The sequence below is a fragment of the Pinus tabuliformis genome, chromosome 7, assembly GCF_031772625.1.
Source record: "Pinus tabuliformis cultivar Carrire ecotype Pingquan chromosome 7, CPIR1, whole genome shotgun sequence".
NCBI classification, from domain to species: domain Eukaryota; kingdom Viridiplantae; phylum Streptophyta; class Pinopsida; order Pinales; family Pinaceae; genus Pinus; species Pinus tabuliformis.
The window spans coordinates 624,090,043-624,162,131 of record NC_142293.1 but is presented as its reverse complement, the minus strand read 5'-3'; the positions used below and the strand labels follow the sequence as shown (position 1 = coordinate 624,162,131).

At 38.9% G+C, this 72,089-nt stretch overlaps 3 pseudogenes; all 3 read left to right on the top strand.

Moving 5' to 3' along the window:
* Positions 1-30,191: 30,191 nt before the first annotated feature.
* LOC149248987 (putative UDP-N-acetylglucosamine--peptide N-acetylglucosaminyltransferase SPINDLY) lies at positions 30,192-32,433 on the top strand (annotated as a pseudogene).
* A 2,860-nt stretch (positions 32,434-35,293) lies between these two features.
* LOC149248986 (putative UDP-N-acetylglucosamine--peptide N-acetylglucosaminyltransferase SPINDLY) lies at positions 35,294-37,642 on the top strand (annotated as a pseudogene).
* Positions 37,643-41,345: 3,703 nt separating this feature from the next.
* Positions 41,346-42,852, top strand: LOC149248985 (putative UDP-N-acetylglucosamine--peptide N-acetylglucosaminyltransferase SPINDLY pseudogene; annotated as a pseudogene).
* Positions 42,853-72,089: the final 29,237 nt, after the last annotated feature.

Genomic DNA, 72,089 nt, shown 5'->3' with positions numbered 1-72,089 from the left:
GAGAGGTAAAAGATGTTATTCAACATGAAGTCCAACCAAAGGAACCTGAGAAGATAGAGTTTGAGCCAAAGGAGGAAGAATTAGACTCTGCAGCAGAGGAGGAATCAGAAGATGAAGAGCCACAAACTCCGGTTGTGAGAAGATCAGTTCGAGAAAGAAGGCAGCCAGAAAGGTATAGTCCATCTGCTTTCAATTCAAATTTTGCTTTTTCTGTTACTGATAATGATCCCAGAACTGTGAAGGAAGCAGTGGATTCAGAGGATGGAAAACTATGGAATGAGGCCATGGTCGATGAAATGGCATCTTTGCACAAAAATGAGGCTTGGGATCTGGTGGAGTTGCCGGCTGGAAGGAAACCCATTGGCAGCAAATGGGTGTTCAAGAAGAAGACAAATTCAGAAGGAAAGGTGGAGAAATACAAAGCTCGGTTGGTAGCAAAAGGTTATTCCCAGGTGCCGGGAATTGATTTTGGTGATATTTTTTCTCCTGTTTCCAAGGTAACTTCTATTAGATTACTTTTATATGTTGTTTTTGCTTTTGATTTTGAGGTAGAATAGATGGATGTGAAGACAACATTTCTTCACGGGGATTTGGAAGAGGAAATCTACATGAAGCAACCTGAAGGCTTTGCGGTGAAGGGTAAGAAAGAACTGGTGTGCAAGTTAAAGAAGTCTTTGTATGGGTTAAAATAGTCACCAAGGATGTGGTATCAGAAATTTGATACATTTATACGGGGACTTGGCTTCACCAGAAGAAAAGCAGATCATTGTGTGTATTTTAAATTAATTGGTGACCGTATTATTTATCTGGTCTTGTATGTGGATGATATGTTGCTGGTTGGAAATGACAAAGAAATTATCCAGGATTTGAAGACCCAATTGTCCTCCAAATTCGACATGAAAGATCTTGGTGCTGCAAACTATATTTTGGGCATGGAAATTAAAAGAGATCGGTCAAAGAGGAAGCTCTGGTTAAACCAGAGGAAGTATGTCGAAACAATACTCTAGAGGTTTAATATGCAGGATAGTAAACCGGTGAAGGTTCCTATTCCTGTAGGTGTGAGGTTATCTGCTGAACAGTGTCCCAAGACACAAGAAGAGGAAGAGGACATGTCCCGTGTTCCATATGCAAGTGCAGTGGGTAGCCTGATGTATGCAATGGTCTGTACTAGATCAGACATTTCACATGTAGTGGGAGTATTGAGCAGGTTTATGTCAAAACCTGGGAAGGAGCACTGGACAGCAGTGAAGCGGGTTTTCAGGTATTTGCGTGGCACTAGTGATTATGGTTTGTGCTACCAAGGAAGACCAGGATTGGACAGAGTGTTGGATATTCATGGCTTTGTTGATGCATACTGGGCTGGAGATCTTGATCAGAGAATATCTACAAGTGGGTATGTGTTTAACCTATTTGGAGGTGCAGTAAGTTGGATGAGTAAGAAACAATCTGTAGTGGCACTATCAACTACAGAGGCAGAATACATGGTAGCCACTCATGCAAGCAAGGAAGCAGTTTGGTTGCAGAGATTGTGTTCAAGTATGGGGTCAGTACAGAGAGCTATAAGAATAGACTGTGATAGCCAAAGTGCAATTTTCTTGGCAAAGAACCCTGCTTATCATTCAAAGACAAAGCACATTGATGTTCAATATCACTTTGTGAGGGATATGATAGAAGACAGAAAGGTGTTGCTGGTAAATGTGGACACTTTGAAGAATACTGCCAATGCATTAACAAAATTTGTGAGCTCTAAGAAGTTCTCTTCGTGTAGAGAAGCAATGGGAATCTCAGGGTTGAAAAAATTACTAAGCTCTCCTGTGGCCCCCGGTGGAAAGAAAACAACAAGTGGGAGATTGTTGGGTTGTGTTATATTCTTTCCACGTAGTCAATAGGGGGTTTGAAGGGCACCCATAATCCCACTTTATGGGGTCTGGGGTAGCGCCCCAGAAAATTTTGGTTTTGGACCATATTTAGGTTGGGCGGACCCACCTATGGTTTTGTGCATGATTTTCGCACATGTTTTTTGGACGCGATGGTTTTCGGTCCATGGTATTGGATGCTTCGGCATGTATAAATATGTATTGTAACATTGAAAGGAACATAATGAAAAATCACGCTGGTAGTCCCGGTTTTGGGATCCAGGGAAAAATCTCTGTGCATATGTGTTTTATGGTTTATGCTCTCACATTGTTTATTTTCTTTGTTTAAGAATTCGTATGCAGGTAATTTCTGTATAGGGTTAAAACCTACAGAAATTTTAGATGAAATTAGTATTTTGTCTCCAAATAACATTGAAGAAACATATCAGAGTGCTATGAAAGCTGAAGAGAAAATTACTAGAAAGCAAGAAGCCTGGAGAGGACGAGGAACCGGCAGAGGGAGGGGCTAGTCATATGGCAAAGGGTGGACTGCTAGTAGTAATGAGGAAGGCAACAGTTCTAGAACTTCCGGATCAGAATATAAAGGTGATAATGCGAACGGTGGTAGGCCATATCAGTGAGGCAAGGGAAATGGCTGAGGTAGAGGAGCTGGTTATCAATGTTACAGGTGTGATAAGTGGGGACACAGATCATTTGAGTGTCCTAAGGCAGACCAAGCTGGACAGAGGGGTGCGTATGTCGCACAACCAGAAGAAGTAGAGGCACCTCCCCAAGAAGCAGAGAATGCTATAGAAACAGGGGAAGCCCTGGGGTTGAACAAGGTATTGTTAAAACCAGCCAAGGAAACCACCGAACAAATGCAGTGGTAGGCTTTGTTTCAAACAGTTTGTAAGTCACATGGTAAGTGTTGTAAGTTAATTATTGACAGTGGTAGTACAGATAACTTAGTGGCCACAGAGATGGTGGACAAGTTGGAATTGAAGAGATTGAAACATACCACCCCTTACAAAGTTTCATGGCTACAAAAAGGCCATCAGTTGTTGGTGGATGAACAATGTGAGGTGGAGTTTCAAATAGGTAGATATAAGGACAAGGTCATTGTAACATCATGCCGATGGATGTATGTCACATACTGATAGGCAGGCCATGGCAGTACGACAGAAAGGTGGTACATGACGGAATGATGAACCGCTATAAGTTTGTCAAGGATGGAATCAAGCACAGGCTTGTGCCCATCAAGGAGGAAGGAGCAGCAGGAACAAGTGAGCCAAGAGCATTGTTGGTCAGCGGAAAACAGTTTCTGAAACAAATTGAGGATAGCGAGGTGAGTTATGCAGTTGTAAGAAGATAAAAAACAATATTGTTACATACAGAGGCATCAGATTTATCCCTAGAAATTCAGCAGATGTTGCAAGAATTTACAGACATAGTGGTGGATGACTTGCCAGATAAACTGCCCCCCAAAACAAGCATAAGTCACCATATTGACTTCATACCCGGGGCAAGTTTGCCGAATAAGGTAGCATATCAGATGAGCCCCAAGGACAATGAAGAGATTAGGAAGCAGGTGCAGGAACTGTTAGACAAAGGATTGATAAGGGAGAGTTTGAGCCCTTGCGCAATTCCAACGATTCTTGCTCCCAAGAAAGGAGGAGAATGGTGAATGTGCACAGACTCGAGGGCCATCAACAAAATCACCATCCGGTACAAGTTTCCACTGCCACGGATGGATGACATGATGGATTTTCTAAGCGGGGCAGCATATTTTTCTAGGATAGACTTGAAGAGTGGCTATCACTAGATCCAAATTCGAGAGGGGGATGAGTGGAAGATAGCCTTTAAGATGAATGAGGGACTGTATGAGTGGCTGGTTATGCCATTCAGACTGAGAAATGCACCCAGTACATTTATGCGGTTAATGAATGAAATGTTGAAAGAATACATTGGAAAATTTGTGATAGTATACCTGGATGACATACTAATTTTCAATAGGACAAGGGAGGAGCACCTTCGACATGTTTGGAAAGTGCTGGAAAAATTACAGCAAAACAAGCTACTAATAAATCTAAAAAAGTGTACTTCTCTGCAAAAAGAGTTGATTTATTTGGGCTTCATAATAGCAGAAAACGAGTTGAAGATGGATCCGGAAAAGATTGCAGTGACAGTCAATTGGCCATCCCTGAAAAGCTTATTTGAGGTACGTAGTTTTCATGGGTTGGTGAGTTTTTACCAGAAATCCATAAGAAATTTTAGCAAAATTTGTGCACCTATGTTGGACACTATTAAAAAGGCTAGTCAACCTTCTCGATGGATTGACTCTGTGGAAAGGAGTTTTCAGCTACTAAAGAAGAATATCATGGAGAGACCGATCCTGAGATTGCCAGATTTTAAAAAGCTCTTTCAGGTTCGTTGTGATGCTAGTGGTACGGCTATTGGAGCTATACTCATCCAGGAGGATAAACCTGTTGCATTTTTCAGTGAGAAGCTAAATGAAAGCAGACAGATATATTCATCCTATGACAAGGAGTTCTATGCTATTGTACAGGAATTAAAGCACTGGAGACACTATTTGCTGGGAAACAAATTTGTGTTGTTTTCAGATAATTCTGCACTACAATATGTGATGCAACAGAACAAGCTGAATCACAAACATGCCAAGTGGGTGGAATATTTGCAGAGTTTCACCTTTGTGTTGAAACACATCAGCGGGTAGGCCAACAAGGTGGCAGATGCATTGAGTAGGAGAGCTTTACTTTTACAAGAGAGTACTGTGCAAGTGTTGGGTTTTGAGCACTTAAAATATTTATACTAGACTAACACAGATTTTAAGGAGGCCTATGAGGCATGTCAAAATCCCTTAACTGAGAGATAATAGTCCATGGTTGGACTACAAATTGCAAGAGAAACTGCTATTTAGAGGAGGACAGTTATGCATTCCTGACTGCTCGATGAGAGAGAACATTATTCAGGAGAAGCACAGTGGAGGTCTAGCTGGACATTTCGAAATAGACAAGACACTCGAGAATCTCAGTCATTTCTACTTTTGGCCAAAGATGCGAAGGGATGTAAAGTGATTTGTGACTAGATGTAAAGTGTGCCAGTTGGCGAAGGGTCACAGTCAAAACACAGGATTGTATACACCATTACCTATTCCAAGCAGACCGTGGGACTCAGTCATCTTTGACTTTGTCTTGGGTCTACCTAGGACACAATGAGGTTATGACTCGGTGATGGTAGTAGTGGACAAATTCTCGAAGATGGCACATTTTATCCCTTGCAGTAAAACCAGTGATGCCACTCACGTGGCCCCCTTGTTTTTCATTGAGATTGTCAAGCTACATTGTTTTCCTAAGTCTATTCTTTCTGAACAGGATGTGCAGTTCACAGGGCACTTTTGGCGCACCTTCTGGAAGAAGGTGGACACACAATTGAGTTACAGTTCTTCTTATCACCCGCAAACCGACGGAAAAATAGAGGTGGTAAACAAGAGTCTAGGAAACCTGCTATGAAGCTTGATTGGAGAGAATTCGTGGATGTGGGATCGAGTGCTTGCCCAGGCAGAGTTCGCTTATAACAACTCACCTAATCGCAGCACAGGTTACAGTCCATTTCAAATCATGTACAACATGCATCCTCATGGATTGCATGAGTTGTGAGATCTTGGACTGCAAGAAAGGTGAAGCGCATATGGAGAATATTTTGCTAACACGATGAGATATTTGCATGAGCTAGTGAAAATTAAATTGTAGGACAACAACGAAAAGTATAAATAGAAAGAAGATTTGAAGAGAAGGGACGTACAGTTCAATGTAGGAGATGAAGTCCTCGTGCATTTGCATAAGGAATGCTTCCCCAGAGGTGCATACAATACGTTGAAGTATAAGAAGATAGGTCCTTGCAAATTCCTCTGGAAATTTTCAACGAATGCCTATGAGATACAGTTGCCACCAGGGATAGGCATTTCACCCATCTTTAATGTAGGAGACTTGTTTCCTTACACTGCTAACCCAGAAGAAGAAGACAGAACCACACGGCCTACACAAAATACTTAGGATGGAGGAGAAACTTGGATGAGACAGATGCCTTATGTTCAGCCTCTTGAGATCGAGAGCATTCTCAACACTCAGTCGGCTAAACGAACTTGGCGGAAGGAGTATCTACAATACCTGGTCAAGTGGAAGAAGTGTCCTATTGAGGACAGTTCATGGCTTGATGCCAGGCAAATTGAGTAAATGGGTTCTTCAATCGAGAAGCTCATGGACCGGAGTCATGATTTCTTTTTGCCCCGGGAGCCTGATGCAAGAACATCCAGCTAAGGCACCATGACCGGGTGTTGGTCTCTGCCAAGGTGGAAAGTTGAATTAGCATATTGGTTTTCTTTATGTTCAGTTTGTCAAAGTAGGATGTAGGATTTTTTTTTATTTTTAATTTCAGTATTAGTCAAGGGTAGTTTGGTCAATTAAGGTCATTTATTTGTTTTCTTTAATTAACAGTAGATTAATAATTGTCCTACCATTTTAAAAGGAAAAATAAAAATGTTTCTAATGTAAAATCTTGCCATATAGGAAGAACCAAATACCTAAATAGTTATGTAACTATAAGGTCTACAACTGAAAAAATAACTACACAGTTCAATTAACTGTAGACAGAGAACATAAATCTAACATCGAAAATCATTGACAAGGTTTAGCACTTTCGGATAGAAGAAATAAAAGAATACAGAGAACAAATTTAACATTCATCCATCTGTACTATCATCTTCATACTGAGTAATTTCATTTCTCAATTATTAAATGCTTCAGCAATGACAAACAAAGTGCAGACATACAGTTTTGTGTTTTTCCTCTCTTACTGAACAAAGTACTGTCAAATGCATACAAGTTTCTAGGACCAAAACAGATGAACAAGTAAACAAGATCGTGGCCAGGAGAATGTCAACATAGTAAAACAATTAAACGAAGAAATCAGAGTCTGGGTATCAATTGGACAAACAAGACAGAGGTAATTCATTACAATCTGTTATACACCATTTCTTTTCCTTTCTAAATAAAACAAAGACAAAGAAAATATATAATTGTTATTGCATAAGAGTCCAGTGTTACATTGTCAAAGAAAATAGAGTAAACATCGACCGTGAGATAGGGCAGACCCTAGTCAAGGGTTTGTCATTGTGTAACCCTCGTGCCTAACCGAAGAGTTCAACTAGTACGAATTACAAATTGGAATTGTAAACAGAGGTGTGCCTAGGTCGTGTAACGACTCAAACAAGAGATAGAAAACGAACGCTGAGGCACGGCCCTAGAAAACTATAAACCCTAGCTATAGTATAACAAGTCTGTGGTGACAGAGCCTACCAGAAAGGCACCGAAGGGTTTGCAAACTGAAGTGTTGAAGCCATCCACGCCTGAGGTTGAACTTTGACCTGTGCAGCCAAAACAAGTCGTTTTTAATCAAACCATGCATAATAGTGAAACGAGGAGAGTTATAATACAAGAAAGGGAAGAATATAATCTTACCTGGGAGTGTGTTGACCAAGAAATCGCATGCCAGAGAGACACGGAACACAGAAATGACCCGAGACAAAAGGAGTGGACATTGTTAGCTTTTAAACCAGGAGAAGGCATAAATAAATCAAGGAAAGACAAATTACCTGAAAGACAAGCCAAGCGAGCCATTGTGCCTGTAACCTGAGCACATGGGAACAGTAACAAAACGATTTAGCAGCAGAGCAGTAGCAAAATAACCAACAGTAAGAAGTGTTGACACCTAATCCGAAACGGATGAGGTGAAGTCGGACAGTCATCTAGAAGATGAACTGATCCGTTTTGTATTTGTATAAATAATAATGGTTGAATGAATAATACTCACTCAGTTGCTTTGCGCTCATTGATTTCTGAGCCAACCTGGCCTGACATGGTATCAGAGCACAGGTCCCAGAAATAGCGTGCTGCCTCTGCTCCCTGGCGCACCAGCGCTGCATACCCTCTCTCAATGACCTGACATCTGCTCCCTTCTGACATCGCTGCATTCACTGCGTTGAGAACCGTTCCAGCAAGAGAAGACCTGCGTTTATGGTTTTTGAAGAAACTGAGACTACTGATACTGCGCCCTCTGCTGAGGGATTCCTGACATGGGTACTGCGCCCTGAGTTGATGCGTTCTTTCTCCGGAACGCTGGGTTGAAGCTCCGTTACCTATGCAAACAGAGGTATCGTTTTTTTTTTTTTTTTTGTTGTGGACTGCGTTTTCTGGTATGATTGGTTGAATATCTTCATGAAATATGGTGAATGCCGTGAGCATGGTTTTATAACTCCGGTAGTTTAGAGCTCTGAGGGTCCGTGCCTTTGCTGGGTAATTATTTGCTGGGAAATGACTTGCTGGCACTGCTACACCAATTTTTTTGATAACAAAGACCAGTGCAAGCCATTTTCTTGTCACCGTGGAGCTGCATTTTTTTTAAAGAGACTGTTCTAGCTGCGTTTTTTAAGACTGTTCTATGATGTGGGTATTCTAGAGACAGCATGATATATGCTGATGGAAATTGATATATATCGCTGTTCTAATTGATAGCTAACCTGGCAAGCATACCGCCTTGTGAAACCTACACCGTCAGCGAATAAAATCAGATCATCGCCATCACTGCGTTGATGTATTTCAATAGAAGACTGTGTGTATTGAAACCTGACTGTGTGTATTCATCACTGCGTTGATGTATTCCAATTGAAGACTGTGTGTATTGACTGCGTTTTTTTTTGGTATCATATTTCTGCTCTCGGAATCGGTTCATTCAGTGCGCGCAGTTTTGAATGGTGCATGGTTATGCGTTGGTAAATTGAAAGTACATGAGCCAATTTTTTTTTTAAAGGTCGTGATATACAGTGATATATATATGTGAGAAATATATGAGCGCCTTTTTTACAGTGATATACATTGATTTGTATGGGAGAAATGATATGTATATGAGCGCCTTTTTTAAGAAACAGTGATATACATTGATATGTTTGTGAGCAGTGACATATATATATGCGCCCTCTTTGTGTTCAGCAGTGATATATGTAACCAGTCATATATGTGAGCGCTTTTTTTTTTTGAAATATTGATATATGGAAAAGCAGTGAGCGCCCTTAATTTTTTGTTAAACAGTAATACAGTCATATATGTGAGCAGTCTCTGAGCAGTGAACAGTGTATTGAGCACCCTTGTTTTGTTGAACAATGATATGTGAGCAGTGATATTCTGTTGGAATGATAGAAGAAAATAAAATTGCATAAGGCAATCATATAAGGATTTTTTTTTTCTTCTCAAACAGAAGTGTTTTTTGGCAGAGATTTTTTTTTTTCACAGAATGCATTCAATCATTTCTATGGTCGGAATAGTTTTCACTGGCAAGGAGAACTATTCTGAATGGTCTCGGATGGTAAAACACACCCTTATCTACAATGAGCTGTGGAAAGGTGTGTGTGTCGGAGAAGAAGACAGAGACCCTGTGCAGCCCACATCAGACAAAGAACTCGCCATTTGGGAAAACAAGAACAGCAAAGCCTTTGCATTGATCGCAGCATCTGTCAATGAGGAAGTAAGTCGTCATATTTCCTGCTATTCCACTGCTTTTGAAGCTATACAAAAGCTGAAAGAACTCTATGATACACATTCTGCACTTGAAGTTGTTCAGCTCATGATTAAACTCTTCACTCTTGAACTGAAAAATAATGATCCTCTTGCTCTTGCATCTGAAATAAAGTCTATAATGCATGATATAAAATCCACTAAGGTTGAGCTGGATATCTCTCTTATTGCCTTTCTCAAAGCACTCTATCCTACCTACTCCAATTATCTTGAGTCTTTACAAGCAAATGGAAACCTTAAAGATATAACCTTTGACTCTCTTGTGAAAACGTTTGCTGAAAGAGAGAAAGCCTTTGGAAAGAAAATAGTCCCTGAATCTTCTGAAGAGACTGTTTGCCTTGCTCACAAAGAAAAGCATCCTGCTCAAGATTCTGCAAGAGGAAGAGGTGGACGAAGAGGAAGAGGAAGATACTTCAGAGGCAGGGGGGGCAGACATTCTCAAGCAGAAAAGGCAGATCTGCATTGCATTCACTGCAAATGAAATGGATCACATGATGCTTCTACATGCAAGCTACCATGGGACAAAGTTGAACAGAGAAGAAATCATCAGAAAGGTAAAACTGATGACTCAGACAAAGGTAAAGCACCCGAATCTGCACACTATATTGAGGCACAATGTAATATTGGAGTAAATGAAGATTTGTTTAATGCTTCACTTGCTTCTTCGAAAAATGATTGGTTGCTTGATTCAGGAGCAACTTGTCATATGACTCATAGGAGAGATTTCTTTGAAGATTTCACTAACAATGTTGATGGAGCAGTATACTTTGCAGATCAGTCAAAAATCAAGCCATCAGGGCTTGGCACAATCAGGCTTAAACTGCCTGGTCTTCCAGACTTTCTTCTGGATCATGTTCTATATCTCCCACAGCTGAAGAGAAACTTGTTGTCCCTGGTTCACATCCGCCAGCAAGGTCACTCCATTCACATGTTTGATGGCAAGCTTGAGGTAAGAAAGGCATCTGACCACTCACTTGTCATGAGGGGTATAGAAGAAGAAAGACTCCTTAAACTGCAAGGAACCTCTGCTCATGCACAGCATTTCTCATATATTTCTCATCATGAAGAAGGTGCACTTCCATCAAGTTTATTATGGCATGCTAGATTTGGACATTTAAACTATGATAGTCTCCGCTTGTTGAAGAAAAATGGTGTTGCTGGTTTGCCTACAATTCCTAGAAAACATAAACAATGTGATGCTTGCATTCTAGGAAAGCATAGCAAACAATCTTTTCATGATTCACATTCAAGAGCACATAGGAAGCTTGAACTTATTCATTCATATTTATGTGGTCCAATGCCTGTTCCTTCTGCAAATGGAAATAAATATATCATGACATTTATTGATGATTACACCAGAATGTGTTGGGTTTACTTATTGAAGAACAAATCTGATGCTTTTCAAACATTTAAGAATTTTCATAAGTGGATTGAAAATGATGCACAATCTCATATTGGGTCTATTCGCACTGATAATGGAAAAGAATATACATCAAATGAATTTGAACACTATCTTCGCCAACATGGGATTAAACATCAAACAACTGTGCCTTATAATCCTCAACAGAATGGTGTAGCTGAAAGAATGAACAGAACAATTTTGAATATGGTACGATCTATGCTTTTCTTCAAAAATGTAAAGACAATGTTTTGGGCTGATGCTGTTCTATGTGCTGCATATATAAAGAATAGATGTCCATCTAGTACTATAAGAAACAAGACTCCTTATGAATTGTGGTATGGACATGTTCCTTCGGTAAAACATCTCAGGATATTTGGTTCCACCTGTTATGCTTTAATACCAAAGGTACATAGAAACAAACTTGGTGCAAGAAGTCGTAAGTGTATCTTCCTGGGGTATTCAAACACATCTAAAGCATACCGCCTTTATGATGAAGTAAATAAAAAGTTTGTTTTATCTAGAGATGTCATTTTTCTTGAATCATCCAAATCTGACAATGTTGTTGAGCGGCAACTTGATCGCTTGGATAGATTCACAAAACCGAAATCATTTCAAGAGTTTGATAATCAGATTCCACATCTTGAAGGGGGGATTCCTATACTAGATCAACATGTGGAATCTTCTTCTGAAGAACAATCTCCCCTGCATGACACTCCAACAACGGATGATGCTTTAAGTGATGTAATTGATAGAATTGGGAGACTCAATCTTGATTCAGACCCAACTCAATCAACAGAACAGCCTGGACCATCTCAGAAAGGTCCCCCAAAGTGGCTGACAAAGACACTTGAAAGTGTTCATCCTGATGAAATTGGAAAAACAGGAACCCGAAATTCAAACCGACAAGATGGAGGTGATGTAGATAACTCTAATTCACCTGTTGATATGGATGTTACTTATGATTGTGAATTGAACTTGTCTACAGATTTTGAACCAACTTCCTTCAAAGAAGCTGCTTCTCATGATGAATGGAAAGAAGCGATGCAGAAGGAGTATGATGCCCTCATAAAGAATGGCACTTGGAAGCTGGTTGATCCTCCATTTGGAACCAAACCAATTGGCTGCAAGTGGGTCTACAAGAACAAGTACAAAGCTGATGGCTTACTTGACAAGCACAAAGCTAGGCTTGTGGCAAAAGGTTTTGCACAGAAGGAAGGGGTCGATTATGAGGAAACTTTTTCTCCCACAGCAAAATGGGCCACCATCCGAACACTCTTTGCACTAGCTGCTCAGAACGGTTGGAAAGTCCATCAAATGGATGTAAAAACTGCATTCTTGAATGGAGATCTAAAAGAGAATGTTTTTATGTCCCAGCCTGAAGGATTTGCTGTGAAAGGACATGAACACAAAGTATGCAAACTTGTGAAGTCCTTGTATGGCCTCAAACAAGCACCACGAGCCTGGTATGAAAAACTAACTGAGCATCTTCTGAAACTCAACTTCAAACATTTTGATCTTGATGATGCAACTTTATTTGTCAAGAAAGTTGGCAAAACAGTTGTATATCTTGTGGTATATGTAGATGATCTTTTAATGACAGGGAACAATGAAAGCTATATTGCATCCATAAAGAAAGAATTAGGAAAATTTTTTGAAATGACTGATTTGGGCTATGTTCATTACTATCTTGGCATTGAAGTAACCCAACATCCAAAGTCCATATTTCTTTCTCAAAAGAAATACATTGGAGATTTGTTATACAGATTTGGCATGACAGAGTGCAATCCCCTTTCTACTCCAATGGAACAAAACTTGAAGCTCACATCTATTGAAGGAAAGGAATTTGAGGATGCAACAAGGTATAGACAGCTTGTAGGAAGTCTCATATACCTCACTACTACCAGACCAGACATTTCATTTGCTGTTGGAATCCTCTCCAGGTTTATGCAAAAGCCTTGTGAGGGACATTGGTCTGCTGCAAAAAGAGTTCTAAGGTACTTGAAGGGAACTCAAGACCTTGGAATCAAGTATACACAGGTGGACGACTTCAACTTGATTGGATACTCTGATTCAGACTTCGATGGAGACAAAGAAACTGGGGTATCTACTTCAGGATATGCTATGAGTCTTGGATCAGGAGCTGTCTCCTGGAGATCACGCAAACAATCAGTACCAGCAGATTCCACAACAGAAGCAGAATACGTGGCAGCAGCTGAAGCAACGAAAGAAATTGTGTGGCTCAGGAAAATTCTTGAAGATTTGCAAGTAAAACAAATACAATCTACTCCACTCATGATTGATAACACATCTGCAATAAAGTTGGCCAAGAATCCAAAATTCCATGATCGTACTAAGCACATCAATACTAAATATCATCTGATCCGACATCATGTTGAGGCCAAAACAATCCATCTCCGTCATTGTTCCACAAACGAGCAAATTGCAGACATCTTCACCAAAGCGCTTGGAAGAGAAAAGCTTGAAAGATTCAAAATGATGCTTGGACTCACCAACATCCCTTCAGATTAAGGGGGGGAATGTTGACACCTAATCCGAAACGGATGAGGTGAAGTCGGACAGTCATCTAGAAGATGAACTGATCCGTTTTGTATTTGTATAAATAATAATGGTTGAATGAATAATACTCACTCAGTTGCTTTGCGCTCATTGATTTCTGAGCCAACCTGGCCTGACAAGAAGGAATGGTTGGAAACCAGACAGAGCCAACCAGAAATCGTTTCTATGTTCGAACAAAAGAAATAACTAGTTGTCCAAAGGAAAACAAACATACCAACCTCCAGAATGCATAACAAGACCATACATCAAGGAATAGAGTTTCCAACAGCATAGTTGAGTCTGTGGAACCACATTCATTTGCAGACAGAACCAAAATAGAGTATCACCATAGAAACCCTCGCGGAGCTCTCACAGCAGAATGAAAATGTCGAAATGACCAAAATGCCAAAGGATTTTGCGTAATGACCAAGCGAGAAACGAGGATAGAGGCAGGAGTACAGGTCAATTTCACAATTACAATCCTTAATAAATGATTGCAACCACTACCAAAAATATCCACCGATCATAACAATAATTAAAAGCCAAATCATCAACTAAATCCAAGTTCATCAATAGCGCTTGACAAACACTGTGTTAAGTTATACGTTGGAGTGTGGGCTAGGTCCCATCATTAGGGTGTAACACTATGAAATTGGAATGGTACAAAAATCTACTCAGTGTCACATTCTGACAAATATTGTCTCAACACTATAATAAATCTAACAATCATTGTCACAATGTTACATTACATTGCAATTTATTGAGTGTCGTGTTGTTGCATTCTTAAACTAGTGTTTAATATTAGGTTTCTAATATTATGGTTTTTAAATATTGGGTTTATAACGTTAAGATTTAATATTTGGTTTATAATTTATACTATTAGGGTTTATAATTTATAATATTGGGTTTCTAATATTAACCTAGGGTTTATGATATTAATCCTAGGGTTTATAATATTGGTTTAATAATGTTAAGGTTTATAATATTTGGTTTAATATTATGTTTTAACACCACGATGTTTGAATGGTACAAGAATCTATCCAACATCACATTGTGACAAACATTGTTACATTGTGACAATCAATATAACAATCATTGTCGCAATGTTACATTACATTGTAATTTTTTCAATGACACATTGAAACACTACATTAGGGTTTCATATAGTGATGTTGGAATGGTACATAAATCTATCCGACATTGCATTGTGACAAACAATGCCGCAATGTGATAATCAAGCTGATAATCATTGTCGCAATGGTATATTATATTGTAATTTATTCAATGTCGCATTACAACATTACAAAATTAGGATTTAATATTATAGTTTATACTATTGGGTTAATATTGGGTTTATAATATTAAGCTTTAATATTATGGCTTATTTTATTAGGTTTAATATTAGGATTTATAATATTGGGTTTAATAATGTGTTTATAATAGTAGGTTTTTAATAATGGATTTACAATATTAGGGTTTATAATATTAGATTACATTGCACTTTATTCAACATCTCATTGCGACATTACAAAATTGGGAATATTAGCGTTTATAATATTAGGATTTTAATATTGTGTTTATCTATATTAGTGATGTTTAATATTAAGGTTTATAATATTAATATTAGGGTTTATTATATTAGGTTCCATAATTTTTTGGTTTTATATTAGGATGTAAGTCTATGATATTGGAATGGTACAAAAATTTAACCGACTTCACATTGCGACAAACATTGTCTCAACACAATAATCAATATGACAATCATTGTCTCAATGTTACATTACATTGCAATTTATTGAGTATCATATTGTTACATTCCCAAACTAGGGTTTAATATTAGGTTTATATTATTAGGGAATTTAAATATTGGTTTATAATATATATATATTATTATATATATATTTATATATATATTATATATATATATATATATATATATATATATATATATATATATATATATATATATATATATATATATATATATATATATATATATATCTAACAAATTCGGTTACTAGATTTATATTCTAAAAAAAAGGGAGGGAGACATGCTCTTGTTACATGAGGCCAAAATGGGAGAAGGCATCCTAGAAGAGAAACAGAGGGCTAACATTCCTTATCTTCCAAGCTCTTCCCCTTTTGTTTCTAAGATTACTAATTGCACTATCCTTATAAATACTTATATACTAATTCAACAACAATTTACACCTACATAACATAAAGAACTAGTATCGGAAAGAGTTAACAGTACTGAGATGAATGAGGCAATTTCAATTAATTTTTGTTGGCTGGGGGTTCATAATATGGCTGATGCCAATTCTTGCTGCTCTGAACGTTGAAGTTTTCTCCGATCTGATTAATAAGTAAACTCTTTAGATAATTGATCGTTTCCTCCAAATGCCTGCATTTGTGTTTTAGCACAGACATTTCTTTCCTCTGCTCTTCCATTTGTCTCTTTAGAAATGAATTCTCAAATTTTTCTTCAAAGTTGAAGTATTTAACCATTTCTCTAACATTCTCAATCATGAATTTGTTTGCTCAACAGACTCCACAGTTTCCACACTATGAAACATTTGCCAGTAGATTCTGGTTCATATTTCCTAGAGGGAGAGGGTGATCGATCCAGTAGAGCAGAGAGGGGGAAATAGGAAATAGAGAGAAGATACAAATGCAGCCACTAGATAGGCCCACGAAGACCTGTAGCGGTTGAAAGGGAGACCGGGCACCAAAAGTAGAAGCGACAAGATCTTCGTGAAAGCTGAAGAACCTGGGAGGCGGGGGCCACCAGAGTTGTGCAGTGGCGAGGGAAACAAGATCTGCACAACAGTGGGGGCAACAGGAGCTACACGGAGGTGAGGACACCAGATCTTTGTGAAGGCAAAAAGGTAGTAGTCACCTCCAGAGTTACACAAAGGCAGGGGCCACTAGAGCAACGCGGAGGTAATTGGAACTAGATAATAACCACTAGAGCTATGCGAAGTAAGGAGGCAAGAAAAAATAAGAGCATATGAACTCAATCCTCAAAGGGGCGCAGCGGAGAATACTTGAAAAATTATGACTACCATTGAGACTGAGCGGAAGGAAAGGGAGGTCGAAGATGGCACAAATAAAATAAGATGAACGGAGGGGGAGAATATATAGCTGCGTAGTTTGCCACCTCAGGGAAGAGAACAAATGAATTTCCCAGGAAGCTTGAGTATCTGTCGAATGATTGATAGCCAAAGATTAACTATCATGTATGTGCTTGGGGATTTCCTTGGATTTCCTGATCTTCTAATAACTATTCATTCAAGCTAAAGTGACTATTTCCCACCTTGATATTCTCTCTTTGATTTCTATTCTTTGCGTATTGAGGCGAGAGTTCCTATGGAATTGGTTTCTGAGAAATCAAATTATCAATTCTAGATTCTCCCGTAGGACGGTTGACAGCCATATTTGTCTGAATGTTGGCAGTACAATTATTTTCTCTAAGAATATGCTTGAACGTGACTTCACCTAGAAACAACAAGTTTTTTCCCACCCTTTTTTTATTTGTCTCAGGGCCTTGTTCTTGGGACTTCTTCTTTCCACCATCGAGTGGATTATTATTGAAGAGTCCCCCATTATGATCAAATTCTTCATACTTCGTTGCCTTAAGATTTCTGTTTCTGAGAGGAGCCCATATGCTTCTGCCCTGTTGTTGGATAGTTCTCCTAATCCCCATTCATAAGTAATAGGATTTTTCCCTCCTGGGTCAAAAAGTATACCTTCCACTATAGCCTGACCTAGGTTGGACTTTGAAGCACAATCAAAGAGTGAGCACAGCCTATTTAAATTTTTTGTCCATGTTTTGAACTCCTCTTGTTTAATTCTTATTTTCTAGTTTTCCATATTATTAGGATATTTGTTGGTGTTTTTTTTGTTGCTTTCTCATCGCGAATTCATCCCACTCTTTCCTCATTATGCAAATGTTTGACATCTATTACTTTAACTCCTTTAGAGTTTATGAACTCAGATGACATGCTCCAAGTTTTGGCCACTACTGTTCTACTATTTGGAGTGTGATCTTTAAAGATCCTCTGATTTCTTGCTATCCAAATTTGCAAACACATAAATGAGTGAAAAATCAACCAATATATTTTTATTGTTTCTTTGTTTTTTAGGGAATATGGATATCATTTTCCCTAGGTTAATATAAGTTCATGAAAAGATAGTGATTTTTGAATGCTTAACTCCAAGGGATTAATAAGCCCTTTCCAACAATCCCTGGAAAAGGGGAATTCTGCAAAAAGATGTTGAATATTTTATTCATGTCCTTGACACATAGAAAAATGCAACGGGCCTTCATATCATTTCTTTTTAATATTATTAGTGGTCAGTATTTTTCCTTTAAGCAATGTCCACATGAAAACTTTGTCTTTTGGCAACGTTTCGATTTTCTGTGCCTCCCTCCAGTAGTCCTAGCCTCGATTTCCATGCTGATGTAAAGTAGCATAACCAGATTTGACTGAAAAAACTCCTCCATCAGTATCCCATTGAAGGGAATGTTTTGAATCTATACTTAATGGAGAAGCCCCCTTAAGATGTGAGATTAGGGACTTCAACTAAGGGACAAGGCCATGAGGGAGGTTGGGAATCCTCCAGTCTCCCCATTCTCCATCTCTCCAAAGAGATATATTGACCAAAGTAGTGATTCCTTTTGTTTTCATCCATATTCTCAGATCCTAAATATTTTCTTGGTAGACAATGGGCTGATTTCCCATTATTCTGCCCTTCTATATTTTTATGGAATTTCCATTACCAAGGATCTTAGAAGAGTTTTCTTTGATGAGGGAAATGATTTTTTTAATCAGATTCTAGACCTAGAAGTAGGGCCTAATTGGATAACCTTTTATCAATTAGAGGATTCTATTATGGTTCATGTATTTTTCTTCTAGGATTTGCTTCCACCAGCTGCTCTCTCCCGTTATAAATCTCCATGTTATTTTTACTTATAGAGCCAAGTTCATTATTCCTGGTAGTCTTATTTCCAACCCACCTTTCTCATATGGTTGAGTTACTTCATACCTTTCACAAGGTTGTGCTTCTTTTTCTCCACTTTACCTCCTTTCCATAGGAATCCCTTGATTACTAGCTCAATTTATTTGTGTATACTTGTCAGGGCTAGTATTGCAGCATACTCATAAACTAGGAGAGTTGTGAGTAGGGCCTTTATTAGTACCACCCTTCCTGCCATATTGAGCCAGATCATGCCCCAATTCTACACTTTTTGTTTCATTTTATCAATATACTTATTCCATATGTTGTTCTTAAAATTTTCTTTTGAGATCGGGAGTCCAAGGTATTGGAAGTGGCTCAACTTTTCTTGAACTAGGATTCCAAAATTTCTGATATTTTTTGGAGAGTGCGAGATGGAGTGCTCCATCCAAATATTCTTCATTTATGATTATTTAAAATCCCTCTAGAGTCTTCCAAAAAACTATTTAGAACCTTTTTTATTCTTCTTTCCATTATGCAGGAGGCCCCTCCCATAATCAAAGTGTCATATGCAAATAGGGAGTGATTTATGTTTTTTACTTCAGGAGAGATTGAGAATCCTGTGATAGTCCTATCTTGTCTGCATTTCTCAAGACTTATGCTCAGTGAGTCTGCCATTATAATATATAAGAAAGGATATAGAGTACAGCCTTGGCGAAGCCCCCTTGAACTCTGAAAATATTCACTTCATCTTCCATTGACCAATGGTGCAATCCATGGACCCACAATACAGGATTTTATTATATCTATTGTCTTTTTTGAGAAACCAAATCTCTGTAGGAAAGCCGCGAGAAAACCCAAGTTGATCCTATCAAATGCATTAGCAATGTCAATCTTGACAATCATTCCTTGTTCTTTTTTCATTAGGCTAGAGTGTAAAGCTCCCTGCACTATTAGAACATTGTCTAGAATTTGTCTTTTTGGGACAAATCCTCCTTGGTTTTCTGATATTATTTTTGGAATCAGTAATTTTATTTTGTTTACCAGGATTTTTGTTGTGATTTTGTACGAGGAGTTACACAGAGAAATATACTAAAGGAGTTAGCATTTCTCTTTTGGAACAAGGGCGAGGAAGGAAGAGTTTGTGAATCCTCCAACTATGAACTTCCTGAAAACTTTTTTGATCATTCTTATCAAATATTTTTTAATAATGATCCAATTGTTTTTATAGAAGGAAATATGGAACCCATCTAGGCCATGAGCCTTATTCGGATGCAAATCCCAAACAACATTTGCAACTTCCTTTTCTTCAACTGTTCTTGTGAGCTCATGTTTTCTGCTTCATTGAATTTCTTGGGTATATGCTAAAGATATTCTTCATACTCGGTATTTGATGTTGGAGATGATAATAGGTTTTTATAGTTTTTGTAAGCCTCCTTCTTTATTTCCTCTTGACCTTTGACTTCTTTTCCTTCATTATCTTTTATGTTGTCTATTTGATTTGATCTCTTCTGGTCCTGGTCGCATTATGGAAGAAATTTGTGTTCTTGTCTCTTGCTTTGAGCCATAGGCTTCACGATTTTAGCCACCACTCTTCTTCTTCCTTTCTATTTTGTCTATACATCTCCCAATATTCTTGTTTTTCCTGCCATATGCTCTCATGTGACTCCTCTTGCTACTCTTTTTCCACTTGGATTCTTTCAATTTTTTCTGCTATTTCTAGCTTTCTTTTTTGTGTTTTAGTTGGTTAATCCTTTCTTGATGTTTTAGCTCTCTTCTCTGGGCTTTTAATTTATTTTTCCAAACATAGCTAGGAGAGCCAATAATTGGTGTTTTCCATACTTCAACAATGATTTTTTTGACTTCTTCTCTATTGTTCGAAGTGGAGTTGTATCTGAAAGGAACTGGGCCAATATTTTGTAGCTTCCCAAGGGTGGGAGCCATCAGTTTGTGATCTGATGCTATATTGTGGATGAATTTTGATTTTATCTCGTTGAACGCGTTGGCAACTTTTTCTTATATTAGAAATCTATCCAATCTTTCCTTTATGTTATTTTTTTCCCTATTCTTTTGGTTCTCCATGTGTAATTTCCATTTCTAGGAGGCATGTCCATTCATTTTAATGCTTCAATAATAGATTCTAACATTTCCCTATAAGGATCAGCATTGTATTTTCCCCCAAATTTCTCCTATAAGCTCAATACTAGATTGAGATCTCCTCTTACAATTATGCCTCTGTTTTGGTCCTGCATAAGATATTTCTTTAAAGTGGACCAGCATACTTCCTTACCCCTGTAATGGTTTGGAGCATAAATATTTATAATGCAGTACTTCTCTTTTGTTTTCCAATTCTGTTTTTATCCAACGCAACTCTTTTTTTTTTTCTAAATGAGCTCCCAATTTTCAGTTTTCCATAGTGTACATATTCCTTCTGAGGCTCTGGTCGCTAGAATTGAAGTTCCTTGATAATTTTTAGTTTTTTGTATCATTGTTTCCATTTCCTTTTCATTTGCCTTTGTCTCCTAAATCATAAGGATATCAAGTTTATTTGAAGTTATGATATCTTTCACTGCCTTAATTTTTAGCAACTTCCCATTCCTCTGCAATTCTAGGAGACTATATTCATTATCACTTATGTTATGGGTTGAGGTACCTTTCCCTCTGTTAGGGTGGGAAATTTTCTCCTTAGTTTTTTCCAGGAAAGTGTCCAAAGGTTGTTTGGTGCCCAGAGCCATTTCATTTTCCGCTGCTTCATCTCTAATTTCTTTGTTGGTTTTTTTTCCTACCCTTTTAGGGTGGTTGAGAGAGGAGAGGAGCTCTTTGGGGAGGGTACAAGTGATTAGTCGGTCGAAGGAGGAGGGGAAAGGGCTTTGGGAGGGGATATGCAAGGAAGGGGATGGGTTAGAGGGGAAGGGAAGAAGAGGTGGGGGAAGGGGGAGAGGAGGGGAGATTAGGGTCCATAAGGGAGCCAAAGGGATTAGAGACCAATGTATCCGATAAGGGGGAGGGATAGAAGATTGAGGTAGGGAGGTTGAGGGAGAAGGGGGGGGGGGGGTGTCTTTAGATGATATAGGCCTGGAAGGAAAGGATGGGGGGGAGGGGGAGGGATAGATGAGGGAGCAAGGAAGGAAACTGAGGAGGGAGGACGATTAGAAATAGTAGAGGGTTTGGGTTTGGTTGTTGACTTTTTATTCTTAACTTTCTCCCATTTTGGTTCCTAGTTTTCTATTTCTTCTGTTTCCTGATTTTTAGTACATATATTTTCAAAATGACCATATTCGTGACATACTTTACATTTGAACATAATTTGTTCATAGTCTAGTTGTTGAATGTGTACCCAATTATCTACTTTGATCTTGAATGCTTTCAGATGTCCTTCCTCGGATCTACTTCTATACAAATTCTCGCACAAGCATGCATGTTTTACTTTGTCTCACTTCTATCAATATATTTCCCCACAACAATCCCTATTGCTTTAACAGATCCATTTCCCCAACAATTAAGAGGAAGATGTGGATGCCTCACCCATACTCGCATTTCATTTGGCACATCCATCTCTAGATCAAAGTCTGGATTCCATCTGTTGAGATAAATCCCTCTTGAATCCATTAAATATGGCCCATTTATGAAGATTAAATCTTTGTCCTCTTTCGTTTCAAAGTGGGAGGTAAAGTATCCTCTTCTGCAGAATCTGATGGAGATTTTCCCCATGATAGATGAGGCCCGATTTCTTTCTACCCATTTGAGGATCGAACGGGGTAAGGCCCAGACACCGATGAACCGACCCAACAAACCTCACTCAGAGAGAGACAGATTTGCGTGATGAGGAAGAGTGGGAGGGAGGATTATTTCATGAATTTCATCGATCTTCTTAACAAACTTTGATATGGATGGTCTAGGACGAGATGGTCCCAAGGAGGAGAGAAGAGAGGAAAAGGCTTCTGCATTTTCTCCCAGCTAGGCTTAAGTTCTAGCAGATGAGACAGGGATCGATGCACCCTTAGGAGGAGGCTCCACATGATCCATCACTCACCAGGCAAGGGCAGCAAGCCCCGGGAGCAGGAGACCCCGAGAACTGAAGTAAGAGGTCACTCATAGAGTTTGAATTTGTCTAGGCGGGAGCAGAGCGCACGCACGTTCCCAAGTTCTGATAGAACCACTTGTCAGTGCCCCAATATTGGGTTAATAATATTAACCTTAGTGTTTATAATATTAATCCTAGGGTTTAATGTTAATCATAGGGTTTAATATTGATCCCTTAGGCTTATAATATCTTTGATTTATAATATTAATCTCTTGGGTTTATGATATTTATATTATGGTTTATAATGTTAAGTTTTATAATCATATGGTTTATAATAGTAATCCTAGGTTTTATAATCCATTGGGATTCTAATATTAATCTTAAGGTTTAATAATAATCCCATAGGATTTAGTATTAATCCCTTGGGTTTATAATGTTAATAATCTGTTGGGCTTATTAATCCCTTTGGTTTATAATTTTAATCCCTTGGTTTTATAATATTAATAATTGCTTGGATTTATTAATCACTTGGGTTTATAATATTAATCCCTTAGGTTTATTAATCCATTTTATTTAATATTATTCTTTTTGATTTATGATATTAATCTTTTGGGTTTATAATATTAATATTAGGTTTTATAATATTAATATTAGGGTTTATTATTGGTTTTTGTAATGTTAGGGTTTTATATTAGGGTTTAATACTATGACAATGGAATGGTACAAAAAACAATCCAAGTCACATTGTTACAAACATTTTCTCAATATGACAATCAATGTGACAATCATTGTCGCAATGTTATAGTACATTGTAATTTATTCAATGTCACATAGTTACACTACAAAATTGGGGTTTAATATTACGTTTATAGTATTAGGTATTTTTAATATTGAGTTAATAATATTAAGGTTTAATATTGGGTTTATAATTTATAACATTAAGGTTTATTATTCGGGTTTATAATATTTATATTAGGGTTTATAACCTTAAGGTTTATAATCATAGGGATTATAATATAAATCTCAGAATTTATAATATTAATCCCTAATATGTATAATAATATATTAGGGTTTGTAATCTTAGGGTTTATAATATTAATATTTGGTTTGACATATTAATATTAAGTATTAATATTAATTTTAGGGTTTATAATTTTAATCCTAGAGTTTATTATTAATTCCTTGGGTTTGTAATATTAGTAATTCCTCTAGTTTATAGTATTGATCCCACATGTTTATAATATTAATTCCTTGGGTTTATAGTATCAATAATCCATTGGTTCATGTGCTTCCACTGACTGTTGCATTGTGTTCACCTCGCTCTAGCTTTGTCTAATCATCCCCTCACCTTTGTTACACCCCTCTTCCCTCTTGTAGCCTCCCACTCCTGTGGTGACTAGGCACAACAGTCATGGTACAAGTTGGGGGAGGAGACTCAAGCTACTCAAATCCCCAAAGCCACAAGTCAGCTATCACAGCCTCTAAATCACACCCCTATCAACCCACACCACATGCTACCAAGTCTAGACTAATAAATGAAAAATCCACTAATACAATTATGCAGGAAACCCCTTACAATATCGAACCAGAAAAAGGACCACAAGCGCTTCCAAAGCCAAGTCAGAAAATATTCCCAGGTTGCACATTCCCCCTACTATACTGAACAACAGCATCTAGTACATGCAAGACCATACATTGATCTGGAAATTGATCGGGGTTTAGCCTACTGAAAAAATCCTCCTCCAACAGATTTCCCTCAAGTGGAAGCCCAATGCTCACTATGACATCAAACTAGGCTCCAAAGGTTTCTTCACTATTATATTCACCCACTAAGATGACGTCAAGTTAGTTTTGGAAGGAGACCCTTACTTTCATAACTCTTTAGGGCTTTACATGTGGCAATGGACTCATAGCTTCATCCTAGAGGGGGATGTTTCCTAGGTGACAATTTGGGTCCATCTCTACTCCCTCCCGTAGGTATACTAAGACCCTGAAACCCTCCATGACATAGGGAACAACCTATGTAAGTTTATTTTCCTCTCATAACAGACCCATCAAGGATTTTATATTGAATACACACAAATGTGTGTTTATATGGACATATCAGGTTCCCTACCAGAGGTCATACCTCGAGAATTCGAAGACAAGGATTGGTTCCAAATGTTGGATTATGAACTGTGTCATTCAGATTCAAAAAATTCCACAAGCATGGCCACCTCTTTAGGGACTTGATCCTCAACAATCTCAAGCCTAACACTAACACCATTAGTCCAAAGGACATTGATGGCTTCACCAAAGTGCCCGCCAAGTGAATGAAAATGAAAGAAAAAGGCCAACCCATGCAAACGATCCAACCCTATTTAAGCAACAAATTCAAAGTACTTGAAAACCTCATGGTAGAAAAAATTGAAAATACCACAAGACCAGTAGCAGAGAGACCCAACATGACAGAAGAGCCTCATAACATCCCCATAAAAAGGAAAAGGTTCAGAGCCTATGGAAAACCTAGATCTAAAAGACCTACAACCTCAGGAAGAGGACACTCTTATGAAAAAATATGATGACTTCTTTGACCAAGGTGGTCTTGACCTGATTGCCATGGAAGATGTCTACCATTGGAATGAAACTAACTTGATTTGTGACAAGCAAATCCATCTCCTGTTGGAAACCCTTCAAAATGTGAAAGGAAAAATGCAGCTTGGAGTGCAAACTTGTAGGTTTTAAACCTCTACATAAATTACCTACAAACAAATTCTTAAAAAAGAGAAAATATACAATGGCGAGAGACACAAAACACAAAACAAATACACAGATATTTCCCCTGGACCCCAAAACCGGGACTACAAAATTGATTTTTCATTATATTCTTTTCAACGTATATATATATATATATATATATATATATATATATACATGTTGAAGCATTCATAAATTCCAATCCATTCTCCCTAGATTACAACATAACTGTAGTTCCCTTGACCGGATCTATAAGATACCATGGGAAAAAAACCATCATGCCCAAAACCATGTACAAAACCATGCATCAAACCATTGGTAGGTCCACCCACCTAATATAGCATCCAAAAAAAAATATTGGGGCACTTCCCTGGACCCAATAGAGGGGGGCTACCACTCGCCTCAAACTCCCCGACAGGGGGAGCTTCTAGCCCCCCTCTAACCCCCTACTTCAGCGTGTACCTAGTCATGGAAGGAATATAACACACACCCAAAAAAACCATCACCAACAAAGATGGAAAGAAGGGTGGATAGGACTTCAAGAAATGAGGGAGGAAATCCATGCTATGTAGGCTAGATACCCTAGGGTGCAAACTGGTGGAATCTAGCCAATAAAAGCAAATCTTAGAGATCCATTCCACCCAAACAGACCTCTCATCATGAATATAATGTCATGGAATATTAGGGGCTTTAAAAATACTTTCAATGAATCATCTTATTCATAGGAACATCCAACAGGACCTTCCTACCATCTTGCTCATTCAAGAAACAAAATAATCCGACATAGATTTTGCAGCCATAATCTCTAAGATTTTGAGACATGCAAAAATTTTGGCGGTGGATGAGGAATGAGATTATGGAAGCCTTAGTATCTCTTGGAAATATGCCATTATAGGTATGGAACCCCTCTCTCTCCACTGTGTTGTTCTTTCCTTATATTTCCACCTTTTAGGAACCAAATTCTGAGGTACCGTATCCAATGTCTACGAACCCAAAGCCCCTCCAGGAAACAAGCAATAATAGAACACCTATCTTCCTTGAAGAATCATATTTATCCCTCTAAACGGATCATAGGGGATACTTCAATATTATCACCTCCCTTTAGGATAAAAAAGGAGGGTGTGGAGAACTAGATCAAGATTCTGAGCTTCTCTCAACTTTCATTGAGGACTCCAACCTAGTTGACATCAAAACCACCAACGGCCTTTATACCTGGAACAAAAAACGAGGTGGGTCAGGCCAAACCTATTCCTTCCTTGAAATATTCCTATTCTCCAAGGATCTCTTGGTCCTAGGACATGATCTATCTATCATTATTCTCCCCTCCTCTAGCTCTGATCAATGGCCCATTTCCCTCTCCTGGACAAACATAGGAAAACCTATGAGGAAACCCTTTAGATATGAGTAGTTCTAGATCCTTGACCCCAACCTCATCTCCAAAATTTAAGGTTGATGGAAAGGGATCAGCCATTTCTAAGGCTCCAATTTTTTTTTCTTCTAGTAGAAACTCAAACAAGTCAAGTGTTGCATCTAGAAATGAAACAAGGAGGAATTCCAGAACACATTTCAGGAGAAAGAAGCCCTTAAAAAGGACATGGATTCTCTATAATATAAAATCATTCTCCATTTCCACTCTAAAGCCACCAATGCTCAAGAAGCCCACCTCTCCCAACAATTTGAGGAACGATATAAGTAGGAAGAAATCCACTAGAAACAAAAATACAGAATCCACTCGATCAAAGAAGGAGAGTGCAAAACCTCCTTCCACAAATCTATTATCTAGTCTATAGCCAGTGATAGGATCTCCCTCCTCAGAATGGAAGCAGAAGCTATAGCGGAAACACAGGAGGATATTGAGAAAGAGTTGTTAAACCACTTCGTTAGAATGCTCCAAGATCCACCTATTCAACGAAAAGAAGAAATATCTCAAATTATAGCCAACATCCCTCGCCAAGTCACTGATGATCACAATGTCACTCTCATGAGACCTATCACAGAAGTTGAATTCCAAGAAGCCCTCTCTCAAACAGAAGGAAATAAGGCTTTAGGACTAGATGTCTTTACAATATCCTTATTCAAGAAATGTCGGCACTTCCTTGGAAATGTGGTCCATGACATTGTAGAAGAATCCAGAACCACTAGATCTATTCTCCGGGACCTCAACACCACCTTCCTCACTCTCATCCCTAAGGACATTGTAGCATTTCCAGGTAAGTACAAACCTATAGCCTTCTACAATGGCATCTACAAAATCACATCCAAAATCATAACCAACGGGCTCAAACCCCTCCTTCCCCTCCTCATCTCCAACAAATAGTCTGGGTATGTTGAAGGGAGGAAAATCCTTAATGACATCATTCTATACCATGAGCTCAACCACTCACTTAAATCCCTTAAGAAACCTACTGTTGGTGTCCCAAATTGCCTTATTTTTACCCCATTTATATAAACATTAAACTATGTTTTATCTCAACTTAAACCTCTCTTCCATGCACTAGTCCAAGATAACTACCTATTCCTGCATATGCTTCGTATTTTACATTAAAATTTATTAAAGTGATGTATTAATAATTTTTACATAGATTTCATGCCTATTAAGTACCTCTTGTAACTTATGATAATTTCCTAGAAGTAATTAAGGAACTTAGTGTTAATTATGAGATAGTATGATCAGTGCAGGCATATTCCTGCACCGCCACGATGATTGGTCTGATATTTCTGTGAGCTGAATCTTTCCGCGAGGATGTTTTGATCCATAACTCCGAGTTCGGTTACCGATCAACTAAGGATGGATATCAATGGTGCACAATCAGGGATGTTTGCCAAGTATGTTCCATTATAACTGTTAGCCAATTTTGTAATGTTCAATTGTTAGTCTGTTTAGCTGAAAGGCCTGGAAAAGAAAATGATGGTAATTAGTGGAAGACAGCTAAGGCCGAAACGATGTATAAAATATAGATTATAGGTAGAACTAGTTAGTGATATTTAGACTATAATTTCATTTTTTGTGTAATCTGGTATCGCCCTCAACTTTGGGGCTGGACTCGCATTACTATGTACATTTGTTGATCAAGTAATAGAATGAATCCACCATGTTATTCATGCACTGTGTTTAATTTATCTTTGATACGTACTGGTGTGTTGAATCGTTTGTTTCTTAAAAATGAAATGAGCTAGTTGGCTAGAGCCCAACCAACCCAACTCATTTACCCTTGTGCTTTCGTTACTTGGAAAAACTATGTGGATATTTCCCTTTGTAGTTGTGTGGTGTGTGTTAGGGCCTAAATCTGCCTTAGGCTGAAGGAAGGAAAAATTCAGGGTAACCACAAACCACGCTCAGTCTGGTAGCTAGCCCTACCAGAACAGGAAAGGGCTCTCTCCGGGTCACACTCAGGAAAATAAACAATAGGGTCTGAGATGAGTCAAAATTGAATATTGATTTTCGGCTAGGTATATAAATCTGATGGAGGTATTTTGATAAATGACTGAGTTTTTTGGGATGTGTGGGGCCAAGGAACAACATGAGCAGAGAATTTAACTCAAAGACGCAGGTTATTTCGTGAGGCAAGACAGGCGGAAAGTCTAGCAATTAGATTTGAAATAATATGAAGTGGAGAGATTGTTTGAGAGTGTGAAAAGGGCATAAATACATGAATCCTTTTAAACAGAAGAAAACATAGAACATGAAAACTATCCCAAGGCAAAGCAGTACACTGAATTTTACCTTTTTTACTTAGAAAGCTTTCACTAGAAATGAATATTAATGAAAATATGAAACATAACGAAATACATATGAAACATAAAGAAGATACATTTTCTAAATCTAAACTCACGCCACAGGAATCTCATGAACCAGAGCTGCAATCTTTCATTAAATCTCTGTCAAAATGTACAATGAGTGACTGGGTTTCTCTCCCACAGTTTCCTAGAAATTCCAACCCTTTATAAAATTACTCTCAATACAATAAATAAGCTTTCCCATGAGAAAGTCGATCAACCTAGGAAATGAAGAGACAACCATCAGCAGTTACATTTAATTTTCTATGAAGACCAATTAGAAAAAAGAAAATATGAGCGTAGATTTTTTGGGTGGCCGTTCACCTTCATTTGGCCACTTGGATAGAAGCCAAAAATATTTTTTAAACTTTGCCTTTGATGTTGGGAAAAATGTATTGTAAATGAGCGGGCCCACTTGGAGAAAATTGCGAATCGAAATTTCGCGAAGCGAGAGTGATTTTGGCCTTTGGGTCTCTGTGCGCCGTGCCAAAAACTGTATGCATCGCGCTACTTTGGAGCTGGTTTAGAGGCACCTTCTGAAGTCAAAATTGAGGCCAAGTGTGCTTGTTGGAAATCCCTACCTATCTACTCTCCAACCCAAGTGAAATTTCTGAATTTGGTGCCAATTTTCCCCTCCAAAACTGCAATCTCCCAAGACTGCTTCCTGTGTGTCAAAATAGGGGCAGAGAGGTCATTTTTAGGGTGTTTTTGACCTCCTGAGGACTCAAAACTTGCCCAAATTTCTTGGCCATGCACCAAAAGTCATGATTTTCCATGAAAAATCTAAAACTATAAACTTTTTTTCATTTGGAGCCTCCTATTATAAGTGCGCGCCACATGGCACGGCACATAGGGAGAAAAACCCTGTTTTTTGCACAAAAATTTCCAAAAATGCCCCAAATTTCTTGAAATTTGGGTTGGAGCTTCCTTATCAAGTGTTATGTTGGGCTAAAGAGGCTTCAGCCAATATCTAAAGTCGATCGAGCTCCCTTTGCTTCTTTTTCTTCTTGATTGCTGTTATCACTGAAAATTTTGTTGCCAAAAAATTTAGCCTAGCTTAAAGACAGGGTGTTTTTGCAGCGCATAAATCCGTTAGCAGTTTCGCAACGCCATCTGTTTTAGTGATTTCGTAGCGAAAGCACTGACCTTGCACTGGTTGCGCTACGAAATTGGTGGAGCTATCCAGGATACTGTAGAATTAGAAACAAAACAAAATGATAAAAGCCACTTAAGCAATGCGAGACACGATGAAACTGCTGTGTGGCCACAATGTTGAGTTGAGGAGCAAGGACAGTAGAAATGTCATCAACAAAGAAAATATTTTAATTGCTAAGAATGATGAGAAAGGCAATGTAAGGAATGCAGTTGAAGCCGCTTCAATGTTTGCTGGCTTTAAGATTGTCCCAGAAACTAACTATGACATGCAAAATCTGGGTGAAACAGAGACTGCTTGTATTTCAAATAATGGACCTGTTGATGTCATTAGTATGAATGGTGGATTTGTTTCTTTCTTGAATAAGTGGGAGCAGGTTCATGAATCTTGTTTTGATCTACATTTCAGTAATGTAAATGAGAGGGATTCATCAGCAATGTTTGAAGTCCAAGGTTTGGTCGTTTGCTGGGAAAATTTTCCGATGAACGCTAGAGCAGAGAGGCATCTTGACACGGCAGACTATGTCGGTAAACACATGTTTATTTGGCGTTGAGCTTCTCAAAAGTCGAATTGCTGCTTTGTTTGTGGCTGTGGGATATTAAATCTTGATGTAAAATATACAGAGTGGTGGCAGTTGTTCGATAGTATGGTGAATCTATATCTCTGCTCGGCGCTCTCCACGATTCACTTGCAGAGCTTGGCAATCTTAAGCTTCAACGTTTACCTGAGAAGTACAATGGGTTAGTTTTGACTCTTATGGAATCAATTTCAAGTTTAATTGTTCTGGGAAACAGTTCGGAATTTGGAAAAGCGGTGCTATGGCTCGAGGACCTGAGTATGAGGCAGCAGCATTGTGTGTTGTTTGTAAATTATGGAGCATGCGGAGTCCTTTGGATTTGATGGGAACCACGCTGTATGTACTAACTGGAGAATGGATTGAATATTCATCTGGAATTGGTGCTGGTGTTGATTCGTTTTATGAATACCTCTTAAAAGCTTACATACCTTTTGGAAGGAACGAGTATTGGGATACGTTCCACTCAGCATATATTGCTGTACAGAAGCATTTTCGACATGGTCCATGGTATCATGAAGCAGATGCGTTCTTGCAACTCTGTTATACAAGGGAAAACAACTTGTCTTCACACAAACGGATTCTTGATGAAATTGCTCAACATTTACTTAGCGATTCTATGCTGTCAGCATCATGTGATGAACAATCTTTTGTGGTAAAGGTATCCATGTATGATGCGCTGAAGAAGCGGAGGTAAGAACAAGATGAAGGGCACTTGCTAGAAGCAGCAGAGGCATATAAGAAGGCTCTTGTAGTGGATCCTACATACAAGCTTGCTGCGGAGTACTTGGCAATTGTCTTGACAGACCTTGGGACCAGTTTGAAACTTGCAGGAAATGTCCATGAAGGAATTCAGAAGTACTCTGAAGCTCTAAAAGCAGATAGCCGCTATGTTATTGCTTAGTATAATTTGGGGGTGGTTTATTCAGAAATGATGCAATATGATATGGCACTTAATTGCTATGAAAAAGCTGCATTGCAAAGGCCTATGTATGCTGAAGCATATCGCAACATGGGTGTGATGTATAAGAACCGTGGAGATGTGGATGCAGCCATTGCGTGTTATGAGAGGTGTTTGACTGTATCTCCAAATTTTGAAATTGCTAAGAATAACATGACTATAGCCCTTACAGACCTTGGTACAAAGGTGAAGCGTGAAGGAGATATACATCAGGGTATAGCTCATTACAAGAAGGCATTGCTTTATAATTGGCACTATGCAGATGCTATGTATAATCTTGGTGTCGCATATGGTGAATTACTAAAATTTGACATGGCAATTGTGATGTATGAGCTCGCCCTGCACTTCAATCCACATTGTGCGGAAGCATGCAATAATTTAGGAGTCATTTATAAAGACAGGGATAATCTTGACAAAGCTGTGGAGTGCTACCAGATGGCTTTGTCGATCAAACATAGTTTTTCACAGTCTCTTAATAATCTTGGTGTGGTCTACACTGTCCAGGGTAAAATGGATGCTGCTGCAAGCATGATTGAAAAGGCTATAATGGAAAATCCTGCATATGCAGAAGATTATAATAATCTAGGGGTTTTGCACAGGGATACAGGTAATATCATGCTTGCGATAGAGGCATATGAGCGGTGTTTGAAAATTGATCCAGACTCTCGGAATGCTGGTCAAAATCGCTTGCTGGCCATGAACTACATTTATGAGGGCGAAGATGTTAAGCTTTATATTGCACACAGGGAATGGGGCTGGAAGACGTTATTTAACTCACATGCTTTCTGATTGTTATGGCATTAAGGATATAGTACTAATGGAGTGCAGGTTATATAAGTTCGAGGCTGATCGAAGTTTGAAACAGACAGAGGCTATTAATTTGGAGCAAATTCAAGACACAACACTCATTCCGATACTGAAGTTATCTCAGCTCTCAGGTCATATATATCTCTTATCAAATAAGAGAAGTAGATGAGGACCAGGGACCATTAAAAGTACAGTAGAATTTATTATGCATATCACAAGACTGTGTTTTTGAAATTACACAGCAGTTTCGTAGCGCGCTACGAAACTGCTGTGTATGGTGATTTTAAACGCAGAGCTGCATACGAAAAGTTTTGGTTGGTACACCTGTCTACCAAGGAAGCCTCCAGCGTATCAGGAGCATGGTGTTACCCTATTCTCTTGGGTTATTAAAGAATTAAAGTATCCACTGCTGTATACTCGGTGATGGGGGACCAAAACCGAAAATTTAGGGATATTTTCAGACCAATACAGAACAGATCAAAGCCTTCGGTATTCAAAGCTAGCATGGGACATTAATTGCCCATCTTATGCCATCTCATGCCATCTCAGCTGAACAAAGAGAAAGCCAGGTGTCAAAGCTGCAAGGAGGAATCTTCAACGAAGGAGGAAATAGAATTAGAGTTATAATTAAATTAGAACTTTTTAGAACTTCAGTTAGTGCTGATTGTATTTAATAGGTTAGTTTAATAGTGGATAGGGGTAATTAATGAGAATCATCGAGCTCCCCTCATGCTGGAGGTGGCAGCTCTAAGCAGTTAGAAGTATGTGTCTATATAGCGGAGAATGATCGAGGTAATAGGGGTTGGACATTTTATACAAAAACAGAGTTTATTTGGGCCAATGTAAAGACTTGTTACAGTAATAGTAAAACAGTGGTTATTTCTTCTCAAGATTCTCGATGGATTATTTGGTTCAAATGTGATGGTGGTGTATTCTCTCAATGTTCTTTTTGTAGCCTTGTTATAACATAATCACTCAGAATTCATTTCTAATGCTCTGACTTCCTATATGTTTGACAAGCTGTGGTTTATGTGAAATGTGTTTGAACATCTAATGCAAAGAGCCTTGACTTCCATGAAATGACTGTGCTTTTGTTTATTAAATGTGTGAGACTCCATAGCCCAATGAAGACCAATTTGATATGTGTTCAACCAGCTGTTGTTTTCATGAATGAGTGAAGAGTTAGCCATCTTTTGTTGTGATTGATTTCTATTAAAAGTCTGTGAGAGAGCCCTCTCTGACTAGGAAGGCTAATTCCTAGTCTAAAGTCTGGTTGAAAGAGTTACATAAAATCTTACTTGGTTGCAGCCCTTAGTAGTGATTTTGTGATAACATTTTGGTGCGTCTGCCGGGAGCCTGATGATTACTCATTCCCGAAGTTTTAAGATTGAATTTCTGAAGGTAGCAGGAGTTCAAAGTGGTTTTCGAGGCTGCAAACCTACCTTCGCGACTCCATTGTTGAAGAATTCAAGGTTTATATATTCATGGTGATTCCACTGGAGTTATGAAAGACCCAGAAGCTGCCATTATTTGTTCAAGGTATGCATGCATAGATTTCTCAGGAATTCATGGTTTCCCAAATCATTTTCCCAAGGATGCATATTTTCTAAGGAATGGTCCAAAATTCAATGGAGAAGACTTGAGTTTAACGTTGGAGCATATCTCAGATTTCTGTCATTTTGCTGAGCTTCTTAGAGTTAAACATGAGGATGTTTGCATAAGGTTATTTTATGATTCACTTCAAGGGAAGTGAAAACAGTGGGTTGAATGCTTTCCTGCCAAGTCCATTAAGTCATTTCAAGACCTTTGGCTCATGTTCTTGGAGGAATGGAGAGATAGGTCAGAGGTGGTGGTAGACTCTCCTTCAGTTGAGGGTTTCAAACAATGGAATGATGATCATAGTAAAGAGGAAACAAATGAATCTTTTTCTTTGTCCTTATCCTCATATCTAAAATCCTTTGACTGCAAGTCAGAGGATAAGATGAATTTTTTTGATGAATTTGCCAAAGACATTGAGAAAGAAATTGAAGGTTTAGAAGGACAAATTCAAGCATACAGTTTTCATGATCATGATCATTATCCTCAGAAGTTTTCTATGGCAGAACGCAAGGAGACTATGCTGGTTCCTTTCTCTTTCACGATTGAGGAACTGAACACTGTGGTTGAAGATCAGTTTGCACAGCTGGAAAGTTTCAAGGAAGGACAAGCTGATCATGTGTTCTGGGATCCTATAGCTGATTACATGGAAGAGTTTTACTCTCCAGTGTTTCAGTTTTCCTATAAAGATCAGAGGCAGTTTCAGTGGCAGCGGTCATCACACTGTCAGATTGGCTCTGAACTCCAATGCGGTCAAAGAAGTCAAATGTCAGATAAAACAAATGATTGGCTGCATTGGAAATTTCATATTGATTGAGCAGAAGGAAATTGAAATTGTTAGGGTAGGTAGGTAGGTAAATTGCAAATAAGCTCAAGGTCAACTGAGCATTTTTCAGTAGATGTAGTTTTTCTTTTCTCCTCCAGTCATGCTTGTCAAGCAAATTTCTGTTTGTCACAAATAGATAAGGCACTGGAGCTGCGAGTTCTTAGTGTACCACAAGGGCACACTATCCCAAGTGGAGCCACTATTATCACTGAAAATTTTGTTGCCAAAAAATTTAGCCTAGCTTAAAGACAGGGTGTTTTTGCAGCGCATAAATCCGTTAGCAGTTTCGCAGCGCCATCTGTTTTAGTGATTTCGTAGCGAAAACACTGACCTTGCACTGGCTGCGCTACGAAATTGGTGGAGCTATCCAGGATACTGTAGAATTAGAAACAAAACAAAATGATAAAAGCCACTTAAGCAATGCGAGACACGATGAAACTGCTGTGTGGCCACAATGTTGAGTTGAGGAGCAAGGACAGTAGAAATGTCATCAACAAAGAAAATATTTTAATTGCTAAGAATGATGAGAAAGGCAATGCAAGGAATGCAGTTGAAGCCGCTTCAATGTTTGCTGGCTTTAAGATTGTCCCAGAATCTAACTATGACATGCAAAATCTGGGTGAAACAGAGACTGCTTGTATTTCAAATAATGGACCTGTTGATGTCATTAGTATGAATGGTGGATTTGTTTCTTTCTTGAATAAGTGGGAGCAGGTTCATGAATCTTGTTTTGATCTGCATTTCAGTAATGTAAATGAGAGGGATTCATCAGCAATGTTTGAAGTCCAAGGTTTGGCCGTTTGCTGGGAAAATTTTCCGATGAACGCTAGAGCAGAGAGGCAGTTAATCATGTTCAAGTTATTGTGGCGCCTTTATAGCTGCCAGATGTTCAAAAGTTGCCACACGCCAAATTGTGCATGCATGCATTGAATTTAAAAAAAAAAGGGCATCTTGACACGGCAGAATATGTCGATAAACACATGTTTATTTGGCGTTGAGCTTCTCAAAAGTCGAATTGCTGCTTTGTTTGTGGCTGTGGGATATTAAATCTTGATGTAAAATATACAGAGTGGTGGCAGTTGTTCGATAGTATGGTGAATCTATATCTCTGCTCGGCGCTCTCCACGATTCACTTGCAGAGCTTGGCAATATTAAGCTTCAACGTTTACCTGAGAAGTACAATGGGTTATTTTTGACTCTTATGGAATCAATTTCAAGTTTAATTGTTCTGGGAAACAGTTCGGAATTTGGAAAAGCGGTGCTATGGCTCGAGGACTTGAGTATGAGGCAGCAGCATTGTGTGTTGTTTGTAAATTATGGAGCATGCGGAGTCCTTTGGATTTGATGGGAACCACGCCGTATGTACTAACTGGAGAATGGATTGAATATTCATTTGGAATTGGTGCTGGTGTTGATTCGTTTTATGAATACCTCTTAAAAGCTTACATACCTTTTGGAAGGAACGAGTATTGGGATACGTTCCACTCAGCATATATTGCTGTACAGAAGCATTTTCGACATGGTCCATGGTATCATGAAGCAGATGCGTTCTTGCAACTCTGTTATACAAGGGAAAACAACTTGTCTTCACACAAACGGATTCTTGATGAAATTGCTCAACATTTACTTAGCGATTCTATGCTGTCAGCATCATGTGATGAACAATCTTTTGTGGTAAAGGTATCCATGTATGATGCGCTGAAGAAGCGGAGGTAAGAACAAGATGAAGGGCACTTGCTAGAAGCAGCAGAGGCATATAAGAAGGCTCTTGTAGTGGATCCTACATACAAGCTTGCTGCGGAGTACTTGGCAATTGTCTTGACAGACCTTGGGACCAGTTTGAAACTTGCAGGAAATGTCTATGAAGGAATTCAGAAGTACTATGAAGCTCTCAAAGCAGATAGCCGCTATGCTATTGCTTAGTATAATTTGGGGGTGGTTTATTCAGAAATGATGCAATATGATATGGCACTTAATTGCTATGAAAAAGCTGCATTGCAAAGGCCTATGTATGCTGAAGCATATTGCAACATGGGTGTGATGTATAAGAACTGTGGAGATGTGGATGCAGCCATTGCGTGTTATGAGAGGTGTTTGACTGTATCTCCAAATTTTGAAATTGCTAAGAATAACATGACTATAGCCCTTACAGACCTTGGTACAAAGGTGAAGCGTGAAGGAGATATACATCAGGGTATAGCTCATTACAAGAAGGCATTGCTTTATAATTGGCACTATGCAGATGCTATGTATAATCTTGGTGTCGCATATGGTGAATTACTAAAATTTGACATGGCAATTGTGATGTATGAGCTCGCCCTGCACTTCAATCCACATTGTGCGGAAGCATGCAATAATTTAGGAGTCATTTATAAAGACAGGGATAATCTTGACAAAGCTGTGGAGTGCTACCAGATGGCTTTGTCGATCAAACATAGTTTTTCACAGTCTCTTAATAATCTTGGTGTGGTCTACACTGTCCAGGGTAAAATGGATGCTGCTGCAAGCATGATTGAAAAGGCTATTATGGAAAATCCTGCATATGCAGAAGATTATAATAATCTAGGGGTTTTGCACAGGGATACAGGTAATATCATGCTTGCGATAGAGGCATATGAGCGGTGTTTGAAAATTGATCCAGACTCTCGGAATGCTGGTCAAAATCGCTTGCTGGCCATGAACTACATTTATGAGGGCGAAGATGTTAAGCTTTATATTGCACACAGGGAATGGGGCTGGAAGACGTTATTTAGCTCACATGCTTTCTGATTGTTATGGCATTAAGGATATAGTACTAATGGAGTGCAGGTTATATAAGTTCGAGGCTGATCGAAGTTTGAAACAGACAGAGGCTATTAATTTGGAGCAAATTCAAGACACAACACTCATTCCGATACTGAAGTTATCTCAGCTCTCAGGTCATATATATCTCTTATCAAATAAGAGAAGTAGATGAGGACCAGGGACCATTAAAAGTACAGTAGAATTTATTATGCATATCACAAGACTGTGTTTTTGAAATTACACAGCAGTTTCGTAGCGCGCTACGAAACTGCTGTGTATGGTGATTTTAAACGCAGAGCTGCATACGAAAAGTTTTGGTTGGTACACCTGTCTACCAAGGAAGCCTCCAGCGTATCAGGAGCATGGTGTTACCCTATTCTCTTGGGTTATTAAAGAATTAAAGTATCCACTGCTGTATACTCGGTGATGGGGGACCAAAACCGAAAATTTAGGGATATTTTCAGACCAATACAGAACAGATCAAAGCCTTCGGTATTCAAAGCTAGCATGGGACATTAATTGCCCATCTTATGCCATCTCATGCCATCTCAGCTGAACAAAGAGAAAGCCAGGTGTCAAAGCTGCAAGGAGGAATCTTCAACGAAGGAGGAAATAGAATTAGAGTTATAATTAAATTAGAACTTTTTAGAACTTCAGTTAGTGCTGATTGTATTTAATAGGTTAGTTTAATAGTGGATAGGGGTAATTAATGAGAATCATCGAGCTCCCCTCATGCTGGAGGTGGCAGCTCTAAGCAGTTAGAAGTAGGTGTCTATATAGCGGAGAATGATCGAGGTAATAGGGGTTGGACATTTTATACAAAAACAGAGTTTATTTGGGCCAATGTAAAGACTTGTTACAGTAATAGTAAAACAGTGGTTATTTCTTCTCAAGATTCTCGATGGATTATTTGGTTCAAATGTGATGGTGGTGTATTCTCTCAATGTTCTTTTTGTAGCCTTGTTATAACATAATCACTCAGAATTCATTTCTAATGCTCTGACTTCCTGTATGTTTGACAAGCTGTGGTTTATGTGAAATGTGTTTGAACATCTAATGCAAAGAGCCTTGACTTCCATGAAATGACTGTGCTTTTGTTTATTAAATGTGTGAGACTCCATAGCCCAATGAAGACCAATTTGATATGTGTTCAACCAGCTGTTGTTTTCATGAATGAGTGAAGAGTTAGCCATCTTTTGTTGTGATTGATTTCTATTAAAAGTCTGTGAGAGAGCCCTCTCTGACTAGGAAGGCTAATTCCTAGTCTAAAGTCTGGTTGAAAGAGTTACATAAAATCTTACTTGGTTGCAGCCCTTAGTAGTGATTTTGTGATAACATTTTGGTGCGTCTGCCGGGAGCCTGATGATTACTCATTCCCGAAGTTTTAAGATTGAATTTCTGAAGGTAGCAGGAGTTCAAAGTGGTTTTCGAGGCTGCAAACCTACCTTGGCGACTCCATTGTTGAAGAATTCAAGGTTTATATATTCATGGTGATTCCACTGGAGTTATGAAAGACCCAGAAGCTGCCATTATTTGTTCAAGGTATGCATGCATAGATTTCTCAGGAATTCATGGTTTCCCAAATCATTTTCCCAAGGATGCATATTTTCTAAGGAATGGTCCAAAATTCAATGGAGAAGACTTGAGTTTAACGTTGGAGCATATCTCAGATTTCTGTCATTTTGCTGAGCTTCTTAGAGTTAAACATGAGGATGTTTGCATAAGGTTATTTTATGATTCACTTCAAGGGAAGTGCAAACAGTGGGTTGAATGCTTTCCTGCCAAGTCCATTAAGTCATTTCAAGACCTTTGGCTCATGTTCTTGGAGGAATGGAGAGATAGGTCAGAGGTGGTGGTAGACTCTCCTTCAGTTGAGGGTTTCAAACAATGGAATGATGATCATAGTAAAGAGGAAACAAATGAATCTTTTTCTTTGTCCTTATCCTCATATCTAAAATCCTTTGACTGCAAGTCAGAGGATAAGATGAATTTTTTTGATGAATTTGCCAAAGACATTGAGAAAGAAATTGAAGGTTTAGAAGGACAAATTCAAGCATACAGTTTTCATGATCATGATCATTATTCTCAGAAGTTTTCTATGGCAGAACGCAAGGAGACTATGCTGGTTCCTTTCTCTTTCACGATTGAGGAACTGAACACTGTGGTTGAAGATCAGTTTGCACAGCTGGAAAGTTTCAAGGAAGGACAAGCTGATCATGTGTTCTGGGATCCTATAGCTGATTACATGGAAGAGTTTTACTCTCCAGTGTTTCAGTTTTCCTATAAAGATCAGAGGCAGTTTCAGTGGCAGCGGTCATCACACTGTCAGATTGGCTCTGAACTCCAATGCGGTCAAAGAAGTCAAATGTCAGATAAAACAAATGATTGGCTACATTGGAAATTTCATATTGATTGAGCAGAAGGAAATTGAAATTGTTAGGGTAGGTAGGTAGGTAAATTGCAAATAAGCTCAAGGTCAACTGAGCATTTTTCAGTAGATGTAGTTTTTCTTTTCTCCTCCAGTCATGCTTGTCAAGCAAATTTCTGTTTGTCACAAATAGATAAGGCACTGGAGCTGCGAGTTCTTAGTGTACCACAAGGGCACACTATCCCAAGTGGAGCCACTGTTATCACTGAAAATTCTGTTGCCAAAAAATTTAGCCTAGCTTAAAGACAGGGTGTTTTTGCAGCGCATAAATCCGTTAGCAGTTTCGCAACGCCATCTGTTTTAGTGATTTCGTAGCGAAAACACTGACCTTGCACTGGCTGCGCTACGAAATTGGTGGAGCTATCCAGGATACTGTAGAATTAGAAACAAAACAAAATGATAAAAGCCACTTAAGCAATGCGAGACACGATGAAACTGCTGTGTGGCCACAATGTTGAGTTGAGGAGCAAGGACAGTAGAAATGTCATCAACAAAGAAAATATTTTAATTGCTAAGAATGATGAGAAAGGCAATGTAAGGAATGCAGTTGAAGCCGCTTCAATGTTTGCTGGCTTTAAGATTGTCCCAGAATCTGACTATGACATGCAAAATCTGGGTGAAACAGAGACTGCTTGTATTTCAAATAATGGACCTGTTGATGTCATTAGTATGAATGGTGGATTTGTTTCTTTCTTGAATAAGTGGGAGCAGGTTCATGAATCTTGTTTTGATCTGCATTTCAGTAATGTAAATGAGAGGGATTCATCAGCAATGTTTGAAGTCCAAGGTTTGGCCGTTTGCTGGGAAAATTTTCCGATGAACGCTAGAGCAGAGAGGCAGTTAATCATGTTCAAGTTATTGTGGCGCCTTTATAGCTGCCAGATGTTCAAAAGTTGCCACACGCTAAATTGCGCATGCATGCATTGAATTTTAAAAAAAAAGGGCATCTTGACACGGCAGGCTATGTCGGTAAAAACATGTTTATTTGGCGTTGAGCTTCTCAAAAGTCGAATTGCTGCTTTGTTTGTGGCTGTGGGATATTAAATCTTGATGTAAAATATACAGAGTGGTGGCAGTTGTTCGATAGTATGGTGAATCTATATCTCTGCTCGGCGCTCTCCACGATTCACTTGCAGAGCTTGGCAATCTTAAGCTTCAACGTTTACCTGAGAAGTACAATGGGTTATTTTTGACTCTTATGGAATCAATTTCAAGTTTAATTGTTCTGGGAAATAGTTCGTAATTTGGAAAAGCGGTGCTATGGCTCGAGGACTTGAGTATGAGGCAGCAGCATTGTGTGTTGTTTGTAAATTATGGAGCATGCGGAGTCCTTTGGATTTGATGGGAACCACGCCGTATGTACTAACTGGAGAATGGATTGAATATTCATTTGGAATTGGTGCTGGTGTTGATTCGTTTTATGAATACCTCTTAAAGGCTTACATACTTTTTGGAAGGAACGAGTATTGGGATATGTTCCACTCAGCATATATTGCTGTACAGAAGCATTTTCGACATGGTCCATGGTATCATGAAGCAGATGCGTTCTTGCAACTCTGTTTATACAAGGGAAAACAACTTGTCTTCACACAAACGGATTCTTGATGAAATTGCTCAACATTTACTTAGCGATTCTATGCTGTCAGCATCATGTGATGAACAATCTTTTGTGGTAAAGGTATCCATGTATGATGCGCTGAAGAAGCGGAGGTAAGAACAAGATGAAGGGCACTTGCTAGAAGCAGCGAAGGCATATAAGAAGGCTCTTGTAGTGGATCCTACATACAAGCTTGCTGCGGAGTACTTGGCAATTGTCTTGACAGACCTTGGGACCAGTTTGAAACTTGCAGGAAATGTCTATGAAGGAATTCAGAAGTACTATGAAGCTCTAAAAGCAGATAGCCGCTATGTTATTGCTTAGTATAATTTGGGGGTGGTTTATTCAGAAATGATGCAATATGATATGGCACTTAATTGCTATGAAAAAGCTGCATTGCAAAGACCTATGTATGCTGAAGCATATTGCAACATGGGTGTGATGTATAAGAACCGTGGAGATGTGGATGCAGCCATTGCGTGTTATGAGAGGTGTTTGACTGTATCTCCAAATTTTGAAATTGCTAAGAATAACATGACTATAGCCCTTACAGACCTTGGTACAAAGGTGAAGCGTGAAGGAGATATACATCAGGGTATAGCTCATTACAAGAAGGCATTGCTTTATAATTGGCACTATGCAGATGCTATGTATAATCTTGGTGTCGCATATGGTGAATTACTAAAATTTGACATGGCAATTGTGATGTATGAGCTCGCCCTGCACTTCAATCCACATTGTGCGGAAGCATGCAATAATTTAGGAGTCATTTATAAAGACAGGGATAATCTTGACAAAGCTGTGGAGTGCTACCAGATGGCTTTGTCGATCAAACATAGTTTTTCACAGTCTCTTAATAATCTTGGTGTGGTCTACACTGTCCAGGGTAAAATGGATGCTGCTGCAAGCATGATTGAAAAGGCTATTATGGAAAATCCTGCATATGCAGAAGATTATAATAATCTAGGGGTTTTGCACAGGGATACAGGTAATATCATGCTTGCGATAGAGGCATATGAGCGGTGTTTGAAAATTGATCTAGACTCTCGAAATGCTGGTCAAAATCGCTTGCTGGCCATGAACTACATTTATGAGGGCGAAGATGTTAAGCTTTATATTGCACACAGGGAATGGGGCTGGAAGACGTTATTTAACTCACATGCTTTCTGATTGTTATGGCATTAAGGATATAGTACTAATGGAGTGCAGGTTATATAAGTTCGAGGCTGATCGAAGTTTGAAACAGACAGAGGCTATTAATTTGGAGCAAATTCAAGACACAACACTCATTCCGATACTGAAGTTATCTCAGCTCTCAGGTCATATATATCTCTTATCAAATAAGAGAAGTAGATGAGGACCAGGGACCATTAAAAGTACAGTAGAATTTATTATGCATATCACAAGACTGTGTTTTTGAAATTACACAGCAGTTTCGTAGCGCGCTACGAAACTGCTGTGTATGGTGATTTTAAACGCAGAGCTGCATACGAAAAGTTTTGGTTGGTACACCTGTCTACCAAGGAAGCCTCCAGCGTATCAGGAGCATGGTGTTACCCTATTCTCTTGGGTTATTAAAGAATTAAAGTATCCACTGTTGTATACTCGGTGATGGGGGACCAAAACCGAAAATTTAGGGATATTTTCAGACCAATACAGAACAGATCAAAGCCTTCGGTATTCAAAGCCAGCATGGGACATTAATTGCCCATCTTATGCCATCTCATGCCATCTCAGCTGAACAAAGAGAAAGCCAGGTGTCAAAGCTGCAAGGAGGAATCTTCAACGAAGGAGGAAATAGAATTAGAGTTATATTTAAATTAGAACTTTTTAGAACTTCAGTTAGTGCTGATTGTATTTAATAGGTTAGTTTAATAGTGGATAGGGGTAATTAATGAGAATCATCGAGCTCCCCTCATGCTGGAGGTGGCAGCTCTAAGCAGTTAGAAGTAGGTGTCTATATAGAGGAGAATGATCGAGGTAATAGGGGTTGGACATTTTATACAAAAACAGAGTTTATTTGGGCCAATGTAAAGACTTGTTACAGTAATAGTAAAACAGTGGTTATTTCTTCTCAAGATTCTCGATGGATTATTTGGTTCAAATGTGATGGTGGTGTATTCTCTCAATGTTCTTTTTGCAGCCTTGTTATAACATAATCACTCAGAATTCATTTCTAATGCTCTGACTTCCTGTATGTTTGACAAGCTGTGGTTTATGTGAAATGTGTTTGAACATCTAATGCAAAGAGCCTTGACTTCCATGAAATGACTGTGCTTTTGTTTATTAAATGTGTGAGACTCCATAGCCCAATGAAGACCAATTTGATATGTGTTCAACTAGCTGTTGTTTTCATGAATGAGTGAAGAGTTAGCCATCTTTTGTTGTGATTGATTTCTATTAAAAGTCTGTGAGAGAGCCCTCTCTGACTAGGAAGGCTAATTCCTAGTCTAAAGTCTGGTTGAAAGAGTTACATAAAATCTTACTTGGTTGCAGCCCTTAGTAGTGATTTTGTGATAACAATTGCCTTCCTCAATTTCGCCTTCAAATTCCTGATTTGGGCCTTGCACACTTTGTTTCGCGCCATGTAGTGGAAAGCCATGTGTCTCAGCAATGCATGGTCCTTTTTGGCCCTGTCCAACAATCTCTCTCAGTGCATGTTAACTCTCTCAATATTGGCCTCCCAATCCTCATTAATCTCTTGTTCCAATGATGTGAGCTCAACTCTTCTCCTTTGCGCAGCTTGGCGATTCTCGCGAATGTTTTGTAGCTCCATGATCGCTTGCTGGTCCTTAAGATGTTTGTTCCTCTGCTCCAGATATTTCATGTTCCACTTAGCCCTCTCCAAGTCAAGGGATAAGGCTTCGATCTCTCTCTGCTGCTCCTAGATGATCTCTCTAAGTTTGGCGCTTTGTGGACCCGTATCTGTATCATCATCATGAAGGAGAATGAAGTAGGTCTCTCGTTCACCTGAAGGCCCCTCATCCTGCATTGGTTCCTTGCCCTTGTCTTGCTCCTGTGATGTTGATGGAGGAAGCGAGGCCCCTTCCACCCTAGGTGGAGATAACACTCGCTTTTCCATTGCAAACAAACGCCTGGTGCCTTTCTGATATGTGATGAAAACCGGCACACTAGCAGTCTCATGGCACTCATACTGATGAGAAGATTAACCGTCATGCTTAACCTCTGATACTCCCCGTGAAGCTCTGAAGAAATCACGTGAGATGAAGTCATCCCAAGTGATGCTCTGCAATCCAAGCTGATGAACCAATAAAATCTTGATGAGAGAAAAATGATACACACTGTTAAGTTGCTACTGAGGTGTTTTGTGTCGTATAAAGGTGGTCATCCTCTCTACCTTCTGGCAAATGAAATACGGAATGTTCATCATCCGTACCCTGGTGAAATGCATGAGCAACCTGATGTGATAAGCATAAAGACGAGAAAATCGTCCCTCGTAGCTGAAATATTTCATAATCAATCTCATTAGTGGAGCATATTCATCTTTCAGATACCAGAATGGAAACACTCTCTTGAGTTTCCTTAAGAAACTAGTTTTGATGTATGGCTCATAATGTTGCGGTCAATCTTCTGTTTCTTGTGCCATGGTTCACCAATGTTCGATATACCGGTTGCTAATGAGACATATTCTGGTGTAAGAGTGAAGGTGACACCAGCCAATATAGCTTGATCTCCGTGCAAGTGCAGCACAAAAAGATGAGCCAACTCATGATGAAATTGGATACTAGCCACCTTTTGACAAAACTCATAGCATGATTGATGCTGAAAACAGGACATAGCAAGAGGGCAGGCCTACAATTCTGTAAGGGTGGCCGGTTCTTATCTAACATGTCTACCACTTTTATGAGGCCTCTGGGGTGCCTGTTCTTCCAAGGGAGAGTCACTTTGAGTTTCCACCTCATAGTCCGATGAATGCTCAGATGCCATGACTACCATACAAAATACCTTGAAGACAAGATGACGGTTGTGTATGAATTGTGCTTGAACTGCTCTTTTTGGTGTTGTATTTCAATTTCTGCCACCAAGGGAAAAATCAAATGCAATAGGGACTGTTAGGGATTGTTAGGAAGGGGAAACAATATTTAGGAATGAGAATTATTGTGATAATTTTAATTAGGGAGAGGAGTTGGATTCTATATATGGGAATAAGGTTTAGGGTTTGGGATTAGTTATATAGGGTTGAGGAGATTTTAATAAGGGCTAGGGTTTTGGGATGTTAAATGTAATGTAGGATTGATCAACTTGGTGGGGGGGTAGGAAATGAGGCAACAAGGGAGGATGGTGAAGGAGGGGAGTCCTTGGTGACAAAACTGTGAGCTCCGAAAACCTGGCAACAAATTTGTTTGTGTTGGGTATGAATTTTTGTTTCAACCTTTATTCACCCTTACAACACCATCTCTTATCATAAAATCTGAGGCAATGTCAAAATAGAAGGCCCTACCTGACAACTCCACGCAAGGGATGAGCAACTTGAAAAAATTTGACACAATTGCGGGCTCTGAACTGTGTGCACCGCGCTAAGAAGCCAGTGCGTCGTGCCCTATATATGCATCGTGCCCATTCAAATTAACGCTGGGTAGAAATTCCAGTGCGCTGCGCACTCTATGTGCACCGCGCTCCTCCACCTGTGCGTCGCGCTCCAACCTTTAACACAGTCACGGCCTTTCAAACTGCGGTTTGTTCTTCAACCTCCAAATTTGACTTTGCTATAAGATTTCATGAATATAACTTGGTACAAATGATTTATATAATTGGAGAAATATCTTGCAAGAGTTGGATTTGATTTTTTCTTTCTCCAAAACCCATTTTGTAATGTTTTCACTTTGGCACTTTTTCACAATTAATACAACTCTGCTTTTCACACTTCCTTTTGATTTCTTTGACTAAAATGATGAAATTTTTGGCAATTTTTTGCAGGGGTAGCCGACATGGAATTTGGCTAAGGAGACCAGGGCTGCGCTTGGAGAAATCCACTGAGAAACTTTTAAAAATTATTACAAATGACAAACTGTTGACTTTTCTTCAAAACAGAGTTTTGAAGAAGAGTCGTAATCTATCGATATGACGATGAAAATATTTGAATCACAACTTTATAAGAGCCTCCCTCTAGCCTTGCTGGCTTTATTAGACATTGTTTGAAGACCAAATGGCTAATCCTTAGACTTAATGACCGAAATGACTCTCGTCCATTAAAAGATCAAACATTGATTGGCATGGAGTTTAATACACATTGATGAAAAGACCTAAGCCAACAGGTACAATACATGAGGGTAATGAATGATAAGGCCCTTCCGTCAGATAATGGCATGCCCTTAGCGGAATGCAGCTGAGTGAATGGAGCGAGACACCTAAAAATGAAATGCAGAAAGATTTTTGATCTCTGACAGAGGACTGACAAGACCAACTTTAACATTGGCTCCAATGGGGGATGGAAGCTCCTTGGAGGTGCCAAGAATGGCAGATCTTTGGGAGAGAAAACAGTGCCTTCGTTCATTGGGCTATGGAGTCATTATTTCGACAAAAAACACCAGATTCTGACTCATTTATCGACTAAAACCTGACTCAAACCGACTCAATTATGAAACCAAAATGACTAAAAAACTGACTCAAATTTGATCTAAAAATGACTCGAAGACTGACTTGACAAACTCTAACCAAAACTGAAATAAAATTGTATTTACAGTGACAATGGAGATAGTAGAAACAACTCAGAAGTGGTACCGCTTGATAAGCCGACCATTGATCGGCCCTCCTGGACAATCTTCCCCATTCATTTCCTTCAAAAGAAAGGCATTCTGACCCCAATATGCTGCAATATTGAAGGGACCTTTCCAGAGATTCTCGAACTTACCATGCTTACCCTTCTCCTCATTCCTTGCATCCCACTTCAGCACTACATCATCCAGCTGAAATTTGTCCACCTTTGCTTTTCTGTGCTAAATTTTCTTAATCTTCTCCTGCAACTTGGATGTGTTTTAGAAAACTTCTTCTTTGGTCTGCTACAAATGGATCATTTGATTCAATCTTCTCTGCATGGGATCATCTTCACTGCCAGCTTCCTGAAGAAGTTTGACTACCGGGGATGCAAGAGAGGTAGGAAACAAGGCATCAACTCCATACACAAGCTCAAAGGGGGACATACCAATGGATTTCTTCTAACTGACCCGATCTGCCCAAAGTGCATTGACCAACTTCTTATGCCAGCTCTTCTTGTTGATTTCCAGCAGCTTCTTAATGATGTTAACCAAAGATTTGTTAGAAGACTCTGCCAATCCATTGCCTTGGGGATGATAGGCAGTTGAGTGACCCAAAATGATGTGATATTTATGACAAAACTCTACCATCCTTTTCGATTTGAAAGCCGTTGCGTTATCCATGATCAATTTATTCGGGCAACCAAAGCGAGACAAGATGATATTTCAAGGAATGAAATAATTACCGTATCTATAGCTTATCTGGTGGGAATTGCTCCGATCCATTTCGTGAAGTAATTTGTTTCCAAGAGAATCCATCGATGCTGACCGGAAGAAGTGGGATGAATTTCACCAATGAAATCTAAACCCCATTGCTGAAAAGGGGCACTCACCTCAATGGGCTTAAGCGGAAAAGGTTGTAATTTCTACCTTCCTTCAAAAATCTGGCATTTATGACAGCGCTTGAAAACCTTATATACATCTTCAAACAATGTTGGCCAATAGTATCCCGCTCTCAGAACTTTATTTGCTGTTGTTTTCCAAAAAAGGTGACCACCGCAATCTCCTTCGTGGAAATCCTCCATGACCTGCTTTGCTTCTTCTTCCACCAGACAATTCAAAAGAATGCCACCGGGATCTTCCAATAAAGTGCAGAATTTAGAATGCAAAACTTGGCAGCCTTTAATTTGAGAGTTCTAGCTTTGTTTCTAGTCATGCTGGGTGGTGGTGACAAATTTTGAAGCACATATATGATGTCTGAATACCACGGAGAAAGAGCAAACATTTTAGATACCTGAATTGACGAACCTTCCTCATTCTCATCGGACATAGCAACGATCAGATTTATGTCTAAGGCGTGAAAGTTTGATTTGGCCATTAACTTTGCCAATCCCTGTCCTTTAACTAGCTTTGTGGGCTTTATCTCCACATCATACTCCAACAAAGCTACAATCCACTTGCCTTGGCTTCCTTCCGAATCGGTCTGCACTAAAACATATTTGACAGCAGCGTTAGGAAAATAAGCCAAAATATGAGAATGTAGAATGTATACTCGAAAATATTTGAATTCTTTCACAAGTGCGAGGGCTTGCTTCTCAATGATGTTGTACTTTAAGGCTACATCTCTTATAGTTCGGCTGAAGAAAGAAATTGGCCTTTCGTGATCATCTCTTTTCTGCATCAACACCGCTGCCATAGTATGCTCCAAAGCAAATGAAAACAATATAAAATCCTCAGTGTATTTCGGGCTGATTATAATTGGAGCTGAAGAAAGAGCCAATTTGACTAAATTGAAACATTTTACAGCCTCTTCCATCCACTTCACTTGATTGTACTTCTTAAGCATGTTTGTGATCTCTCTTAGGTGCTCAGCAAGATTAGGTACAAAGCGGCGTAAAAATTCATTTTACCATTGAAGGACTGAATCTCCTTCTTATTCTAAGGCAAATCGATTTGCTGAATAGCTTGTACACATGCAGGATTGATACGAATGCCATCTTTTGAGATAATGTGCCCAAGTAGTTTTCCCTCCTCCATGGCAAACAAGCTCTTTTTCGGATTCACCGATAGACCATATTTTCTGCATTTTTGAAAGACAGTTTTCAGATGATACATGTGTTCTTCATCGGATTTGGAAAACACCGTTAGATCATCAAGGTATAAAACTAGAAAGACATCCTTTTCATTTGCAAAAGCCAAGTCCATTGCCCGCTGAAAGGTGGCACCCGCGTTCTTTAAACCAAAAGGCATTTTAGCGTAATGAAAAGTTCCCCACGGAGTGGTGAATGTTGTCTTGTCTCGGTCATCTTCATGGACAGAAATCTGGTTATATCTAAAATAACCATCATGTAGTGACATACGAGATGCCCCAACTACTCACTGAAGTATATGATCCATTTTGGGCAGTGGATAGTTATATTTCAATGAAACTTTATTGAGATTCCTAAAATCGATGCATAAGCGAATCTCACCTATCTTCTTCCGCATGGGCACCAAATTGGAGATCCAATCCGAAAATCTAATGGGAACGATGATTCCTGATTTGTACAACCTGTTTATGTCCTTTTCAATTGATGGCAGCAGTTTTGGATTTAGCCTTCTCAACTTCTGTCTAAAAGGTTTCTGATTAGGCTTAATGGGTATAGTGTGTTGAATTATATTGGTATCATATGTCTTCAAGTCAAAATAGTCCCAAGAAAACACATTAGCAAATGAAGACAACAAACTGATATATTTGGCTTTCATCTTTTGTGGCAATGCTTTAGATAGTTTTACCATTTTAGGATTAGCAGTTGTTCCGATATTGACCTCTTCAACACCCTTCTCTGTTGGTTGAAATGATGGTTTGCGGGCTACATCATCTTGATCAAAGAGTTCTTCTAAAGGTATCAAGCCTTTAGGAATAATGTTATCCTTTAGCTACAACACGTCCATTTGATTGATCTACACCTCGTCTTTGTCATCATCATTTTCTTCATCAATTGAGGTCTCTTTGAACTTACCTTTGTTTTGCAGAAAATCATCAATCTCTTCATCATCTTGGAAAACTTGCCAATACCTCTGATTGTTGGGGAGAGTCGAACGATGCTTGACATGGATTTCAAATTTATTACTGGAGTTCATTGGAATCTTCAAACTACTGGCTGCCTTAGCAAGAGCATCAGCAATGTTGTTTTGAACACGAGGCACACATGTCAAGGTATATTCTGGAAATAATTTCAGGATGTCTAGGACTGCATTCCGGTAAGCCTACATCTGAGGATGTTTTGCTTGATATTCGCCTCTGACCTGCTTAATCACCAATTTTGAGTCGCCATATACTACAATCCTCTTAGCATTCAGCTTTCTTAAAATCTTTAGGCCAGCAATCAGAGCTTCATACTCAGCCTCATTGTTCGAACAATCAAAAGCTAATTTGTAGGAGCATACCCACACATTATTGGGCACCTTGTTCGGGGAAAAGAAAGGACTATGTACCCAAATACCAATTCCAGCACCATCATTCCCCACTGCACCGTCGAAATCCATGGTCCACAAACCTTCTTCCTCTTCTTCCAAGTGCCGAAATTCTGTTGGCTCTGTTTTTCCTGCTTGCTGTCTGTTACCTTCAGCTGATTTCTCAACGATGTTTTGTTGTTCTCGTCCTTCTTTCTTCAAAACTTCTGTGAAATTTTCTACTATTTTTGGAATACTTTCTGCTTCAACTAACTGACTATCTACATCATTAAAATTATCTGAATACAAAACAAAATACTCTAGATCTGTATGTACATAATTAATTGAATGATTAATGGGTTTCTCCTTACTTGTAATCATGTATTTCATTTTTTGTTCCCGATACAGTTTTCTCATTTGACCAAACACCGGAATTGTTGCATAGGAGAAATCTAGTTGTAATGTCCCTTTCAATTTTGCTGCCCAAGACCTGGAAAGAAGCATGTCGAACCTGGGAGGAATATCTGCTACCACAATATCCATCAAAAACATTCTTCATTGGGATTTGATCCATACTTACAACCAAGTCTTTGATGAGCCCGATACATCTTACTCTGCTGGAATCAAACAAATAGAGATCATGGTATTTCCGGGTGATGTCCAAACCCAACTTATCCATGATAGCCTTGGGCATGAGATTGTGAGAAGCTCTGGAATTGAACATGGCATTGTGTAACACAAAATCATGCAATCTTAAACTGATATAAAAAGGTGGCACATCATTATCTAGAGACTCACCATTCAATGCTGGCCCAAAAATCATTTCGGGTTTATCATCTTCGACGTTCACCATATCAGACATTGGATCACAGTTTAAAATTTTAGAAACCTTCCCTCTATAACTGTTGTTCTTCATTATTTCAGTCAAGGGAATGGATACCTTCAATTTAGAAATTTCATTCTCTAAACTAAAGACAGAAGTCTTTTCTACCTCTTTGACCAAGACTTCTTTCCTCTCCTTTTCTCTTGATATAATTTGTTGATTTGATTTTTCTGCTGATGGTGAATTGCTGCTGTCAGGTCCAAGTGCCTCTTTGCCTTTCTTTTGTGCAACTCACGAATCATTCTTTGATGCCGAAACTTCCTTCCTCTTCTGAATTGGGTTAACTAGCACATCTCTATTTCTAAGTGAATATTTCCACTGCTAAGCGGACAGAGCATTCATATAGCCTCTTTGATACTCCTCTGATTCTTCTTCTAAAACTGTGTCACTTGCTAGAATGAATTCTACGTCTTTGTGTGCAGCTAAACTTTCCACATACTCCTCCTCTTCAATAATCTAAGTGGGCAAGTCATCTGGAGTAAAGAAGTGGTTTTCTTCCCCTATTACCTTCCCTTCCTCATCAGACTCCGGTCCATTCACAAAATTTTGCTGCAGAGGTGGCTGTACTGGCTGCTATGCTGTCTGATCTTGGGCTCGCTCATCTCTCTACCTTATCCTATATTGTGGCTGCTGCTGGCCACGGAAGTTAGAATTTCTAACTTGTGGCTCAGGTTTGTCAAGTTTCACCCTTTCAAGCATCTGCTCTACCTTCCTGAGTAATTGATCCATCGAGGAAGACTCTTCCTTTACTGTGACCTTCTTTTCTACTTTTGCTCTAGTCCTCTTGGTCAGCAGATTTTCTTCAACACTGACCGCGATTTTCTGCATGTCTTCCATTGTGGCTAGCTCTATTTCTCTTAGTTGATAAGCCATTTCAGCATCAAAACCATCTGAGAATTTCATCATGGCTAGTCCCACAGGTGGCCTTAGATGATCAGGAATTTCATTATAAACGGAATTGAATCTAATGCAGTGGTCTTGGACTGACTCACCAGCATTTCGTTTGATCTGCTCATATTCAACCAGAATTTGAAGAGGATCCTTTTTTACTTCCTAGTGGTCTAAAAATTGTCTTTGCAGTTCGGCCAAGGTAGCGATACGTGCAGCCGGAAAACCTCTGAACCATTTCCTAACTTCACTGGAAAATGTCTGTACAAAGAGTCTCATTGTCACATTCTCTACATCAATCTCATGAAGGTCATAGAAATCTGCCATTCTGTCCACATGTTGCTGAGCGGTAATGTTGTTAGGAGTGCCATTGAACAAAGGGATTTTACTTTGATAATCTGCGGGCATGTCATCTAAAACTTGAGGCAGCACAAGAGGTGTAAAACGGGCAGCCATCACTCTTGGTGGGTTTGGTCTTGGAGGTGTTCGATGGGTGTGTGCAGTTTGTAGGGAATTAACAATTTGAGTTTGAAGCTGTGTCGCAATATAATTATCAATTGACCAGTTATCCCTTTCAGTTTCTAGGTCTACAAGAAATTGTGGATCAGGGACAGTAGAGTCAACAGCCCTTTCGGATTTGGTCTCGAACAATGATATTTCAAACCGCTCATCAAACTCAAGCTCTTCAAGATACTCAAAACTGTCAGGACATGAATGGGATTTGAACACGGGAGTTATAGTGCTCTCTTGAAAAAGGAGTCTTGGAATCAAATTGGGGTTTTCGTAGATATGAGGAGGATCAGGATCTGGATTGGCTCTGGTAGATTTTCTTGAAGCCAGCATGCTATTTTCAGAAAATCAACATGACATGAACAACTTACTCAGACTATCAAATCCTAAACTCAACATCCGGAAGCTTAGGATTATCAGAAGTATGGGTTTTTTGTAGGTTAAACCTGTCGTTTACGCAACGGAGAAGGATAACAAACAAATAATTTCGTCCCTAGTGGAGTCGCCACTATGTTAGGGCCTAAATTTGCCTTAGGCTGAAGGAAGGAAAAATTCAGGGTAACCACAAACCATGCTCAGTCTGGTAGCTAGACCTACCAGAACAGGAGAGGGCTCTCTCCGGGTCACACTCAGGAAAATAAACAATAGGGTTCGAGATGACTCAAAAATGAATACTGATTTTAGGCTAGGTAAATAAATCTGATGGAGGTATTTTGATAAATGACTGAGTTTTTTGGGATGTGTGGGGCCAAGGAACAACATGAGCAGAGAATTTAACTCAAAGACGCAGGTTATTTCGTGAGGCAAGACAGGCGGAAAGTCTAGCAATAAGATTTGAAATAATATGAAGTGGAGAGATTGTTTGAGAGTGTGAAAAGGGCATAAATACATGAATCCTTTTCAACAGAAGAAAACATAGAACATGAAAACTATCCCAAGGCAGAGCAGTACACTGAATTCTACCTTTTTTACTTAGAAAGATTTCACTGGAAATGAATATGAATGAAAATATGAAACATAACGAAATACATATGAAACATAAAGAAGATACATTTGCCAAACTCACACCATAGGAATCTCATGAACCAAAGCTGCAATCTTTCATTAATTCTCTATCGAAATGTACAGTGAGTGACTCGGTTTCTCTCCCACAGTTTCCCAGAAACTCCAACCCTTTACAAAATGACTCTCAATACAATAAATAAGCTTTTCCATGAGAAATTCGATCAACCGAGGAAATGAAGAGCCAACCATCAGCAGTTACATTTAACTTTCTATGAAGACAAATTAGAAAAAAGCAAATATGAGCATAGATTTTTTGGGTGGTTGTTCGCCTTCATTTGGCCACTTGGATAGAAGCCAAAAATGTTTTTTAAAATTTTCCTTTGATGCCAGGAAAAATGTATTGTAAATGAGCGGGCCCACTTGGAGAAAATTTCGAATCGAAATTTCGCGAAGCAGGAGTGATTTTGGCCTTTGGGTCTCTGTGCGTCGCGCTACTTTGGAGCTGGTTTTGAGGCACCTTCTGAAGTCCAAATTCAGCCCAAGTGTGCTTGTTGGAAAGACCTAACTGTCTACTCTCCAACCCAAGTAAAATATCTAAATTTGGTGCCCATTTGCCCCTCCAGAACTGCAATCTCCCAAGACTGCTTCTTGTGTGTCAAAATAGGGGCAAAGAGGTCATTTTTAAGGTGCTTTTGACCTCTTGAGGACCCAAAACTTGCCCAAATTTCTTGGTCATGCACCAAAAGTCATGATTTTCCATGAAAATCCAAAACTATAAACTTTTTTTCATTTGGAGCCTCCTATTGTAAGCGCATGCCACGTGGCGCGGCGCACAGGGAGAAAAACCCTATTTTTTGCACAAAAATACCAAAAAGGCCCCAAATTTCTTGAAATTTGGGCTGGAGCTTCCTTTTCAAGTGTTATTCTAGGCTAAAGAGGCTTAAGCCAATATCTAAAGTCAATCGAGCTCCCTTTGCCTCTTTTTCTTCTTGATTGCCTTCCTCAATTTCGCCTTCAAATTCCTGATTCGGGCCTTGCACACTTTGTTTCGCGCCATGTAGTGGAAATCCATGTGTCTCAGCAATGCATGGTCTTTGTTGGCCTTATCCAGTAGTCTCTCTAAGTGCATGTTAACTCTCTCGACATTGGCCTCCCGATACTCATTAATCTCTTGTTCCAATGGCGTGAGCTAAACTCTTCTCCTTTGCGCAGCTTGGCGATTCTAGCGAATGTTTTGTAGCTCCATGATTGCTTTATGATCCTCAAGCTGTTTGTTCCTCTGCTCCAGATATTTCATGTTCCACTTAGCCCTCTCCAAGTCAAGGGATAAGGCTTCGATCTCTGATTGCTACTCCTGGATGATCGCTCTAAGTTTGGTGCTTTGTGGACCCGTATATGTATCATCATCATGAAGGAGAATGAAGTCGGTCTCTCGTTCACCTGAAGGCCCCTCATCCTACATTGGCTCCTTGTCTTTGTCCTACTCCTGTGATGCTGATGGAGGAAGTGAGGTCCCTTCCACCCCGGGTGGAGATAACACTCGCTTTGCCGCTGCAAGCAAACGTCTAGTGCCTTTCTGATATGTGATGAAAACCAGCACACTAGCAGTCTCATGGCGCTCATACTGATGAGAAGATTCACCCTCATGCTTAACCTCTGATACTCCCCGTGAAGCTCTGAAGAAATCACGCGAGATGAAGTCATCCCAAGTAATGCCCTACAATCCAAGCTGATGAACCACCAAAATCTTGATGAGAGCAAAATGATACACACTGTTAAGTTGCTACTGAGGTGTTTTTCCCTGTATAAAGGTGGTCATCCTCTCTATCTTCTGGCAAATGAAATACGGAATGCTCATCATCCGTACCCTGGTGAAATGCATGAGAAACCTGATGTGATAAGCATAAAGACGAGAGAATCGTCCCTCACAGCTGAAATATTTCATAATCAATCTCATTAGTGGAGCATATTCATCTTTCAGATACCGGAATGGAAACACTCTCTTGAGCTGCCTTAAGAAGCTAGTTTTGATGTATGGCTCATAATGCTGCCGGTCAATCTTCTGTTTCTTGTGCCATGGTTCACCAATGTTCGGTATACCAGTTGCTAATGAGACAGATTCTGGTGTAAGAGTGAAGGTGACACCAGCCAATTTAGCTTGATCTCCGTGCAAGTGTAGCACAAAAAACCGAGCCAACTCATGATGAAATTGGATACTAGCCACCTTTTGACAAAACTCATAGCATGACTGATGTTGAAAACAGGACATAGCAAGAGGGTAGGCCTGCAATTTTGTAAGGGTGGTCGGTTCTTCTCTAACATGTCTGCCACTTTTATGAGGCCTCCGGTGTGCCTGTTCTTCCAAGGGACAGTCACTTTGGGTTTCCACCTCATAGTTCGATGAATTCTCAGATGCCATGACTGCTATACAAAATACCTTGAAGACAGGATGACTGTTGTGTATGAACTGTGCTTGCACTACTCTTTTTGGTGTTGTATTTCAATTTCTACCACCAAGGGAAAAAAAATGCATCAGGGACTGTTAGGGATTGTTAGGAAGGGGAAACAATATTGAGGAATGAGAATTATTGGGATAATTTTAATTAGGGAGAGGAGGGGTATTTTATATATGGGAATAAGGTTTAGGGTTTGGGATTAGTTATATAGGGTTGAGGAGATTTTAATAAGGGCTAGGGTTTTGGGATGTTGAATGTAATGTAGGATTGATCAACTTGGTGGGGGGGTAGGAAATGAGGCAACAAGGGAGGATGGTGAAGGAAGGGAGTCCTTGGTGACAAAACTGTGAGCTCCGAAACCCTGGCAGCAAATTTGTTTGTGTTGGGTATGAATTTTTTGTTTCAACCTTTATTCACCCTTACAACACCATCTCTTATCATAAAATCTGAGGCAATGTCAAAATAGAAGGCCCTACCTGACAACTCCACGCAAGGTATGAGCAATTTGAAAAGATTTGACACAATTTCGGGCTCTAAATTGTGTGCGCCGCACCAAGAACCTAGTGTGCCGCGCCCTCTATGTGTGTCACGCCCGTTCAAATTAACACTGGGCAGAAATTCCCAGTGCGTCGCGCGCTTTATGTGCGCTGCGCTCCTCCACCTGTGCACCGTGCTCCAACCTTTAACACAGTCACGGCCTTTCAAACTGCGGTTTGTTCTTCAACCTCCAAATTTGACTTTGCTATAAGATTTCATAAATATAACTTGGTACAAATGATTTATATAATTGGAGAAATATCTTGCAAGAGTTGGATTTGATTTTTTCTTTCTCCAAAACCCATTTTGTAATGTTTTCACTTTGGCACTTTTTCACAATTAATACAACTCTGATTTTCACACTTCCTTTTGATTTCTTTGACTAAAATGATGAAATTTTTGGCAATTTTTTGCAGGGGTAGCCGACATAGAATTTGGCTAAGGAGACTAGGGCTTCACTTGGAGAAATCCACTGAGAAACTTTTAAACATTATTACAAATGACAAACTGTTGACTTTTCTTAAAAACAGAGTTTTGAAGAACAATCGTAATCTATCAATATGACGATGAAAATATTTGAATCACAACTTTATAAGAGCCTCCCTCTAGCCTTGTTGGCTTTATTGGACATTGTTTGAAGACCAAATGACTAATCCTTAGACTTAATGACCGAAATGACTCTCGTCCATTAAAAGATCAAACATTGATTGTCATGGACTTTAATACACATTGATGAAAAGACCTAAGCCAACAGGTACAAGACATGAGGGGAATGAATGATAAGGCCCTTCTGTCAAATAATGGCATGCCCCTAGCGGAATGCAGCTGAGTGAATGGAGCGAGACACCTAAAAATGAAATGCAGAAAGAGTTTTGATCTCTGACGGAGGACTGACAAGACCAACTCTAACAGTGTGCACAGCTTTATATTTATTTTTGAAGTTCTTATTTAAATATATTTTGGAGTTAAGTGTGAAACGGATCCGTGGCTTGGGAGTTAATTGAGTTATTTATTTTCTGTAATTCCCTTCTCACATTTCTTTACTCACAGTTCTTACCTTGATTTGCTTCTACTTCGATCATGCAGGAAGCCCTTTTCCTATACCAATGTATGTGATTTACTGCACTCTGATTCAGTCATTTATTTTACAACAAACATTACATTTCTTTCCCTGATTATCATTTCAATTATTCTCGCAAGAAAATGGGTTGTTAATTTCAATAATTGTCTTCAGCATTAAAAGTATATTTCTAAAGGATCTAATAACAATTGTGTGAATTTATCATAGACACGTTATACTTGCATTTTATGTTTTATGACCAAGGAATAGAAATACTTTAAGTGGGTTGCCGAAGTTAGATGATACATGTAATATCACATAGACTACTGCATTGATTACTTCGAGTTGTTTTCATTTCATGAATTTTACTTCCTTTGCAAGATTTAATTAATTAAAGCATTTCTTTTCCATAGATAATTTATCTCATAATTTCATTTGCAACTGTAATTCTTTTTCAGCACGTCTTTCAATCTTTTCGAAAGTAAATTAGAAACTTGGAGAAAGAAACTATGCCTCGATGCAAGAGTTGGTCTCTTGTCACTGAAATAGAGTGCTCTAAGCCCTAAGGCTTAGAGCACCTCCACAAAGACATAAATCTTCGGTAACGGAGGTAAAATATATTTTTACATAGAGACATTGTACCTACACTAGTGCAAGCACAGTACAATAGTACAAGAACAGGTTGTTTGTGTATAAGGAAGATCAAGAGGAAAACAGATCTCTACAAGGGCCCATTTATCATATTATTAGCCATCTATCTAAAGATAAACATAGCATTTCTTTCCGACATTTAAGATTGCTTCAGTTGTGTGAAATCCCCTTTACTTGATTTACTTGCAAATTGTTCTTTTATATTCCAGCACTAGAGTTGCTTTGGTTCAATTGCCTTTAAAGATTGTTTTCTGTTTGATTCTGCAAACATTTCCTTTAAGAAATGCGATTAAGAATAGGAAAAGTTCATACCACTTATGGCATTGCTTGTGCTTTGTCTCTAAGTCTACAAAACCCCCGGGTTGACAATTAAGTGTTGAGGAGTTTGCTTAAGTGCAATCCTTGCACCCAACATTTTGGCGTCGTTGCAGGGGAGGTGATTTGAATTGGTAATAATTTTCCATTTTTGCAATAGGGGTAAGTCTGCTATTATTTTTTCTTGTAGTGTGCTTCTATTGTTTGAAGGAATTTATAGATGTTGAGTTATCTTTTTGAAGATGCAGTTTTTTATATGAATTTCATTTTGTCATTTTTTGAAATGAATGCCTAAAAGAGGTAGGGTTCCAAAGCCCACTAGGGGCCAACGAAATACTGAAAAATCTGAAACCAAATCTCATATTGGGCCTTCTTTTATAGGAAGAAATTCCAAACAAACTCGGACTCATTACGTAGGAACAGTCCATTTGGGTTGTGGTAGCAGTAGTCCAAGTGTGACACAACCCACAGAGGGGAAGAAGGAGGCTATTAGAATCCACAGTCAGCCTTCTCAGCCTGTTTAGAGAAGTTCGTGTGGAAAAACAACAATGGCAGATCAGGAATACCATGCAGAAGGAACTGGTGAAAATCAGGTAAATGAGAAACAATCCACTTTTGGATTCCCAATTGTGGATCCTGATACACAAGTACAAATGAAAAATATTTCACCATCAGCTCTTCCTCATTTTATGGTAAGGTACATGAAGACCCAGACTCTTTCTTATTTGAGTTTGATATTTTGTGTAGAAGTTATGATTATTCATCTAATGCCCAGAAGTTAAAGTTGTTTCCTGCAACTCTCAAGGACCCAGCACTTCGCCGATTCATGGGACTAGGAGGAAACGCTATATCGTCTTGGGAGCAAATGAAAAGATTTTTCTTGTCAAAATATCAAGAATATTGTAAAACTAGAGATATTCAAGATGAAATCTTTACTAATGTGCACAATGGTGATGAGACTCTAGAAGACTACTTGGAGAGATTCATGTATATCCTTCAAAGGTCAAAGCACAAATTTGATCCAAGTACCATGAGAACCTTGTTCTTAGGTGGGCTTACTGATGATGTCAGGAATGATTTAAATCTGCTAGGACAAGGGGATATTTCTAAAAGAAAATTTGATCAAATCTTTGACCTATGCAGGAAATTCTTAAGGAAACAATATAGATCTGGTAAAGGAATTCGGAATAGAAACAAGAAAACTAAGTTTACTGATGCTATGATTATTGGATTAGAAAAAAAAATGGACAATATGAAAATTGAAATAATGAATATTGTTAGTAAAAAAATAGACTCTTTGAAGTTTCAACAAAAACTTGTACAAGAGCAAGAGTCATTGGCTATTTCCTATCCAATATGTAGAAGAAAGCATCCTTTAAGAGAATGTCCTCTAGATATTAAAGAAACTAATAAGTGTGAAATTTGTGCAGAGAACCATGATACAGAAAAATTTCCCTCCATACCTGGGTTGAAAGTTGTACTTGAAGGAGGAAAACCCAAAGTTGAATCACTGCATGCTATGGGAGCACGAAGCAATTGGCATCAGGTAAGTGCAGGTATGGTTCCTGAACCTCCACCATATTTTTTTGGTTATAATGCACACTCGTATTCCTATCCTAACATTAGTCACTCTCAACATTGGCAGCATGTGAACCACTACTAGTATGGACAACCCTCCCAATCTTGGCAACAAGGATGGAGAGGGCCAAACAATCCACATCACTCCTATCCTACACCTATGCAATCATACCCTCCTACATATGCACCTTACCCAATGCCACAACCATCATTACCTCAGCTAAGTCAACTTATGCCACCATTACCTTTACCTCCATTGTTTCGACCTTCTCATCTGCATGCTCAACCTTTACCCAACCCCAATAATAAAGCGATACAAATGATCCATTCTATGAACCTGCTTTCTTCATTCAGATATCAGAATATTCTAGTTGGAGTCAATGATCTCCAATTGAGATCAAGGAAGGTAGTAACCTTAGAAAATCAAAAGTAGCCTATGGTAATTATTGATGAGAAAGGACAGGAGGAAATTCCTAACCATTTTGAAAAAAGATGACACCATTTAGCCTATCCCTGTACATTCTGAGCCTTTGTCATCTTCTTCCAACTGACCTACCTATCTAGAGAGGTTATTTGTGGAGAAGAAAGACCCCATTCCTAAGTCTAGCCTAGCTTTTGAGATTAGGAACCTTTTCATAAAGGTACCTTTGCTCCAAGTTGTTAAAGAGATCCCCATCTATAAAACAATCATTAGGGAACTCTGTCTCAAGAAGCTAGGAAGGAGAAGAATGGAACCTCAAACTATTCAATTTGTTGGTAGAGCAGCAGAGTTAATGACGAGGTGTATGCACATGGAAAAATATATCGACCCCGGAAACGCTATTGTCTCTGTTCAGATAGGTGATGTCCTTGTCTCCAATGTACATATAGACCTAGGGGTAGCTATTTATGTTATGACCAAGAAAACCATGGATCAACTTGGATTGATCCATATTCGTCCTACTCCCACTGTGCTTGAACTAGCAGATAGATCTAAAATCAAACCAAAAGGGGTATTGGATGATGTGGTCATTTTCGTATACTCTTGGGAATATCTAGTAGATTTCATTGTGCTTCAACCAAAGAATCCTATGGGAGGGCATCCCTTGATCTTAGGATGACCATGGATTGCTACAATCGATGCTTATATCGGATGTTGTTATGGTGATATGTATATTTCCCATGGAGATTCCAGGAAAAAGGTCACCTTATATCCACCCATTAGATCCATTCAGGAGCTCCAAGACACTTTATGGTTAGACTATAGTAGTGATGAGGAGACTTAACCTGTTTCCTTGATACATCAGAATGCTAAGTCCTCGCAAGAGGGTGAGATTCAAGACTTCTTGAACAATATAAACACCATGCCTAATTTTGAGTCATTGAGTCAGATTTTTAGTCTAGATTTTCAGGAAAGATATGAATCTCTACCTCCATCACCACCATCTCTAGAGACACCTTTGTGTACTCTTGAACCTGATACTACTCTTGTTGAGATTAGTCTAGGTAAATCCTTGTATGTCAGTTCAAAATTAGATCCTTCTCAACAAGAGTAGATTGTGAATCTATTGCGAAACCATCTCAATGCCTTTGCATGGGGTTATGAAGATATGAAAGGCATCCCTCCTAAAACTTGTACACACCATATCTATATTCAGGATGGATCCCGACCTGTCTGACAACCCCAAAGGTGTATGAACCCAGCTCTAGGAGGTGTTGTAAAGGATGAATTGCAAAAACTTTTAGATGCTGATTTTATCTATCCCATTTCTGACAACCAGTGGGTCTCTCCATTAGTATTAGTACCGAAGAAATATGTGATATGGCGCATTTGTATTGACTATATAGAATTGAATAAAGCCACTCTCAAAGATTACTTCCCCCTTCCTTTCATCGATTAGGTACTCGATACCCTTGCTAGTAAGAATTACTTTTCTTTTCTAGATGGCTTTAGCGGATATAACTATATACAGATAGCACCCAAGGATCAAGACAAAACCACTTTTACATGTCCATGGAGTACATTCGCTTACTGAGTGCTGCCCTTTGGGCTTTGTAATGCCATAGCTACCTTTTAGATGGCAGTCTTGGCTATTTTTTCTGACCTTGAGTTTGTAGGAATCTATATGGATGACTTCTCTGTGTTTGGTGATTCGTTTCAAGAAGCCCTCAAGAATCTAGAAAAAGTGTTTCTTCGCTACCAAGAATCTCATCTCGTCTTGAGTGACAAGAAATGCAGATTAATGTGCAAGGCAGGAGTGGTTCTTAGCCATCTTATTTCCGACAAAGGTATCCAGGTTGACCCTAAAAAAATAGAAGACATTTTGAAGTCTCCCTATACCCAAAACTCAAAGGGAAGTGAGAGGTTTTCTAGGACATGCGGGCTACTATAGGAGATTCATTGAGAATTTCTCAAGGATAGCTACCCCCCTTTTCCAACTTTTGGCTAAAGATAGTGAGTTTTCTTGGTCCATAGCTTTCCAATAGTCCTTTGAGACATTGAAGGAAAAATTAGTCCAAGCACCAGTTTTGAGAGGACCAAACTGGTCCCTGCCATTTCATATTTCCTTTGATGCCTCAGATACTACTATTGGCGCAACTTTAGGACAAGAAGAAGGAAAACGATCTTATGCTATTTATTTCTTTAGTAAAAATTTGTCACTCGTTGAACTCAATTATACGATTACTGAGAAATAGTTTTTAGCTGTAATTTTTTCTATTAATAAATTCAGACATTATATTACAGGACATGAAGTCTTTGTACATATTGACCATTCTGCAATAAGATATCTGATGAATAAACCATTAACTAGTAGTAGAGTGACTAGGTGGTTACTATTGTTACAGGAATTTAATATTTGTATTGTTGATAGACCAGGAAAATCAAATGTAGTAGCATATTACCTTTCAAGGTTAAATAATCCTCGTGAAGCAATTCCTATTGATGATGATTTTCGTGATGAACATCTTTCTGTTGTGTCAACAAAATCCCCATGGTTTGCTGACATAGCTAACTATTGAGTCACTAGAAAATTACCACCTCACTTATCTGCTCGTGAAAAGCGAAATATCATTCAGAAAAGCGTTGCATATTCCTAGATCCAAGGAGACCTATTTTACACCGGAGCAAATCTCATTATCCGTATATGTGTAAGAGAGGAAGAAGTGTTTGATATTTTAAAATCTGCCCATGATGAACCTTGTGAGGGTCACTTCGCTAATAAGCAGACTGCATACAAAGTGTTACGAGCTGGCTATTTTTGGCCTTCCTTGTTGAAGGATGCCAAACAATATGTCAAGCGATGTGATAGCTGTTAGCTAATTGGCCAACCTAATCAAACCAATTAAATGCCTTGATGTCCTCAGGTTATGAGTGAGCCTTTCTAAAATTGGGCCATTGATTTCATAGGACCAATAAATCCAGCATCATCAAATAAAAATAATATTTTGGTTTGTACATATTTTGTTATGAAATGGGTAGAAGCTAAAGTTGTTTCTTTTGCTACTGAAAGAGTTGTTTTTGATTTTGTTTTTACTAAAACCTTTACTAGATTTGGTGTTCCTAGAGAAATTTTTTCTGAAAATGGACCACAATTTATTTCTAATCTGGTATAGGGTGTATTGGAGAAGTATAAGATATGGCACAAGAAATCTACACCATATCACCTGCAAGAAAATGGTCAAGTGGAGTCCACGAATAAGGTGATTGAGTCCATCCTCACAAAGATATTAAATATGCACAGAAAGGATTGGGCTGACAAATTATCAGAAGCATTGTGGGCCTATCGAACCACTTTGAGAAACAACAGAGGACACACAACATATAAGCTGGTGTACAGAAAACAAGTCCTATTGCTGATAGAATTCCAAATCAAGACATTCAGAACTGAAGTCCAATTGGGGCTAGATCGCTCTGAAGCACAGCATAAGTGTATTCTATAGTTAAATGTGTTATTTAAATTCCAAAGGGATGTTGTTTAGCAAAACATCTTGGTTCAACAGCGGCACAAGAAGTGGCATGACAAGTCCATTCAAAAGAAGTAGTTCCAACCATGTGATTGGGTACTCCTTTACGATTCTAGATTCAAATATTTTAAAGTAAAATTCCATACATGCTAGATGGGACCCTTTGAGGTGGTCAAATTGTTAGAAAATGGAGTAGTAGAAATCAAAACTATTGATGGACAGAATTATGTGTCCCTGGCAAATGGGCATAGATTGAAGGTATATTTTTAGCCCCTTACTAAAGGAGATTTTATGCAACAAGTCCAATAGCCATTTGAAAAGGAGTTGGCAGGTGGTAACACCAACTTTCCTTCTTGTCCTTATTGAAAAAAAAAATGACAAAAATAAAGAGTATAAAAAGAAAAAATTTCCTGTAAAAATGAAAATCAATTGACTGACATGATTGCAGAAGGATCAACATGAAAACCAACATGCTGGCAGAAAGATTGAAATTCTAAATAAAAAGGGAATGTTACTTGATATTTAGATATGTTGGTTGCCACTAAGAAGAAGTAGGTTCACGAAACTGAGAACTTACCCAAGTTTGGGGTAACTAGCATGGACATTTTTATGCAAGTAAACGCTTACTTCCCGCTGCAGTTATTTTTTCCTGCACCAATGTAGCTAGATTTCAAGGTAAAAACTTTTCCTTTCTTCTATTTCCCATTTCAAAAATTTCCATTCGTTTCTTTTCTAAAATCCCCAATGAATTACCTTCCTCTTTCTTCTAATAAACTACCCTTGCCTGATTTTGTAAAATCCTTATTTTCCCTTGAATTTTTTTCCCACATCCCGTTTTGTTTATCCCTCTTGGTGATATTGTTTCAGGAATCCCTGTTGTAATGTTCCTTCCCATTCTAAAAAAAAATATTTAGCCCCTTTCCCACTTATTTATTCCCTCACAAATTGATTGCACAATTTGATGCAGTCAATCCAAAAGGCATGCTCGTGAAACACCAAAGCATGGAGAATAATTTTTTCTTGAATAATAAGAAAAATATGTTCAAGTCCAACTATAGAATTATGTTCTATCATATTTTATTCTTTGGTAAAAGTCCCTGGTGCAAGATGTGCAGTGCAAGCAGGTTTAGTGTAGGAACACAGCTGAATGTGAAAGAAAGTAAAATTCACATAGTCCAAGAGTGTTTCATCAAGCATATTTATGGATCTTTACTTTCTTGCACATGAGTATTGATATATCATAGCATTGAATGTTTCAATTAATACTATGTTTCATCATTTACTGACTTAGGAAAAATCTTTAAAGTGAAAGGTGTATAGAGTTTTGAAATCTAATTTCTTAATAAGTGTTGAAGTATGTATTGATTTAATTACGAGGCGAACTGTGGGATAGTACTGTTGTCTGATAGCCTATATTCACTTTCCTTGAAATAATTTTGTATTGCTTGTCCATTATTACCTTACCCGGTAACCCAATCATTGTAACTGTTGCACCACCACCGCATAAACCTCCACTCCACCTAAACATTATGACTTACCTATAGTAGGTTGATACGAATCTTCGCCTAGTACATAGAGTTGTTTTCATTATGACCAAGTGAGTGCGGCTGAAAATATGGAGGGTGACGAACCTTCGGCATAAAGCTCTCGGCAAAGCATTGGTGTCACTCGCTAGAATTCCTTCGAGGGTGTGATCCGAAAGAGTGAAGTGCAGTTCAAAATGGCACCCGTAAGAAGTGAGCCATTGTATTTGTAGGAGATAGGTCAAACCACAGAGTACGAAACAGTCTTGCACTATTGCAAGAATCTGGGTTCCTGCCATTTTTACAAAAGTTTGATGGGTTCGACATGGCTGTGGTACTAGAGTTCAAACAGATATTCAAAGAAGGACGAATCAACGTCAGAACATTGAAGTTCAAAGTTACAAGGAGTCTATCTCACAAGCTATAGTCTTGCCACTTACAAGAGAGCATTGGTTTAAAAAGGAGTGGCTCAGGAAGAAATGATGGCACTGGTTCATGGTTGACAAAAAGCTTAAGGTTGAATAGAGAAAAGGACTCCCATAGAGCACCATGATCGGGAAGTGGTGATACCTCATGTTCATACTATAGAAATTCGTGACCAGAGAGGGATGTTATACATTGGAATTCGTGTATCACTTTCAACTATTGATGCACTTTGAGTCAGAAAAATGATTAATTTCCCTTACTACCTGCTCAGGAGTCTTGAGAAAATGGAGAAGGGCATGTAGAATGGAAACGCAAGCCAAATTGAAAACAAGCTCTACCATCATGGGCTTATCACGATTCTGGTTAAGAAGAAGCTGCAAGAAAAAGGAGTAACTTGGGAAGCATTCTTGAAGGAGTTTCGAGCAAGGAGTACAGAGAAATCTGCGAGCATGAGTACAAGTAAGAAAAGGAAAGAAGAGACATCGTCCCTTGCTGAGTAGAAAGAGGAAAGCACACCAGTGCAAGTAGAGAAGAAGACTGTCGAAAATACTTCACCCTTGGCTAAGAAGAGAAATAATAGAACCTCGATGAAGAGGTAGACTGTCTCCCAATGGACGAACAAGTCAATATCTCTGATTATAATCGACAAATCACCCCAAGTTTACCCTAAAGTTCATAATCTCTGAGTGCTTGCAGATGTAGTAGCACACACTGTGGAAGATGTAGAGAACGTGGAAGATGACGTATTATTGTTAAATTTTGTCAGAAAATTAAGGAAGAGGAAGACGACACCAAGTACCGGTGAAGTCCAAACAAAGGGTCATGAATATGAAGAAGAGAAGCATATAGAGACCCTCAATAATTTCAGTGAACTAGACATTGAAACCCTTAGTGCTTTCGAGGAATGGGGCACTGAAACCCCTGTTATTTTAGAGAAACGTGGTACTGAAACCCCCGTTGTTTTAGAGAAACAGGGTACTAAAGCCACTACTATTTTAGAAGGATAGGGTATTGAGACCTTTGCTTGTCTGTATGGATAGGGTACTGAGTTTCCTGAGGAACTAGAAGAACAGGGTGTTAAAGACCCTGAGGAGTTGAGTGCACAAGGTACTAAAACCCTTGACATGAATATTTTGGAGGGCATCAAAACCCTCAGTGAGAAGGAAACCCTGTGTGTGGAAACCCTCGACGACGTCATAATGTAGAAATTTGATGGCCTTGACCTTAATGATGATGGGACCTGTTTTGAGTTTGCTGTAGAGAAGACATTCACACCTGAAGATCTTGGCATGACACCCTCCACTCTCTACCTCAACAGCCGAATAGTAGAATTGGAGCAGCAACTTCATGACTTGAAGGCTTTGAACTAGGTCATGAAGGAACAAAGTTGGCAGAAACAGAGCGAGGTGGAGCTACTTGCAGAGGTAAAAAATCATAAGCAACAAGTAAATGTGTGGAATTATCAGGCTTCCAAATGCTACAAAGGACTCAAGAAGGTGACGAATCAACTAAAAAGAGCCTGAGAGAAAAATCCGAAGATAGTGAAAGCAGGGCTAAGCATTTAAGTTCAGGGTTGAGAGTTGGCCACCTATTTTTGAGGATGTTTTCCAGAAGGTAAAATGTTGTGTGAGGACACACAACAGCAGAGGGATGGGAGGATGTGCGTGTCCCAAATTACCCTATTTTTACCCCATTTCTATAAACATTAACCTCTATTTTATCTCAACTTAAACCTCTCTTTCCTGCACTAGTCCAAGATAACCACCTATTCCTACATATGCTTCGTATTTTACATTAACATTTATTAAAGTTCTTTATTAATAATTTTTACATAGATTTCATGCCTATTAATTACCTCTTGTAACTTGTGATAATTTCCTACAAGTAATTGAGGAACTTAGTGTTAATTATGATTTAGTATGATCAGTGCAGGCACATTCCTGCACCACCACAATGATTGGTCCGAGATTTTCGTGAGCTGAATTTTTCCATGAAGACATTTTGGTCCATAACTCTGAGTTCGGTTGCTGATCAACTGAGGATGAATATCAATGGCGCACAATAAGGGATGTTTTCCAAGGATGGTCTACGGCTAGTGAAGTACATGTTCCATTATAATTGTTAGTCGATTTTGTAATGTTAAGTTGTTAGTCTGTTCGACCGAAACGCTTGAAAAAGAAAATGACTGTAATTAGTGGAAGACAGCTAAGGCCGAAAGGATGTATAGAATATAGATTGTAGGTAGAACTAGTTAGCGATCCTTAGACTGTAATTTCATTTTCTGTATAATCTGGTGTCGCCCTCAGCTCTGGGGTTGGACTCGTATTACTATGTACATTTGCTGATCAAGTAATACAAGGAATCTGCCATGTTATTCATGCATTGTGTTTAATTTATCTTTGATGCGTACTTGAGTGTTGAATTTGTTCATTTCTTAAAAGGGAAACGAGTTGGTTGGCTAGGGCCTAGCCAACCCAGCTCGTTTACCCTTGTGATTTCGTTATTTGGAAAGACTGTGTGGATATTTCCCTTTGCAGTTGCATGGTGTGAACAGCTTTATATTTATTTCTGAAGTTCTGATTTAAATCTATTTTGGAGTTAAGTGTGAAACAGATCTGTGGCTTGGGAGTTAATTGAGTTATTTCTTTTCTGTAATTCTTTTCTCACATTTCTTTACTCACAATTCTTATCTCGATTTGCTTCCACTTGGATCGTGTAGGAAGCCCTTTTCCTGTACCAGTGCATGTGATTTCCTGCACTCCGGTTCAGTCATTTATTTTACAACAAACATTACATTTCTTTCCCTAATTATCATTTCAGTTATTCTCACAAGCAAATGGGTTGTTAATTTCAGTAATTATCTTCAGCATTAAAAGTATATTTCTAAAGGATCTGAGAACAATTACGTGAATTTATCATAGACACGTTATACTTGCATTTTATGTTTTATGACCAAGGAACAGAAATACTTTAAGTGGATTGCCGAAGTTAGATGCGAGTTGTTTTCATTTCATGAAGTTTACATCCTTTGCAAGATTTAATTAATTAAAGCATTTCTTTTCCATAGATAATTTATCTCAGAATTTCATTTGCAATTGCAATTCTTTTTCAGCACGTCTTTCAATCTTTTCGAAAGTAAATTAGAAACTTGGTGAAGGAAACTCTGCTTCAATGCAAGAACTGGTCTCTTATCACAAAAACATAGTGTTGTAAACCCCAAGGCTTAGATCACCTCCACAAAGACATAAACCTTCAGCAAGAGAGGTAAAATATATTTTTACACAAAGGCACTTTACCTGCACTAGTGCAAGCACTTTGCAATAGTACAAGAATAGGTTGTTTGTGTAGAAGGAAGATCAAGAGGAAAACAGATCTCTGCAAGGGCCCATTTGTCAGACTGTTAGCCATCTATCTGAAGATAAACATAGAATTTATTTCCAATATTTAAGATTGCTTCAGTTGTGTGAAAGCTCATTTACTTGATTTACTTGCAAATTGTTCTTTTATATTCTAGCACTAGAGTTTCTTTGGTGTCAATTGCCTTTAAAGATTGTTTTATGTCTGATTCTGCAAACATTTCCTTTAAGAAAAAGGATTAAGAATAGGAAAACTTCATACCACTTATGGAATTGCTTGTGCTTCGTCTCTAAGTTTACGAAACCCCCAGGTTGCCAATTAAGTGTTGAGGAGTTTTCTTAAGTGCAATCCCTACACCCAACACCTACCATGCTGCTAAAATTAGGCATGTCTAAAGCTTGCGATAAACTAAGCTAGGATTATATTGAATTCACCCTTCAAGCTTTTCGATTCTACATTGAATGGACACAATGGTTTATTTCGCTCATCACTACCCCCTTCTTCTCCATTCTTTTTAATGTTTCCCCTTCGAGTACTTTCCTCCCATCCAAGGACATCAAACAAGGAGACCCCCTTTCCCCATTTCTCTTCATCCTCATGGCTAAAGGCCTCGGGTGCTCCATACTTGTTGTTAAATCTAAAGGTACCCTTTGAGGCCTCATCATCCACAATGATTCCACCCAATCCCACTAGAAATTTTTTGATGATATGCTCCTCATGAACCACCCTTCAATGCAAGAATCTAGGGAAATAAAATCCATTCCTAACCTCCTCTCCCTAGCTTCGGGCACTGATATCAACCTTGATAAATACCAAATCTTCCTCTTTAACACCCCCACCATCACCTAGAGGAACATCCAACACATACTTGGATTCTCCATTACCTCCCTCCCTTCTAAATACCTTGGAGCCCCCCTCAAAAAATCAATAATCAAGCACTCCTGATGAAGGGACCTCTTAGACAAGTTTGCCTCCAAACTCAATTTTTGGACCCACAAAGCCCTTTCCTTAGCTAACTGGCTCATTCTCCTCAAATGTATCCTTCAAGGCATGACTCTCTACCTTTTTTCAATCCTAGATGCCCCCAAATGGGTCATTAAAGGCAATCAGGAAAATTAAGTGCTTCTTCTTTTGGGGATGACTTGATCTCAAGCACAAAATGATCACACTCACTCCCTCCTTCAACAAGAATTGTCCAAAAGATAAATTGAGAAAAAATATGGCAATGATGTTCTTAGATAGGGACCTCAAAACTTAGGAATATTCTTTGTCAAATAAGCTTACAGTCGCCTCAGCTAACCTGATATCCCTGAACCAAGCCCCTTTTGGACGAAGCTCTGAAGCTTGAACACCTTGCATAACCTGATTAGAAAAAGCTTTCATGGGACCTTCTAGTGTTTTCTTTGTGGTGATCAACAAGAAACTCCGGACCACCATTTCCTCGCCTGTCCATTTTCCAAAAACCTGTGGCATAAAATTGAGCATGGTTTCCTCATATCCATTAAGGAAAGTGATTGCATAGCCTAATCCTTCAAAAATGGCCAGCCTCCCCCTATATCTATCCCATCGTATCATACATTTGTACCGTGGCTCCTCTCTTTCTAGCTTGGGAAATTTGGAAAGAATACAATCAATAAATATTCAATAACACTCGTAAAATTTTGGAGGGAGTCTGGTTTCTCATGCACAAGAATCTCGAGGAATCTGTTTCTCTCATCAATTAGATTGCCCGAGATTTTCTCGCCCCTCCATTGGAAAACGAAATACTCTATTGGTGAAACCTTAAGCCCCCAAACCTTGACTTCACTTCCCTCCCCCACCTGCCTCTACCCTCTCCCTCCTCCTAGAGTCCCCCTCCTCCCCTCTGTTATAAACTCAGCCTTGATGGATCCTCTCAAGGAAATCCAGGATAAGATGGCTTTGGAGGAGTCCTCAAATATCATGTAGGACATGTTGTGAAAATCTACAAGGGTCACATTGGATTCAAAAGAAACAATGTGGAAGAGATTAAGGCTCTCAATGAAGGAATTCAAATCGCTTAAATTGATAACTTCTTCCTCTTATTTTTGAAGGAGACTGCCAATTTATAATCAAAATGGCTAGCTGAATCATCAATGGCTCTCC